The sequence below is a fragment of the Mytilus galloprovincialis genome, chromosome 1, assembly GCF_965363235.1.
Source record: "Mytilus galloprovincialis chromosome 1, xbMytGall1.hap1.1, whole genome shotgun sequence".
In the NCBI taxonomy this organism is placed as follows: Eukaryota; Metazoa; Mollusca; class Bivalvia; order Mytilida; family Mytilidae; genus Mytilus; species Mytilus galloprovincialis.
This window is the reverse complement of record NC_134838.1, coordinates 81,486,854-81,558,942: the sequence shown is the minus strand read 5'-3', so window position 1 is coordinate 81,558,942 and position 72,089 is coordinate 81,486,854. Positions and strand designations below refer to the sequence as shown.

General features: G+C 33.0%; 1 long non-coding RNA gene across 1 annotated transcript; it reads right to left on the bottom strand.

The window, feature by feature from the left end:
- Positions 1–26,852: 26,852 nt before the first annotated feature.
- On the bottom strand, positions 26,853–63,405 carry LOC143085602 (uncharacterized). The gene is made up of 5 exons (XR_012981378.1): positions 63,250–63,405; positions 61,711–62,293; positions 43,541–43,710; positions 38,506–38,723; positions 26,853–28,651 (listed from the first exon to the last, which is right to left on the bottom strand). It is a non-coding gene; the product is annotated as an uncharacterized LOC143085602 (long non-coding RNA).
- Between the last annotated feature and the right edge of the window lie 8,684 nt (positions 63,406–72,089).

Genomic DNA, 72,089 nt, shown 5'->3' with positions numbered 1-72,089 from the left:
ACGCGAATAAAATAATTTTGTCCTTTGTCGTTCAAAGTATTATCAAATTTATAATAAACAATAACATAATGACTTATAATAGAACAATAACATAATGCCGGGCTCTTTAAAAGTACAGAGTCACGTTATAAGAAACAAGAAAACACAAAAAGTCGCATATACAAAACACCATAAAATATGTTAACACATGCATGTACGGCTAAGCATTTTTATTATTTGTTAACACAAAATATGAGTTAATATACAAAGAAATATATGTGATCTTGGATCGTTTGATGTGTTTGAGCTTATGATTTTGTCATTTGCTTAGAGATTTTCCGTTTAGTTTTATTCACGGAGTTCGTTTTTTTTTTTGTTGCTTTTTTTCACATTTTGCTGTTTGTGTTATCTTTTCCATGTGTACGAATTGTTTCATTAGAGAATGTTAGGAAACGAACCTTTGTTAGAAATAGCATAAACGGCACAAATGTGATTGCACCAGATGCATGATTCGATAAACATGTCGCTTCAGTGATGATTATGCCAACATGTTGGTTATTTAAACACCTAATACCAACTTTAAAGAGCTGATCAAACCAACAAGGACATAAATAATAGCGACATGCGGATTAGAAATCAGAGCTTTGCTTGACGACGATATATTAATAACAAATGCTTTTCAATGTTTTAGCGTTAATTCTAAGAAATTAGATTTAATATTTGCATGCCAGTATCAAAGTACTACTAGGCTAGTGATACCCCGGACACAATAGTCCACCTGCAGATGTATTTACTCAGTGGTAGTCATGACATAAACATAACCACTGTTACTGCACTAGATGCGCGTTGTTGCGACATAACATATCTGTCAAGGTGGCTTGGGCCTATTCGAAGGCAATAGAACCCCGGCATTGTTTCTTCATGAACGCCAGCCAGTAAGCACACAGATAATGTGCTTATTTAGTGACTGAAAATTCATCGGTCTACATTTCTGCTATCAGCCTTTGAAACGATTTACTCTCATGCTTCAAACTATGGTTGTGCTTGTTAAAGCTAAATCAATCAATCACATTATATCAATCATAAACAAAAGAACGTGTACATTTCTGGTACGATCGTCAAAACATGAATCCATTCGTAGCAAAAAAAATTTAAGAATACTTGAAATGGAAACACAAGGTGATGGAATTCCTTACCGGGAAAATAACCAAGCTGATTACTTAACACTCAGATATCACCAAACGCATCTAAAAAACAACGCATTATTGTTACCCTAGACCCATTGGTGGCCTTTGGACAGTTATCTGCTCTTTGATCGGTTGTTGTGTCTTTGAAACATTAACCGTTCTCAATTTATACACTATTGTTGAAATATACACAATTGATTTAAACATAAACTTACACAGGCAAAGAAAACGAAAATTTGTAGTGTGATTGTAACGATAAGTGATGAATATACAAACAATGAAAATTAGCAATGCTTCAGTACAAACATTTCCCTTTAACGATACGGTGCAAGTGCGTTACAAGTAGTAACAAGAGTAACAGCGCTCGTTACTATTTTTAAAATCAAACACTTTCTCAAGAAAAACTCAAAGCAGGTGCCTCATTGTAAAAGAACGACGCATACATTAAACGTTCTTGATGAGCCATACAACCAGAACATGTTAGGACGGTATAGACAGTTTGACTCCACCTTTACAGAAAACGAGTATCGTGTGTACAACAACTTAAATGTTCTTATACTAGAACATCACATAATGCACATGACTTAATGGTATGGAACGCCACAGCTGTCTTATATTGAACTCTAATATAACGTTTTGTTGTTTCGTTATCACTTGATGGTATTTGGTTTTTACATAATATGGTTTTGACATTACATAATGATGTTTGGATATAACTTAATATGGAAAAGTCATTACTTAATTATATTTCGATATTACACGATATGGTACCGTATTAATTTGATATGGTTTTGGCATTACATAATATGATTTTGCCATTACTCGATGTGGTTTCACAATTATTCAATGTCATCAGGCAATGTGCTTTTAACATTGCTGGATGTGTAAGTGATAAAACGTAATTGTTTCTTTACATGATGTGGTTTTGTTATTTCGTAATGATGATTTGAAAAATGTTTAAAAACGACGTAAGCATATTTTGTAGTGTATCATATGCATCAAGATACGTGTTTAGCAATAGATGTTTTGAGATAAGTAAGCAAAAATAAAGTAAATGTGTGTTCTTTAAATTTGGTTAGTGTATATTGTCATAAATACAGGCAGCTTACGTGAACGAGAGGCAAAAGATACCAGAGGAACATTCAAACTTATTTATAGAAAATAAACACAACACCATAGCTAATAAACATACCAATAGACAAACAATAGTACAAAAAACACAATATAAAAAATAAAGACTTGGCAACACGACCCACACCAAAAACTTAGGGTGATCTGTGAAACAGATATTTGAAATGGTCAACCAACTCGTGATGGCGTCCATTACCCTATGTAAGGATGACTTCAACTTCACCATTTGATACTCTTGGTTCAATTGCTCCCTTGTGTTCAGCACATTTTATTAGTCTGAAATAAAAGAATGTCTATGCAATTGTTTTGGCTTACATGGGACTACTGACGTCTTTGTGGCACATTAGACATGTCTTGTGACAATTAATTACCAGATTACACGTGTAAATTACTATCAGAACGTAGCAATACTAAGAGAGAGATTTAATTAGACCCTCAAAGTCTTGAACACCTATATTTGAAATTTCATTGATTTACCAACGCCGACGTAAAACGCAGACATCTTTAAAAACTTTGTAAACGGTATTTTAAAATAGTAGTAGATGCAGTTTGGAATCTTTGGGAATAAATGAAAACACCTTTTTAACTATTTTCTGTTCTTTAATATACTACAAGTTGTCTTCCGATGTACGAAAAACATAATCTCGGACCGCAAAACGATTACTTGGACATATAATCATTTAAAGTAGAAATAAAGAAGGGATTATGCGTACAGGTCATATGACAATCTTTAGGAGCAAGTCATGACGAATCAGACATTTCATCGACCGCTTCGTTTGTTTCTGAAACGATTAACGGAAAGAATGGGGAATACTTTCAGCCGATAAAATGTATAGATGCCCGTTCTGTGAGGAATCACATCATCCGAATACATGCAAAACGTGCGACATATCGAAAAACGCATACAATTGTAAAGCAAAAAAATGTATTATTTAACGTTTATTCAATCACAGAGGTAAAATTCTTCCCAGATGTATTATCACACACACAAACTCTGAATAGCAAAGTCATATGAACCCAGTTAGCCGTATTTTGTTAATGTAGGGTCAAAATTGGCATGTAAAAAAGGTAACTGTTACGTTTTATAACTGAGAATATGATGGTATTATTAAAATGTTTATCAATCAACGTAGAAAAGAGGGACGAAAGATTCCAGACGGACAGTCAAACTCATAAATCGACAAGAAACTGACAACACCATGGGTAAAAATGAAAAAGGACAAACCGACAAAAAATAGTTCACATATTACAACATAGAAAACTAAAGAATAAACAACTCGAACCCTACCAAAAACTAGGGGTGATCTCAGGTGCTCCAGAAGGGTAAGCAGATCCTGCTCCACATGTGGCACCCTTCGTGCTGCTTATGAGATATCAAATCCGGTAAATAGTCTAATTAGTAGAAAGTGAGGTTAATGTCAAGTCATCCAGTCATCTACTCATGCACTTGCTAGTACATATAGAAGTTTTGCATATCCTGAATTTGAACGTGGTTGAAACTTGTACGAGATTTAAACGGCAACGATTGCCTAAAAAGTTTTAAAAGTTAGAAGCACAAGATTAAAGAACATTGACATTACAGTGAAATGCAGTCAAATTTAGCGTTTGATAAGTCATTGATAACATTCTGGCGTATCACAAACAAACAACTTGTAACGTCTCATTTCATTAGCTGAAAGATTCAAATGCAATCCACAATCGTAGTCTGCACGTGACTGACTATGGAATATACTATGTTACTACAAACGTAAAAACAAGGATTTGACAATGCACAGTTTACAAATCTTTGATCAAAAGAATTAAGTAAATGTTTTGTGAATTTCAAATAGTTGTGTCGAAATATTATACCGCAGCAACATAATTATTTTGTACCACATTATCAAAAATATATGGATAAAATAAAATACATGTGCCGCTTTTATACGGACCACCTTTGTTTTCTTCCAATGTCGTAGTTACTAATAATAAGGATCTCATAATACTGATTCATTGCAATAATTAGAATAATTTATGATGGTTTCACATTCCTCTTTTAGTGTTTTCATGCTATGAAACGAACATACCGGTAGAACATTACACTTACAGTAGCTAAGCGTTTGGTCATTCAGAAATTACGTATCATTTACGGAGCAAATTGTCCCGAAATATAGAAACAAAGCAACAATAATCATATCATTTGTGCACGTGAATGAAGAGTAAGACGTCACTGAGTATGCAATGTACTATCATGGTCACCACGAAATTCAAATGAATTCAGTGAAGGCATGTTGGTGTAAAAAGGATTGATTTGTTACATCGGCGAACTTTTTTCTTTTGTATGTGTGGAACTAAAATAATAAATAAATAATTATAAGAAATATCGTAGACTAGTTTATAAGGAACAATATAAACGTACTTTTTTTCGATTTCATTTGGTAGAAAACTTATCTTTTAATTTCATACCGTAAAAAAAGTTGAACGATCCCCCAAAGTGACGTGTAGTATGCATGTTGTATTTAAAATGAAATACAAAATCATACATGTAAGATAAACTGAGAATCAAAATATTAAGAAACTACTAATGAGGATGAATGAATGCGTGTACAAGAAGGGACCCACCCGCTTTTTATCAATACATTTAATGAATAAACACGCTTTAAAAAACTGATTGTTTTATATGTTTCTATTCAGATATTTACATTATGAAATTTACGTTCGTTTTTTAACCGAGAATAGCAAAACAGTTAATCATAAATTCATGAAGTATATCGCTTGAGTTTATAAAGAACCTTCCCTTCCACTCTCCATTTTTTCTTAACACAGCATGGTTGGTTACATGTTTTAAATTTACTTAGAATTTCGGGATTTTTTTTTAAAATCAAGTAAACTGAATCAGGAAAATAATTCACACTATCCTATGTCGAATACCTAAAACTTGCGAAAGAATATCAATAATGTACATGAAAGTTTATAACACAGACCCATTTACTAGAAAAAAATCGAGCAATATGGTCAGTATGTAATTTTGTTATTTGTGTAGTTAAGTACGGTTTCATAAACTAATAAAAAAAATGCAGGACTTAATAGACTGAAAATTAAAAAGACAACCGAGGATAGAGGTTACAACTAAAAAAAATGTAGAACAAAATGTTTCATTCAAGTCCCCCCCCCCCCCCCCCCCCACTAAATCAAAATAAAATGGGAACTCCCTTAAGGACGTAATCAAAAGATTAATGTAGGATGAAAATAAATAATTTCGAATAACTTGGGGGTTGTGGATAAACATTGCTGTATTGTTTTGTTTATTTGACACCGATATTACATATATTCATATTGGTCAATCAAGCTTTTCCCAAATTAAGTTAAGAAGAGAAGGGGATTCAGTGAAAAAACTATGTGAATTAAGACTTTTTTTATCCTACATTTTGATATCGTCCCTTACTCCAGAGAGGAGACAGTTGAATTAAATATGTCGATGGGAAAAAAGGATCCGATTTTAAAGTCTGAATTGTTACTATTCCTCAAAGTTATAAAATCAATGAATTGTACACGTATATATGTATAAAAGCTAGAAATGAAATTAAATAATCAAGAACACAATCATGTACGTGAATATGACGATGGAAGCTTTAAACGACCTTGACCAGCTATGTGAATATTGATCAGTCCATTCAACGTTATAGTACGTGTGTTCTTTTTTTGCAGGTGTGAGATCGAAGGTTTGAATTGACCAATGAAAACAATCCTTCCTTAAAGAGTTAATCTAAAAAAGTTGTTTTGACTGATTATGGCGCACGACCTTTCGCTAAGCTTGGACGCATTTCGGTGTATTTATGACCCAAACTCCAACAGACCTGCCAAATACAGCTAAGATTATCAATATAACTGCGACGTCTAACGAGATGCACACGCTATTGATAAATTTCCGCAAACCTCGAATAGAGATGTCGCTGTGCGGCATTATCATTGAGTTATTATTGCTATGAAATTTTTTGGAAGCTTCGTTACTATTATACTCGTACAAGTATCAGGCATAAAAATATTAAATAATTGCATAAACATTTCTATTTTGTAAATACATGAACACGTTGAATTCCTTTTCCCAAATAATGTTGCCTCCAATTTGTTGTTAGATATGGATATCTTTTTTTACCATAGCACCTGTGTGCGTTGAATGTAATGTAATCCCCATTAAAGTCGTAAAGTACACCAAGTACCAGAGACCCATTTGTTTTTGTTACACACCAAGCCCTAGCCACTACTATTAAATCGCCCCACGGATTCAGAGAATCCCCATACCTTCCTAGTCCAGAATGTTCTATGGAACTAAATGATACAACTGCATCAAATAATCCTAATGTTTTATCTAAAAACGTTCGTCTATATTCAGAGGGAACCATCGTTGTTATTTGCTCATGTTCAGATTTGATCCTTCCATATTCAAGTGTAACAATACTTTTTGCGCCTATCTCAAGTAAGCATGCTTCAACCCATGGTTTCTCGGATCCTATGACTAGGACACGCCCTCCTATCACTCCTGGTGCATGTTGTAGTCCGTCCCTTAGTGCGTTAGTTTCAGATATTCCGTAAGTACCAAATAGTTTACCTTCTTTGGCTCGCGCTACATATTCCTCGAGTAAAGATTTAGTCCAAATAGGTATCTTCGCGGTACTACCAAGGTATGGTTGGTTAAAATATGCCGTGTGCACTTTTATAAGTCCATTCATCGTATAATCATTCAATAAAATTGAAGGTATTCTTCTTGGAGCGTGCGCAAGTCCATGAGACGAATCAACATATTCGTTTTGAAATAAAGCTTCACAATTTATAGTGGCTGTAATTTTATCAAAAAAAATCCCCGAAGTTCCTTTTCGTGAAGTATTACACAGCTGGCCACATGCTAACTTTGTTTTGTTTATGTTCTCTAAATATGTTGAAAAATATGATTTGCTTTTAAAAGTCGTCTTCTCAGTAATAGGTTTTGTACGTTCTACATTGTTTTCAATAGTTCCTAATTTTGTTTGACTAAACAGTATTATAAATAAAGAAATGGAAATAATGATCACAACAAGTTTCGAATACTCCATCAATTTTCCAATATTTTGGTGTCAGAAAACCTTTTAAAAATGCATCCTGCAATAGAAGAAATATACAGGTTAGTGGTTATCAAAAGCGTTTTGTTTAAATGTGTTGTCGGGAGCACTATGTGATTCATTTTTACCTGTTAATCAATCCGTACAAAAAGTTATGAAATATAAGAAAGTTCAATTATCAAGCCGCCTATGAACTTTTAACAACCCTGGACGACGTCTATTTAACTTATCATTACAAGAAAACTCTACTGTTCCACTTACTTACAACCTGTTTTCACATTCTTATGTCCTGGATACAAGAACAATAGTCTTATCTGTATTTGTACCGATTGCGTCAAATTCCCGATGGTAGCATTTTTACTGGGTGTCAATAAAATTTGAACATCGATAATTTGCAGTAACCTTAATTTACCTGATATTTTACAATCGCATCAGCAATAAATGAATTTCAGTCGTAAAAGACTGTTTTCATCTTAACTTTTTTCTTAAATCGGACCACATGTTCATTCTTTCATCAAATACGCAACTACTTTGATAAACTGGCCATAGTGTGCGAGAGATTTACCTTAGCAGTACTGAATTCACCGCAATGTCTTACATTTGTAATTGAAACAGAAATCAGTTTTCAAGGGCTCTTCAGATAAAAATTACAGTAAGAAAGTATAGCTGATTTACTAGTAAAGGTATGTATCATAATGTAAATTTGAACTCTCGTTAGTATTCAAATCGTATCAGAAAGGTTAAAAAATGAAATAGATAATAAAAGTTATAAGAACACAAACTTTTCTCAATTATTAACCATTATTGTTAACAAAGAGAAGAACTGTTTGAAAATATTTAGTTTGAATTTTCAGAATTTGTTTTAAAGAGGAACTGTCTTATAAATTAATTCATGAAAAGATGCGGTATGATTGCCAACGCGATAACCTGTCCTAGAGAGATTAGGTCTACAGGTCTTAGAGCGGGCTTTAACAACGTGCAAGCTTTACAAGGCACCGAAATGAAAAATGTAAAACAATTCAAACAGAAAAACTAACGGTTTGTTTTCTGTACAAAAACAACAACAAAAAACAACAACTGAATTACCGGTTCATGACAATTCAAACAGAAAAACTAACGGTTTGTTTTCTGTACAAAAACAACAACAAAAAACAACAACTGAATTACCGGTTCATGCCATGGGACAGGCAAATACTAAATGTGGTTTGGGTATTATACATTTTAAAGGCGCACCAATCCTCCTTAAATTGGGTCATTGGTTTAACAGCACGCCATGAGAAGAAACTATGAAAAGATGTCCACGTGATGTTGCTAGACAATTTCATGACACATATTCCCCTCCCATTTCTTACAACAAAGGTTCAGGCAGACAGGCTTGGTAAATTAACAAACATGACAATAAATATACTTAGGAACAAACAACGTCTATAAAATGCTATTGCACAAGGCCATTTACAATAGAGTCATTACTTTCGACGGCGAACACTCAAATCAATTATGAGAAAAAAAATGTAGTGCCATGCATGAGGTAATTATAAACAGTTATCGTTATTTGATGAAAAATATTACATCTTATTATGTAATTTCATTGTATCAGAAATCTTGCAATTTTTAATTACAATAAATCATCAATGTATCTATTACAATGCAAACCAGATGTAATCATGATCACTTTTAAAAGTTTTAGAGTACATTGATACGATTCCTTCCTGATTACAAATTTTGTACATGTATATGAAAAAAACATTATTGTCCGCGTAGTCAAAACACTACACTTAACTTGTAGACTATATGTTTAGCCGTATCCTCCAAATCTTATTCTGCAACTGGAGTTGCTATCAAAATTGTTCTACAAGGGAACACAAATGTTTTCAAAGCATGCTTATATGAATTCAATTTTTAAATGAAACTTTTGGAAAGATTAAACCATGTAATATACTATACATACTGAAACTGATACTGAATAAGATCAAGCGTTTTGAATCATGGTCAATGATTTACTGACGTCCTTAAATCACGCAACACTAGATTTTACTTTATAGAAGAGGGGCAGAGTGACAATCAAACTCACAGATCTAAAATAAACTGACAACGCCTTGCCTCAAAAAAGAAAATAACAAACAGACAAATAATAGAACACAAGACACACTATAAAAACTAAAGGCTTAGCAATACGAACCCCACCAAAAACTCATATTATTAAAAATCCGGAAAAGAATCTATTTTGGTAGGAAGGGGATTGTGGTTACAACATAAGAAAAATATCAGATGTCATCTGTGCAGCGGTCTTTCCATAACGGTCAACCAACTCGTGAAACCGTAAGTAAAGTTTACGAAGTGATAATTTCAACTTCACCATTTGGAATTCTTGATGTATTAGCTGCCTTGTGAGCAGCTACGTTATATCAAGGAAATCATGATAAGAAATACAAACCAGATAATATTGTATCAATTGGGATATATATACTCTGGATGCAGGCGCTGCTGGAATGTTGCAACATAGAAATAGAACGTTCACAATAAGAAGCTGAAATCATCTCTTGTGTCGTAAAGTTTTGTTTTCAACCGACCCTCATTGTCAATTTCTAAATGTAAGAAAAGATATGAGGCAGACAAAACTGTATTTCTAGTATCCGTTATCTCTATTTTGATTGGATAGATGGGTTCAACATAGTCACTAAATTTTTGTTTTAGTGAGAGAACATCATCTGTATAGCGGAAAGTAAAGTTAACGAATATTGCTTCTACATAAGAAGTTCCTGTATGAAATCAAAGACAGCCTCATGATAATAAAGGAACAAGTCTGCAAGAAGACGGGCTCACTTGGTTTCTAATACTTACCAATAGTTCTCTTTTTCAAATATACATTGTTTGTATAATAAATGATTGAACATACATTTCAGTCGTTGCAAAACAATATTGCAATTAGCAAGTTTAACTGATTATGTCATGTTTAATGTTTAATGTTCAATGTTCATGATCATATCATGTGGTTTGCACTGAAACTCTGTTATCTCGCTTATACAACTGAGAATGGAAATAGGGAATATGTCAAAGAGTCAACAACCCGATCAAAAAGCATACAACAGCCGTAGGCCACCAGTGGGTCTTCAAAGCAACCAGAAAATTCCGCACCCGGATGTAGTACTCAGCTGGCTACTTCAAAACAGTACTACTAGTTCAGCTAAAATGGACGTCAAACTAAACTCCAAAACATATAAACGAAATAAAATTAACACGAAAAAAAAATACAAGACTAACAAAGGCTACAGGCTTCTGACTTGGGACAGGCGCAAACATATGGCGGGGTTCAACATGTTTTGTGAGATTTCAACCCTCTGTTTATAACTCTAGTCAATGTAGAAAAAAAACCACTTAGCAATACGCACAGTAAAAGTCAGTTTGAAATAAGTTTTTGTCCGATGTCAGAATAAGTAACAAAAGAAACTACGCAAACTGACAATTATGCATAAATGAACAAAGGACTACTTGCAATTACTGACATGAAAGCTCCAGACCTCAATTAAACTGATTGAAAGATTATTTCAGAAATATGATGTTTACTGTTTTATCATTCTTACCTTCTCTTTTTTAACCTTGTTTACTCAAACCACACAACAAACCATACAAATACAATTATTGGGCATATGTATTGACACATCACAATTACATTATCTAAAATCTTGTATTTGTATTCATTGGGTAGAATTTCTGAATATTATCCATATAGAATGAACCCACTGAATGTATCAATATTTCTATATATTTCTTCGCCTGAACGATTTTTCATTTGCCTTCTTAAACCAACGTGCATGCATGTACAAAAAAGCGAATTGGAAATACACTTATAGAATAGCCATGAAACATGAATCGACTGTGACGGTGACTTATGAATATATTTATCTATTTTACAATCCTATTCTTAAACATGTATTTCATGCTAATCAAGGATCGGCCATGATAAGAATTGATTCATCTATATAAGGGTGGTCATTGCTATATTATAGGTTGTTTCTGTATGTGTTGCATTTTAGTGTTTCTGTTGTGTCGTTGTTTATTTGATGTGTTTTTTCTCAGTTTCAGTCTATAACCCGGATTTGTTCTCAATCGATTTATGAATTTCGAACAGCGGTATACTAATGCTCACCTGTGGTGGCGATGGATGGGAACAAACAAAATTGCAATTTTATATAATATACGTTTTGATTTTGATTACTATGGAATTGCATTTTTGAATTAAGTTTTCATACTATAGTACACAATTTTGACTTTGCAGTTTGAAGCTTTTTGTAATGATTTACCATAACGTCTTTTACATTCTGACGAATACAATACACAATCAAGTAAAAATTCTAGTAAATTGCATCATATACTATTAAACGTTGTTGTACACTCATTTGCATGTCACTGGTAACAAAGACTGTCGAAATGTTTTTCATGTCTAAATCTATGTCCGATATGACTGTTTTTATGATAATACTTTTGGATGTCAACGAGTACTCAAGTATCGCTCAGAAGTACCGAGTATCGAATACCAAAATGATACTCGACTAATCTGTTGAAATATTGTTGCTTTCATAAGCACCTTCCTGGAATATAAATATTAATCAAAATTAAAACCCTTTTCGAAAGTTTGCGTTTATTTGTCATATTTTGTTATACCGTTGGAGCAAATATTGTCATCAGCAGGACTGTTAATTACGTAAAATCACCTATCCCCTGAACATTTGACAATATACTATAATATTTCTGAATAAGAACAAATTCGTTGCATCCTTTGTTTACCTCAAAAAATAATTAAAGGAATCAGTAAGTTATACTCATCAAAAAAAATGTTTTTTTGGCGATTGTCAAAAATTTTCTTCTGGTTTATCCACATTTATATAATAGTGTTGTGTTTAACATTGACTAAGCGAAAATAGTAGCCAGGGAGAGAGACAATAGAGCACGACCCGAAGCGGAGTGCGCTATTGTCTCAAACCCTGGCTACTATTTTCCATAGTCAATGTTGAACACAACATTAATATCATTATTATACTGACTGTTTACTATTTCAAATAGTGCTTATTGTGATGTATAAAAGCTTAATAGACAGAAGCCCTTTATGTCTACTTGACTGTTAGAAAGAGTTACAAATAAAAAGATTCAAAAGTATGTGTTTTGAGGTGAAATGATTGATTTCAACTCTATCTGAAAATAAATCATTATTGACTAGTTAAAAAAGTAGAAAGCTGCTTAAGCTGGTGCTAGAGGTTGTCTGAAACTTCACATGAGGTATCTATGTTTTCTTCATTGTTGAAATTATGAACTCATGTTGACTGTAAGATGAAGCAGAACCAAAAAGGCATCGAGTCATAGCTTAAACAATGTTTACTCCATACTCCTTCCCTTTTTTTCTTAACAAATTTCCGAAGTACTCGATAACTTACAAAAATAGTGACGTGGTCAGACCTATTTTAAAAGTATTTAAACAATTTTGACTGTACAACGGCAGTAAACAGAAGCAAGAAAAGAAAGAAAACGTTGTAACAGAAACTACAATATATTAAAGTCTTTTAAAATGTCTGAAAAATTTAAATGATATTTACTATTTTCTCCTTAATGTTCAATTGTAATAGTTAATTAAGTGTCAGACTAATAAATCCAACCCATTTCTCTGTCAAAGCAACCAAGCTCCGCCTTTTCACATGAAATAGACAATGATTGACTTGAAAATCAATAGTCTGTTGCAATAGCAAGGAATACTATTTTCGCATAGTGCAGTTAACGCTATATATTTCTTTAAAACAACTACGCAAAAATAGTTTTATTTTACTATAGAAGGACATTCTTACAGGAAGTATAATAATTAATTATACCATTTATCTATTAGTAAAAGAAACAAAAAATACAAAAAGTATTATGAACATGCACTTGTATAGTCGACTTTATAGGTATATAGATTATCTGGGTTTTTTCTATCGTCTGATCATCATTTATTTTACTGATTTGGCTTCGGGAAGAATTGAATTAATAAGTTTGTTTGTTTGATTTTGTTTTGTCGATTTATTTTACTCCGACATATTCATATTACAGAAAACTACCGCAGAAGGAACAATATCGGCAACGAGACGATACAAGTGGATATCATAGCGTTAAGGAGCAATTTTGCTGCATAAGGTGAAAATTGAATAAAAGGTTATAAATATTTTTTTTACCGAAGCTGCCACGGTTGCCTCAGCGAGGCTTCACCAAAGATTGTGTCTATTTGATGGGCGGGTTCCTCCTGCTTCATACTAGATAATAGTACATTATGTTAGTGCCTTGGTCCACTTTAGTAACACAAAGACGTTGTTGATGTTAGAGTGGGCATGTAAGAGTATTGTATTAATTTTGCTGTGTCATGCCTTGAGGTGGTTGGTTGTCAGGGTCTTTTGGCGGAGAAGTAGTTCCATAAAAAAACGTTCTCCTTTAATCCAAAACTCTGTCAATTAATAAGTTATCTAGCTTGGATACATATTACTGTTTTAAACATGTCATGTGTAAATCTTGGCAATTGAACGTCATATTTAATGGAATGTATTGGTATTTATTTCCATTTCAGTACAAAGTATTTATTAGAATTTTAAAAAATAAGCTTAACCAATATATTGAATTATAAATTACTTTTATTTTATTTATTAAGTTATATTGTGTACTTTTTGTATTTTAAACTGTTCCAAAAATGTACCAACATTTTTTTCTCATTTATTTGTCAAAATAACAGTTTTGTACAATTGTTTTAGTGTTTGCAAAGTATTTCACTTTATAAATCCTTGGTATTTGTCTTATTCAATTCATTTTCATAATAAAGTTTAAATCATTTTTGCATATTTTTCTTGATTAAATAGTGAAAGGAAGTATCTTTTATAAAACTTTGCAGATGGAATAAAGGTTAAACTTTAATAATGAAATAAACTATAATTGTTAAAACAACAAAACAACCTGTGTTTTTATAAATGATGGCACCATTCCCAAATACTGTTGTTTGAGTTTTGATTTTTCTAAAATTGTTTATGATATAATTGCATTTTGGTTAGACTATTGTCAGCTAATTTAATTGGTACAAGTATTAAATGTGCATTTAATTATGGTATAATTATGGTATAAAATTCGTTGAACTATCTTTTCCTAGTTCATTATGTCCATTAAGAGAACGACCTACAATACAAAAATGGGTACGATTTTGGTTTCCATTTTGATGTGTTGTTACAAACGAGTACTGGAGTAACGCGCGGTAAATCCAACAAGTTACTTATTTATATTTAAGACAAAAAGTACTTGAAACTGTTCTAAAAATAGAACTGACTAAATCAATTCTGGCCGTAGAACTAACCAAATCAGTTCTAATCGTAGAAATGTTCTAGTCACAGAACTGTTCTTGCCGTAGTCCTATTATAGTTGTAAAACTCACCGAAGATTTGGTCAGTTCTAGGTAGAACAGTCCAAAGCTGTTCTTGGGTAGAACTGTCTAAATTATTTCTATGTAGAACTGATCAAACCAGTTCTAGGTTAAAACTGTTCTAGCTAGAACTGTCTAAAAGGAGTCAGGATGACATTTTTACAAACTGTTCAAGAACAGTTCTCCTGACAGATTCTGACAGATTTGATGAGAGGTTAGAAGTGATATCCACTGTATGTAAAAATCAAGATTTGTAGAATTCTATCATGGAATAATATTTCTAAAGCGTATGTAATCAATATATGTCAATGAAACTGCTGTTTAAAGGATCAATTCTCGGCATTCAGTGATGTATTTGAATTCAGACAGGTCCTTATCAAAACAAACCAAAAACAAAAAAATGTACAGATTTGGTGATACTCAGTTTAAGATCCCCTATGTATCGTAACTTTATATGTTAAGCTCTTGTCAACATGTATGAATGATAATTACTGGGAGAACTAGCAAGTCTTGTTTATATCAAATAAGTTCGAAGGGTACTATATAAAATTTTGGAATGCCAAGTGTCTGTTGAACACTTTAAAAACGTAAGTTACTTGAACAAAAAATACAAGCATCATATCAGTTATGACCTCTTGTTTGGATCACATTTTTTGTACGATTTATACTTTGTCTATTACTTTAAAAAGATATTTTTATCTACCTTATTTATTTTAGGGTGCATGCTGGATTCACATCTGGCAACGAAATGTTGTTTTAAATACTAATGCATGTAGTATGTTGTTCAATGTTACTTACTTGTACAAATACTTTTTTTTATGAAATTGTAGAATTTCATGGTGAAGCGTGTAAGAACTATAGTTATTCATTTTTTTATATTTTGTAGAATGTTAAGCTTTGTCTACATGTATGGATGATAATTTCTGGGAGAACTAGTAATTCTTGCTTATATCAAACAAGGTCGAAGGGTACTACATAAAATATAGGAATGCCAAGTGTCTGTGGAAATCTTTGCCCACCAAACGTAACAAGTTCGTTGTAAAAAAAGATACAAGCACCATATCAGTTATGACCTCTTGTTTGGATCACATTTTTTTTTTGCGATTTATACCCTGTCTATTTCTTTAAAAAGATATACAGTTAATGACTATTATATCTGTATGCAAGCGTTTTGTAAAAGCTACTCTTTCGATATAATTTTTGACGTTTACGACGCTACCTATTTGGGGGTCTTAGCTAAACACTTACCTTTCACATTTCCGTTAATGATTCATGTAATAAAATGAATTTAGTGCCCCTTTTTAGTTGTTTATAAAAACATTCTCAGTTGAATCACTTCAAGAGATATCAAATATATTTTCTGTAAATGTCTTTTGTATTTTGACACCGATAGCATTCCCGTTAAACAAATGTTTACATAACAATCCCTAATTGAACACAACTTATTTCTAAAACAAAACATATACAATGAATAGAGATTTCTTTATCAATACATTTTATGATAAATTACAAATACTTCTATTTATATATTAAATGGAAGAGATAGTTATCTGAATTTTCAACCTTTACAAAGAGACAGATTCTGACAAATTTTGATTTCGATATTTCTCAAATTGTCAGAATCATATCCTTCTACATATTGTTTCCGCAACAAATATAATAAAACAAAAGATAGATAAACTATTAATAAAGACAGAAAAAAATATATAATGGGGCTTTCATCTGCAAAGTATATTGAAAAAGTGCCATAATCAAAACCATGAAAGATAACTCGAATCGTTTGTATTATATAAATGGAATCAGTGTATCAATTCGTGATCTCATGTCTATAAAATAAAGACGGGAATCTGGAAAACCACGTGATCAATACAAATGCAATATTTCTATCTTTTTCGTCATGATGTTTATTGACGAAAATTTTAGTTAGTGATTTTAAAAGTATTGGAATAATTTGTTTAAACTAAAGCGACGTTTTTAATAAAATTTGATAATTGGCAATAACCTGTTCAATAAGGTCCGTACGTCAAAGTTACGTACGTATGTAATTTTATTGGTAATCTATAATTTTACCCGACAATGGTTTGTTATCACATAACTAACATGTCAATCTATTTAAACTCAGCTGGCGGATAAGACAAGTGAGTTGTTTCTAAGCATTTGACATCTGTCGCTTAATTTAACATATCTACTAGAATTATTCTCATTTTAAAAACTGTTACTATAAACATCAATTTGATAATGTAATCAGATGGACAGTTTTACACTCAACAAAATGAAGTATGATAATATGCACAAGTTGACTGCTATAAGTTAGTAGGATGCTGAAATGGAACACTGGTTGTCTGCTTCTGGTTTAGCAGGATGCTTGATTCAACTCACTTAAGTATAAATTACTAGTCCACTACTGCTGGTTGACAGGATGCTGCTTAAATTCAAAATAGAGGTATGAGATAAGTATATTTTCCAAATCCAAAATTAAATTTCAGCAAGAAAATTTACTTTTGATGTTTTTTTTTCTTTCGTTTAAAGATCGCAGATGATTATTTCCACTTGCTATGCATAAATGGAAAAAAGAGGGATTTATGTTCATTAATAGTGTGCATTATAAGCCATATTTCCTGAAGAATGCTGCTCGTGCTAGCTTCAACATATAACATAGAAAACAAGTTAACTTTTTGCATGGAAAAGGTTGTGTTTTTGGTACATACGATACTATCCCCCTTTATATACCAGTATTTCTTTTACAATTATCCAAGTTGGAATCCTATGCCATATATCTAGCAAACAGTTTTATGACCTAGACTTTTAATTAAAACTTTAATGTATATACTCAACTTGTCTTAATTAAAAAGCCATACATCCATTTTAGTACGGTGACAAATAAGGTAAATTTCGAAAATTTAATTGACCGAAAAACCTCAGGGCTAATTTGGGTCTTATTTTGTAAATATATATAATATCATTTGATTAAGGCATGTCGTAAAGTGTCAAACTGGTGCAGATTTTCAAATACTGCGGTCAAAGGTCAAAATGGGGAGTTTTAAAAATCGAAAAGTTTAGACATTTTGGACAATTTCTTGGTAGTCTCTCATGTTAAGTGATATTTTTGTTCGATTGACGCATGCTCTAGAAATACTCCACAAATACAGCTAGTCATATTCATGTCTGATTACCAGATATAAGTGATACATACCCTCGTTTGCAACATGTGAGAAACACATATTTTTATCTACAGAAATTATCGACAAAAAATATTCATAATTAAGATTTAGCTATGTAATAATATATGGCAACCTATAAAGATATTCTTTGGGAATGTTTTGTTAAAATGTCATACATTAAGAACAGAGGAGAAATAAGAACTGTAAAGTTAACACCCGGTCCATGATGTTATGAAAAGAAATGATGAAAATGTTTGGCTGATTATTTAAACTTAAAAGGATGTTAGAACTATAATCATTAGTCTTCATGTGCATGACATAATAGTATATAAAGTTTTTTTTTATATAAATAAATAAATCAGTACTAGACCAATAATAAATTGAGAAGATGTGTCCCCCTATTTTATAAAACAACAACAGACATGGTTGTCGTTTGTTGATGTGGTTCATAATGGTTTCTCATTTCAATTTTTTTTTTATATTGATCAGTCTGTTGCAATGGTTTTACACTAAGTCTTATAAAATTTTTGTTCCCTCACTGTTCGGTGTGAGCCAATTCTCCGTTTTGAAGACCGTACTTTGACCTATAATGTTTGGAACTCATACCACATCTTCTTATATCTATAAAAAATGAAATAAATAGCAGACCCGATATATTAATGTTTATCGGTTTACTGATAATACAAGTTTAATAAAAGTTATAGAAGTTATAGTTCAGAAAGACCAAACGTTAGTAATGTGCATTCTGATCCAGAAAGACCCATGGCTCCTCGTGGGAATCAGAACATTATTGCATCGGGTAGTCATGCAACTCCAGTTATGGTAAATGCAAGCGGAGACGAGATTATTGCCCCCAACCAAAACCTTAGTGACCGTGTGGCGTTAGACCCTGTGACAGTAGCCATTCCTGGACCGTCGTCTTCGAGAGTTCCGATATTGAATACAGAGTCTCTTCGACCAGAATCACACGATGTCGCCACAACAATCCACAAAAGAGCAGTTGATAATGGTTCTAGCATAGTTTCCCAAGTCGGGATGGTCCCATCGATTCAGGATAGTCATGTTATGTATACACATACAGGGGACCAAAATGCACCCCCCTTTTATAATAGTAGGAGGTCCCAGTCGCTAATTACAGACTCGCATTTGGCCAGTAATGAAATTTCCCTAGTTAATCACATTCCGGAAACCATTCCTAGCATATTTGATCTGATTGGGGCCCATATTCCATTAAAGATTAAGGAAAACATTTGAAGGGGTGAGTTTATTCATTTAGGTTTATTGCTAAAATCTGCTGCAGATTTGGGATCTGATTCTACTTTAGATGGTGATTATGTTTTGAAAGGAGGTGTCCTGACTGTGGTTAATAAGATTCTTTAAACAATAGAGAAATTTGGACTTCGGCCTTTATGATCTATATGGCAATTCTATTTGAAAAATGGCCTATGAAAGTCTAAGAGTATTTGAAATATATGCAAAGCATTCGATTAGCGTCGTCTAGGGGTACGAATAATGGTTGGGCCATGTACGACGACCAGTACCGGCTAAAAAAAGAGCGCTTTCCATCCTCTTCCTGGGGGTGTCATTGATAAGGAATTGTGGGTTTTGTGCGTGGTGACGGGGAATGTCAGTCAGTCATCGTCTGTAGTCATGAGCAATAATTCTCATTTCTCCTCGAATTATCAATCTCGTCAGGTTTCGGATATCAATCCTAGTAGAAATCAAGGGAGGACTCCTCATAACCAGAGTAATTTTCGTGGCTACAGTGGAGCCGGTTTTCAATCTCGCCAAAAATGTTGGAATTTCAACCAAGGCCGTTGTACGTTTGGAAGAAAATGCAAATTTGATCACAAATGCTGAAAATGTAACGGACAACACCCAGTTACAAGTTGTAGAACTTAAAAATGTTAAACGGTGTGACTTGTCAGATTTATATCAGTTAGGAAATTCCCCTATCAATGTTTGCGAAGTCGAAAAATGTTTGTTGGATTATCCAGAAATAACTGCTGCCGCCGAATTGATTCAAGGATTACGTTTTGGCTTTAAACTGATGTAAGTTGGGACTAGATTTTTTTTTACTTGTAAAAATTCTAGAAATGTATTAAGAAATATAGAGACCAATAGGAAGAGGTTGAATAAAGAAATTGAGCTCGGACGTATTGCAGGTCCATTTTCACATCCACCTTTTCCTACATTTCGCTGTTCCCCCTTGCTCTCATTCCTACAACTGAAGGAGAATTGATCATAGTGTTGAATCTGTCATCCCCTACTGGTAATTCTGTTAATAATTTTATTGATCGAAAACTTTGTTCTGTACGTTATGCGATTATTGATGATGCGGTCGAGATGATTCAAAAATTAGGAAAAACACAAGTTTTATTGGCTAAAGCCGATGTAAAGTCCGCCTTCAGATTGTTAAGAATTTGGCCAGGTGATTTTGATCAGTTGGGTTTTGAATTTGATGATGAGTTTTATTATGACCGTAATTTGCCTCTTGGAGCAGGTCTGAGTTGTTCCTTATTCGAAAAATTGTCCACGGCTTTGCATTGATATACGGCAAAGTGCAGCCATTCTAAGAATATTCTGCATTATTTAGATGATTTTTTGTTCGCCGGAGAAGCAGACACGAACCAGTGTGCCAATTTATTGAAAAAAAAAAATACTAATGTATGCCAGAAATGGGGGGTCCCTTTAGCAGAAGATAAAACAGTTTTACCAGTTGAAATTTTAACATTTTTGGACATAGCATTTGATACTATCGTCATGGAGCTTCGGCTGCCGAAAGTTAAATTAATTGAGATAAAACAACGGATTACTGTTGAACTTGGTTGTAAAAAAGTAAAGTTGCGTGAACTTCAGTCACTTGTTGGGTATTGAACTTTGCTTAAGCTTGTCAGGTCGTTGTTCCAGGGTCAGGGCATTTTGTGGTCGGTTAATTGATGCAACTTGCAACGTAAAGGAAGCTTGGCATATAATTCGCGTCTCGTCTGAGATGAAAGATGATTTCCAAATTTGGTTATCCTTTTTAAATTAGTATATCGGTGTTTCTGTAATGCTAGACTTGCTTTGGACATCAAACGAGACAATCCAGCTATACACTAATAGCGTCGGAGGTTCAAATAGGGGGTTCGGGATTTATTTTGATGGCAAATGGTCGCAAGCTTGTTGACCTCGAGAGTGGAGTCAGAACGGCATTTTCAAGGACATCACGTTTTTGGAATTTTTTCCAGTCGTCGTTGCTATTCAATTGTGGGGGCGATTTTTAGAGAATAAAAAGTTATTGTTTAATATTGACAATCAGTCAGTTGTAACAATTTTGAATAAAAAGTCATCAAAATCTGCTAGAGTAATGATTTTAGTAAGGAAACTTGTATTTGTTTCCCTCAAACATAATATTTTGATAAAGGCTCAGCATATTTCGGGTAGCCGGAATGTAATTGCTGACGCTTTGTCTCGTTGTTATTGGCAGCTCTTCAGACAGTTAGCACCACAAGCAGACAAGGAACCTACTCCAATGACAAGCCTACTATGGAAATTCTAGACGTGGAAGTTGAAAAATTGGTACATTTTTTCGATGGTGAAAAATGCATGGAAAACGTACAAGACAGCATTAGAGTCGTTAGCAAAGTTTAGCAAAGAATATGACTTAAATGTATCATGGCCTATACAAATTGATGTGTTAACTCGTTTTATAGCTTACTTATCGTATTTTGGTTTAACATCATCTACAATCAATACATACTTATCCGGGATTAGCCATAAACAGAAATTGTTAGGTGTAACTGACACTACGTGTACTTTTATAGTTTCTACAATGTTAGAGGGAGTTCGAAGGAAGAGTCCCAAATTATCAGATATTCGCGCTCCTGTTACTTCAGAAATTTTGCACAAAATTATACAAACACTTCCATCCGTTTGCTCTTCTCATTATGAATCTTGTCTGTTCGCTTCTGCATTTAGTCTTGCATTTTTTTGCTCACGGCCGATACGAGTACAGATATCGGAGCCCACACACTTTTCATTAATGATCTGTCATTGAAATTTTTAAATAGTAAATACGAACTGCATTTGAAGATTTGCAGTTCGAAAGCTGACCAGAGAGGTATTTCAACGACTTTGGTAATTTCTCAAAGGGAGGCAGATCTTTGTTCTGTGATCATGTTGCGTGCCGTTTTGGGAATACGATATCCGGCTACTGACAAACACTTGTATTTACATTTCAATGGGTCTCCATTGACTCGTTTTCAGTTTATTTCTATACTTAAGAAAATCCTGTATTTTTGTGGCGTTAAAGACCACATCTGATCACATTAGTTTGGAATAGGCGGAGCATCGCATAATAGCAGAATGGGGGCTTCGGATTCAGAAATTAAGAAGTGGGGACGTTGGGTTTCTGATGCATACACGAGTTACGGATCTGGTAAATTTTATAGATACGAAGATCTTCGAAATGGTATTAATATGTTTTGTAAAGGTTTTAAACAAAACAGCACTTTTAAGAATTTTTGTCATTGTAGAACCCGTCAAGTTTGGGTCATGGGATCATCTATTGTATATTGGGCTGCCAGAAGCATTAAGAGAAGACCAGGGGGTCAAAACCTCGGATTACAGTCAAAAGGTTATAATTTTCATTGGTATGTCCAGCGAAGGATGAAATGGAAAAATTTGTTACCTTCAGTTGAAGAAAATCTTAGATGTTATCCACCTCCACAAATTTTGATCATACACGTGGGTATTAACGATTTGGGTTTGATCAAAGGACAAGAGCTTATTGAGCAGATAAGGTTGGACATTATGCGATTACATGTGTTATTGCCAAATCTCTCCTTTGTATGGAGTGATACTGGCACTTGGCAGAAAATCAGGTGGCTATTAATTCGACTCGTAAACGAGTTAATGCAGCTGTTCGAAATATATTCAAAAAAAAAAATTAAATCATGGCCTTGTAATTTGCCATCCAAATATAAAAGCCCAAGAAAGAGATTTGTTCAGGCATGACGGAGTGCACTTGTCAGATGTAGGTAATGATGTCTTCTTAAATAATGTTCAGGGAGCTTTTGCAAGTTCTGACCGTCGAGTATTTCCTAATTGATAAGTTAATTGTACGGGTGGTAAACTCGTTTCGTTGGGGATGAGAGTGTTTAGACATTCTCATTTGGCGGGATCTGGCAAGATGACAGGGGGGTCATGACCCTATAATTCTACATTAGACCATATGTTAAAATATTCTACTGTGGTACCAGAGGGAAGTTTTTTTTTGTAAACGGCTTTCTCTTGTTTACCAGAGCGGCCGGTTCATCACTGTAACCAGTTTTGAATTTCATCCTCCGAGGACCGAGGAAGCGTTATTCAAGTTATGGCCTAGCGTCATTGTGGGGTAGTGCCCCTCGTTCACTCTAATTTTCCTTAGAGGAACTTTTGTTACTTCTGTTACCATAAGAACACCTACTTGCCAATATTAAAAATGTCGGCGGTTTGTATCGTCTTGCCAGACCTCGTTTACTGTTTTCTCCCTTCGGCCGATTTTATTCCACTTAAGATTTCTTAAATTATTTAGTTTTTACGGAGTTGCAGAATGATCTCCTATGAGACAACTCAATTGTACAAATCAACGTTGGTATTAGCATTTAAAGGTAACCGTACAACCTTCAACAGTGAGCAAAACATTTACCATATGCGACCGGTTTTATTCCACACATTATTTCTTGAATTATTCTTATCTTTAATTAAATGTGACTTACAAACAAAGTTTCACAGGGATATTACGCTTCAAAAGTTGCTGTCTGTGTATAAGTATAATACATTAATACTAGATATCAATGTGCAAATCAATTTGAATACTAGAAGAAGAAAAAAGTTAAATGTAATTGTATGGCACCGACAGTACTCATGAGTTTATTCAGACCACCATGTACTGATTGACCATTGCTTCTGGGCTCATTTTGATCCGCGTTGAACTGATCATCACTGTTATATAAGTGTGAATATAAGAACCAGCTAGAATGACAAATAATACATGCATGTTTCCCCCGATCCCTTGTAATTGTTTTCCTTCGCCAATTTCGATTACAGAAGACATGTTGCATCCTGAAAGAGCACAAACTGCTGTTGGTGTGCCAGACATCAAGGGTCCAATAACTAAAAGTTGCATATGTCGTGAATAGGTAAAAACTGTTTTGTGGCTTTGGTTGAAGAAACGCCTCCAGTCTAAAATCACAATTCATCATGTTTGACACCTGAGGAAAAACCTTATTAGAAATTAAACAACTGTCATAATTTTAATATGATGCAATCCCTGGAATAACTTTTCAATATTTGTTCATTTGCAAAAAGAAGCGTCAGAATAATTTGTATGTCTGTCTCTTAAGTCACTTAGCGTCAGAATAATTTGTATGTCTGTCTCTTAAGTCACTTACAGATCCTACACAAAATTACTTCACAGTCTATAGATTTTGAAAGTATCCCGCTAGAAATATTTGGCATATTCTTGCAAATCAAAATAATCAAAAAATCGTTGTAGTGCAATAGTGCATTGTTACAATGTACCTACAAATCTTATCAACTTGCTTATTTTCAGGTGCACAAAGGCATTTCTCATAATCTCTAATTGATCTGCATTCAATGACTTTTTTTAATTTGGATCTACCACAATTTGAAATCAACCTTATTGTCCCTTTGACGCCTTTAATATTTATCACTGACTATGCGGTAAGAGCTTTGCTTATTGTTGAAGGCCGTACGGTGACTTACAGTTGTAAATGTATGTGTAATATTTGATCTTTTGTGGAAATTTGTCTAATTGATCATGACAATCATACCACAGACTTTTCAAATTAAACTGCCTTACAGGAAAAAATGATGTAGAAAAAAACTAATATACAATTTATTTCAATATTGATAGAAAAAAACGTTTTCCAGAAACACGTAAAAAATGGTAATTGGTTATAAAACATCCCAATCTCGGATTAACTAGGAAATTCCGAATATAAATTCTTTATTTAAAAAATAATTCATGCAAGCTATACTTTATTGTAGTTTTGATATGGGTATGCATTATATTCGTAATTATTTTTTCGTGATAGTGAGGGCTAAAATTACACGAATATAATGCATACTCATGTTAAAACTACAATGAAGCACAGCTTGAATCAATTATGTCGATTCTGATTAGGACAATTAAGGTAATTAATATGTCCGATGTGTCGTATCTAGGTCAAATATGTCAATTTTTGGAATGCAACACATTACAGTCGTAATAAAAAAAAAACCTTCACTGAGATAGCTGTGTCAGTGGAGTAATTGTTAACAGCGTGTGCAATACTGTTGTTATTAAGAACAATATAAAAGAAAAAAATATTCATTTGACCAAATAGGTGACATTTTTCGTAAATTTCCATCCAGGTAAAACATTTGACCGTTGCAGACGACTCAAAATTAATGTTTCCATTACCGTTACCATCCCTCAATCGACTAAGGCCGATGGAGTATTAATACTTAATCATTAAATCTCCATCAGGGAATTTATATTTTAAAAATGTATGCTTTGAAACACAGGGTTTCTCTCCATTTCCGTGAATGTATCATTTGATTTATTATATGATATTTGTAATTTTTCTAAATACCCTTCACCATCGATTCGTCCACTCTCACGGCATATTATGTATTCTAACCGAATGAAAGAGTTCGAATGAATCTGATTCAAACAAAAAGTTCTCCGAAACTGACATTATCAAGATGCTTGATTTCTTGATTGACAAAATATTTGTTACGTTCGGAGGACATGTTTTTCAACAGACTGTCGGCTTTCCAATTGGATCAAATTGTGCCCCTCTTCTTGCCGACTTGTTTCCTTATTATAATGAGGCTGACTTCATACAGGAACTTCTTAGGAAGAGAGATAAGAAGTTAGCAATATCCTTTATGTCTACTTTCCGCTATATAGATGATGCTCTTTCACCGAATAATTCAAAATTTGGTGACTATATTGAACGAATATATCCCATCGAACTAGAGATAAATTATGCTATATATCCAGTTAAGTCGGCCCCATATCTTGACTTACATCTAGAAATTGACTAAGAGGGTCGGTTGAAAACAAAACTTTACGACAAAAGAGATGATTTCAGCTTTCCAATTGTGAACTTTCAATTTTTAAATAGCAACATTCCAGCAGCTCCTGTATACAGGGTATATATCTGCTAATTGATACGATATTCCCGTGCTTGCATTTCCTATCTTGGTTGTCTTTATAATGGGTTGCTGCTCACAAAGAAGCTAGTAAACCAAGAGTTCCAAATGATTAAGTTGAAATAATCCCTTGGTAAATTTTACGGACGCCATCACGACTTGGTTGACCGTTATGGAATAACCGTTTCACAGATGATATCGGATATGTCCCTTACGTCGTAAGTACAGCCCCTTCTCTTTCATGAATATGACCTACCGAATTAGACTATTTACCGGATTTGTTATCATTTAAGCAACACGACGGGTGCCAAGCGTGGAGCAGGATCTGCTTATCATTCCGTAGCACCTGAGATCACCCCTAGTTTTTGGTTTTTCTTTAGTTTTCTATGTTGTGATATGTGTACTATTGTTTGTCTTTCTAATTTGTATACATGACGTTGTCAGTTTATTTTCGATTTATGAGTTTGACTGTCCCTAATTCAGAGGTCACACTGTGTAAAACAATACGAAATTCATGTACCAATGGGACAAGGTGTGTTTACATAGATAATCCTTTCTTTTTATATATATTTTCATTTATGTTAAATAGTCTCTACATAACTGTTAATGTTAGCTGTAATAAATTCTGGTCATCATACGGCTAGGTTGCGGATGACAATATCTTTGATACGAAAGACTTCCTTTAGTTGTTGTTTTTTTTATTCAAATATTTAATATTTTATCAAATTCGTAGAGTATTGAACATTTATGAATTATGATAATAAATACGAGTGGGTGGATCCAGTGATTTTTTAAAGGAGGCGGAGGCGGATGTATAGGGCCAGGGGGGCCTGGCCTCCACTTTTCTGGGAAAAAAATCGATAAATATAAAAAAAAATGTATTTTTGAAACTATTATTCAGGTACTAGTAATAGGTGTACTGATTTATTTCTTGAAACTCGAGAATTTTGTTCAAGACTAGGGATGTCAACTCGGTCGGTCACTAAAAACAGAATATGTCATCAACAATATTACTAATATTTAGAAAATCAATGAATAGAGAAGATTGCAGAAACGTCTATATTTTTTTTGATATTATTTATTGCCTATTAAAAATGTTAAAGTAACGACCACGTTTAGAACTTTGTGGTTTTAAAATTTATTGCAAAGGCTATAATAGCATAAAATATGTACAAACAGCCGACAAAGTGAAATCTTCCTAGAAAGTGGAAACAAGAGTTATCTAGAATAATTTAATAACTTTAACCCATAATGTAGCAAGTGGGCAGAAGGAAGGACGGAAGGATGGACAGCGTTAAAACAATTATGCTCCACAACTTTTAGTTTGCGGGGACATGAAAATAGATAGATGAAGTCAACAAAAATATAAAGATTTAAAAACAAGAAACTGGGAAAACAGCAATAACATTAATAAATTAAAATTTAAGAAAGGAATAATTAAATATACATAAATGTTTTTTTTATATAAACAGATAACACTGCCAGAATCTGTTTTAATGTGTTATTGCTAGAGTTAGTTCACTGACAGCACTATCTGAAACTGTTTAATGGTAGAACTGTTGAAAAATCTACAAGGGTAGAATTTTCAGATCCTGTTTTAGGGCGGAAATGTCGAATACAATGACTTGAAGAATATGCGATATAATGGTCAATGAGAAAGGGTTAAAGCTATAGGTCATTACATTGGCCCCATCAAAACAATACTTCATAGTACGTTTTGAAAGTTTACAAAATGAGAAATGTAAAACAACTCAAACAGGCCTAGGTTAACTAGCAGTCTATTTTATGTATGAAACAATTTAGGAACTGCAAACAACAACTATTGAATTACAGGCTCCTGACTTGAGACAGACACATACAAACTTTTACGGAGTTTAAACATGTTTAAGGACGCGTCAAGAATCCCTAACCTGGAACATTGTTTAAAAAGCACAGCATATCACGAAACTATATAAATGAGTCAACGTGCAACGTTAACTGCTAACCAAATAGACGGATACCATGGTAAACTGATTCACGATAGTTGTTTCCCAAATACTGACATTCAAAATAATTCACTAACGAAGATTATGTTAAAGGTGACAATTCATACATCGTCTTCCAAGCTGTTCTTTGAGTCATAGTAAATAATGGTTTTCCCAATCAAGTTCACGTCACAGATCATTCATTGAGCAGTCAAATTCCCATAAAAAAGTAACGATTCAGGGTGCAAATACTGTAGAGTAGCGTCTCTGCTGATATGTTTTTCCAAAAAGGACAACTGTCCTCTTGTTTTAAACTGCAAATCAAAATCAACAACAAATTATGGTATTATGTGATCCTGTAATTACTCAGCCTCAAGAGATTCCAATTCGTGCCCTTACGTCAATTACATTGCTAAGCAGTTTTGGCATCAATTGATACATTTTTTTATCCATTCTTGGTGTCATTTGCATACAGTATTTCCACTTTTTATCATCCCGGGGACATTTTCTATAATGATATAGAACAACATTGTGAGTTCTAAGTAGAATTCTGAAAAAGAAATATTTAAGTAATGAATTATGATGTAAATACTGTCATTATCATTTATTGCTACTTCATTGAACATTCTTAACCTTAAACCTATATGAAAGATCCAGAAGATGCGATTTGGACGCATGAAATTTTCATAGCGTTGTTCTATTGTGTATTTATTCCTGTAATGATAAATACGTAAAGAAGTTTTACTATAGTGTATGTACTATGAACTCGTTTGGTTGACGTTCTTGTCAGATTCAATTGTACGGTTTTATGACATGTCAGGTGTGTTGTATGTCTGTAATGCATGTTGACATAGTTTTTTTTTGCCTCTTGATTATAATCATTGTCACGCTAAACAGTTGAGTCGGTTTGAGTTGCTCAACAGGTCTATAAACAATTATCATACATGAACAAGTGAGAGGTTAATCTAGCTATAACATTAGGTTAATCCAATCATTTTCTTCAGAACTTGTGTGCAACAAATAAGTATAATGGCAGTTGTTTGTCATTCATTTGGTTGATATGGTCAAGCGTTTGAATATGTCAAGTATTATAAACGTCAACGTTTTGTTTTTTAAATTTACATTTGTATCCAGTATTTTAGTTATTACATTTTTTATAAAGGTGTCGGAATACAGATTTACAAATCTGACAAAAGTATTGGTTTTATTACCACGTACACAACGTAAATCTCAATCATAAAGCATTGAGAAGTTTGATGGAGGATTATAAAAGAGGGATAGAAGATACCAGAAAGAAAGTCAAACTCATAGATTGAAAATAAACTGTCATCGCCATGGCTAAAAATAAAAAACACAAACAGACGAATAACAGTACAGGAGACACATCATAGAAAACTAAAGACGAAGCAACACCAACCCCACCAAAAACTGAGGGTGATCTAAGGTGCTGCGGAAGGGTAATCAGATCCTGCTCCTCATGTGGCACCCGTCGTGTTGCTTAATATGTTATTACGAATCCGGTAAATAGTATAATTCAAAAGGTCACATTCATGAAAAAGGACATAAAACATATCCAATATCATCTGTGAAACGGTTATTTATGAAAGGTCCTCGTGATGGCGTCCGTAAAATTTACGAAGGGATGATTTCAACTTCACCATTTGGAACTCTTGGTTTAAAAGCTTCCTTGTGAGCAGCAATCCTCTATCAAGGAAATCATGATAGGAAATGCAAGCACGCGAATATTGTATCAATTGTGAGATATATACTCCGTATGTTGGCACTACTGGAATGTTGCACCACAGAAATGAAGAGGTCACACTTGGGAAGCTTAAATCATCTCTTTTGTCGTAAAGGTTTGTTTTCAACCAAACTTCAGTATCAATTTCTAGTTGTAAGTCAAGAAATGAGGCAGAATTAACTGCATCTGTAGTATACTATATCTCTAGTTCAATTGGATAGATTCGTTCAACATAGTCAACAAATTTTGTATTATTTAGTGAGAGAACATCATCCAAATAGAGGAACGTAAAGTTAAAGGATATTGCTAACTTCTTATCTTTCTTCCTAAGAAGTTCCTGTATGAAGTCAGCCTTATAATAATAAAGAAATAATAAGAAAGACGACAAGAAGAAGGAGCAATTGGTTCTCATTAAAATTCCGACAATATGTTGAAAAACACGTCCTCCAAACGTAACAAATATCTTGTCAATCAAGAAATCAAGCATCTTGATAATGTCAGTTTCAGATAATTTTTGTTTGCATCAGAGTGATTCTTTACAAAGTAGAATTTATCCCGCCTTAAGACAAGATAAATTGTGTCTACGTTCTCTATTCTTTTTAATAAATTAAAGTAATAACAACTCTTTCCTTTTGTCCTTTAGTTTGGAATTGGGAATACTTGTGTAAAGTGTAGAAAAGTCAAATGTTTTAATACTATTGCAAGATGAGATAGTCTTAGATTGTATATACTCTAAAAGATCTTTGGAATTTTTCAGTATGCACGTCTGATTCACGCCACCTCTAGAATAGGCAGTTTTACAATAACTTTGGAGCCCGGTTTTGATTGCTGATAGAATAGATGGTAAAAATTTAGAAACAAATTTTTCGTATAGCAGATGGAAGACCCAGCTATATATAGTATTGTAAGGCCACTTATGTAGTTTTGGTATCCAATACAGTGATGAAAGATCCAGTTCTTCATCTTTGGTTGAATTTCAAAAGGAACGTAGAACAGTACTATGATTATCCAGGATTTCCTCTTTGGTAAGTGTCGTGAGCGTATATGTTGAGTTTCCAAGTGAATTGTCAATACCTAATTCATTAATCAAGCAGTTTATGTAATGATATTTACACACAAAAACGATGTTGTTTGGGGCGTTTGACGTAGCGTGGTCTAAAAGGAGGACCGATTGTCCAGAAGTCTTAAACATGCTTTTGGTATTGATTGGTAAAACTCTTGTATGTTTACTTGTCCTTCTCTGATATGATTGTCAACACGTCGGCAAGATATGAAAACAATCAAGACAACCTAATCAAAACTCAAAACTGGTGGACATTAGACAGGTATATTCGAATTTTTTTAGACAATTAGGAAGCCAAAGACTTTTTGACATTATCTGGAAATTTTATATGGTTGTTTAGTGCATATATCTTGGTCATTATCAGATTTATTTACTTTTTAAATTAAGTAATTTACAGCGTTATCTCTTTCTTGATACTTATTTTGACCATGCAACATTGTTTGGTCCTAGAACCGGTGTACTTTGAGTAATAGCCCTGGGAAAAATGAGTGATAGTTTTAAGAATAAAAGTTACTTTCTATTTTCAAGTACTAAAAAGCTATATAACCACGAGGTTTAATTAAACCGTTCTTTTAATTGATAACAATTGAGTCAAAATAACTAGAATTTACTTATAAGCAATTACATGTCAAAGTAAGGTCTTCAAAATGAGATACGCATATACCGTTTAGTCGCCTTATACCAATCCCTGATATGACAAAGTTTTAAACAAATCAAGCGAAAAAAGAACAAATTCCTTATTAATGAAACAAAAAGGAAAAAACAAATATAAAAGACAGCAATAAATGACAACTACTGAACTGCAGTTTAAGCATGGGACAGGCAAATATAAAATATGACAGGGGTTAACATGATTGTAAGGGCTCATGCTCAACCCTCCAACTGGTACAATGGGGTAGGAAAAACATACCAGGTTTATAATTTGGTAAGACAATCTTATTACTAGTGCTCAAATTAACAGTTCAAAACATAAAAAAGTATAAAATCAATTAACCATGGTTTGACAAATTAGCTAGATTGATAAAAAGTGGACTATTTCCATCAGCAAAATTTACCCTCCTTCGAATGACTAGCTCAATATTAGTTGAATTGTATTCATTTCTAAGGAGCTTTGATTCACCGCAAGTGTCAGGAAGAATACAACATACCTTTTTATCACGATTTCTGTAACAGTTATCACACGAGGACGCGGTGTGTCAGGGAGATCGGACTTTGACACAAGTCCTAATGGGATAACTATTTTACATCCCGGCTGTTTTAGATAAGACGAAAAAACATTAACAATTCATAAAATTTAGTTTAGAACGACACACCATCATTATAATAATCGTTATATATGATTATATTATATGAACCCTTTAATAACCCCCAAACACGATGATTAAATATGAAACAATGTCAACTCGCCCCACTGACCAATTGGCCCACACTAGATCGACACTTTATAAAAAAACGTATCACTCTTGTTTACCGACTCGGTCCACTTTTTAAAAAGTGTAAAATCAAATTGAACAGTCAGTCTGACAACTCACTTATTTACGAAAAAGGTTAAAACCCCACTGAATAAACAACTGGCAAATCGCCCCACTTATAAAGATATCTTGCTTCCTATAAGTATGATAAATTATTAAAAGTAGGTATCCAGTCGTCCTGGTGTAGTGGTATGCGTCGTGGGTTGATATGCTAAAAGTCTTGAGTTCGAATCCCAGGATAGAAACTGGATTTTTTTTCTACGTAAATATTAATTGATAGTCTTTTCGGTATAACTAATTATAAGTTTTATAGTGGATTTGATATTCCCGCCAGATTGACAGAACAAAGGGAAGCATGCAAAACAACGAAACTCAAGCTGCGGTGATCTGATAGGGATGATCCGGCTCAGATCACCCCTGGTAGAACAAAGGAGTCGGGATGTTAACTCACTTATCCTTATAATCGATCTAAACAATGATCATGCATATATTGATTCAACCACAGTTTTGAGTGTGATAAAAAATTTCGTCACTCAAAACAGTTTAATTTTCAACGCGAGATAATACAGTGTAAATTCAAAATGTTGTGTTTAAATTGCCTCCTTTACACTGATTTTGAATATGTTTTGTAATTGTCCATTAACCAGGACACTCTTGTTTTTCCCTTTTTGTGCCCCTAATTTCTAAACGCTTTGAGCCATACCCCCAAAGCCAATTCTTAACATCCCTTTGTGGTATTGAAACTTGTGGTATAATTTCAGAAAGATCCATACACCATTTCACAAGTTATTGTCTGGAAACTAAAACAAATGCTTATTTTTGGCCCCGTTTTGGCCCCTAATTCCTTAACTGTTGGGACCATAATCAATCTCAACCTTCCTTTTGTGTTCTTAAACCTTGTGTTTAAATTTCATAGCTTTCTAGTTACTTATATTTAAGTTATTGTGCGATAAAACCAAATGTCTTCTGACGACGACGATGGGATACCAATATACGACCGCAATTTTTTTGCGGTCGTTTTTTGTTTAGTATTTTTGTTTAACCTTACCGCATTTTTGCGCCTGTCCCGTCATGTATAATTTTTAATTTTAGTTTCTTGTGTATATTTCAGAGTTCAGTATGACGTCCATTATCACAGAACTAGTATACATTTTAGGGATCCGCTTAAGCACGCCTTCGGGTTTGGGAGCTGCATTGAAAACCCATTGGTGGTCTTTGGTTGTTGTCTGCTGTCTGGTCGGGTTGTTGTCCCTTTGACACATTCCTCATTTACATTCTCAATTTTATATCTAGTTATAAAAAACTCATATAGAAGCAAAAACATATCAGACAAGTGATTTTCAGTTTTGATACATTCGAAACCTTATTACTGTGGATTTATTTATTTTTTAGCGTACCAATTTTCGTAGATTGAGGAAAACTTGCATTTGCGTTGATATGTGATTTTGTGGTTTTTCAAAAACATAAAAAACCTATACAAAATTTGTAAATCGTTGAACATTTGAATTTGGGGTTCCCGGGTTACCACGCAATCCACGAAAATTGATATCCAACGAATAATAATGCATTCACAGTATTAGGTCTTTCCACTTTTCGAGGAAAGACCTTTTGCTTTTTTTCTGTTTTTTTAGGGTCTTTCCACTTGAAGTGGAAAGACCTTTTGCTTTTCCTTGGATTTTAAAACTCACCCTGCGTAACTAAACACTTATTCCTGTAGGTGTTATCTCCCAGCGTCCCTTTTTTCTTGTTATCTTTATTTCTATGATACCGTAATAGATTTCAACAAACTGTTTTCACCACATTGTTTGTCTACTCTTAAGAATGTTTTGGTTAAGTTTAACAAAAGTGATCGGATGAAATTTTATGGGAGTTGAAAATTTTACATTGGTGCTATGTTGAAAAAATTCATATATTAGAAATCATAGAGGTCTTAAATCTTCTGATATGAAGTCCTTGATCCATTTGGAGGAAACTGAGGTGAAGATCAAAGGTCAAGGTCATGTTCTTAGTTTTAAATTTTGCTTGTAATCTTTATTAAATTATTAAAAGAACAGTAACAGTTAATGATATGATGTGTTTGCCAAATAATAGTTTACAATAAGGCGCAATTTCAACCCATTTAAGTCGAAGTGTTTTGATCAACCTTTATATAAAGGTCTTCATCTTTTAAATAAGCTTTAGATTTCAAATATTTTGGCCACGAGCATCACTGAAGAGACATGTATTGTCGAAATGCGCATCTGGTGCAACAAAATTGGTACCGTTAATTTTATTATAGGTATTTTCTCCCGTTATGTATTTTAAATCAGTATTACTCCATAGCCATGCAAGTGATTGACCTTGGGTTTTTCGATTTAAAATCACTGATTTTTTACCTTGAAATTGAGTTCAAGGTCAAAGGTCAATTTGACGTTCTAGATTTTGACCTTTCCTAAGAATTTTTACTGGTTCATTATAAACAATTAAGTTATCTGCATTTAGTTGTAGAGATTTCATTACTTATCAGGTCAACCGGAAATTACCGTATTTGAACCGGAAGTAGCCTTTTTAAGACTCATCCAATGTAAAAGTTCCTATAAATCTTATTTTTCTGTATCAGCTTGAAGTAACAAATTTCATCAACCAGGAGCAACATTTTCCAACAACGTTTTTTAAATTTCACTCTTATTATCGACGTTGAAAGACCTTCAATTGGTTTCTAATCTGTTCTATCTTTTGTTTTCTTTGCTAGGTTGGCAAATATTCGTACGATGCATTTTTTATCAAATCAAGATGAAAATTTCTTATTTTACAAAATTTCATCATTTTTACATATCATGTCTTCTGAATAATAAAATCATATTTGGAAATATGAAAGACAATAGAACAGGGGTTAAAAGTCACTTATCAAACTCATTTTAAAATATTAATGACGTATTTTAAAAGAGAGCGCCTTTTTCCAAGACATTCGACTGAAAATAAAAAGAATTAGTGAAAACCATTTTGTTAATGATTCAATTTTAATGACCAGGAAACTAATTCAAAATAATATATTTGACATTATCAAATTACTGCAATCACGTTTTGAGGTAATTAAACAGCCAATCTTAACAACTCATGCAGTTGCTCAGAATACCGCTATCTGTAAATAGATAGCTTTTGAGTTGTTTTGCGTTAAAAATTGTATGTTGTAAAAATTAGAGTAAAGAAACACAAATCTTGAAAATGCTAATTTTTTGAAAGAAAATAATACAAGTACATATAATATACTTTTAAGGTGGATCGGGACTATTCGACTGCGCATAACTTCATACATGAATAACAATGCACACGAAAAGTATTTGTCGTAAATTTGATGGTATTTTTTAATATTTTGATTGATTAGAAATGTCAAATCATTGTAGTTATTTAACTAAAAGAATATTTTCGTTATTATGTGTATCTATTAACGGCTCAAAATAACATTTCACCAATTTTTCCAATTTTCCCGCCAAAATTTGGGTTTTAAGGCAAAATATATTGTTTTCCTTATCGGTGACCTATGTTTTTTATTTGCTCATTCTTTGAAGCTATATTTCAGCTTTTTATATTACAATTTTGTCATATAACGTTATTTTTAATATTCTGATAAAAATATGTCAACACCTCTTTTTTCCCTATCATTATATTGAAAAATTGTCCCTTTCACATATCTGTTAAAAAGTAAAATTTTAAGCTTAAATGGACCAATTTGATTTTGTAGTTTATATAATAAATTAATGAATGAAAGTTGTATTTAAAATATTTCTTTAATCAAAATTTAAATTTGCCTTTTTTGCACCGTTCAGTGGTGAAGGGAGTAAAAACTATTTTACATGTATAATAGAAACTGAAAATGATCAAGCCATATCGAACTACCTATATTTTTATACACAAGCATTGTGGGAGTATTACAAGGCATTACATATTCCCTACCGATTAAACACCACTGTCCCAGATTAGTGAGAGGGTTGAGATCCCGCTAACATGTTTAACCCAGTCACATTATTTATGTATGTGTCTGTCCCAAGTCAGGAGCCTGTAATTCAGTGGTTGTCGTTTGTTTATGTGTGATATATTTGTTTTTCGTTCATTCTTTTTTATAAATAAGGCCGTTAGTTTTTTCGTTTGAATTGTTTTACATTGTCATATCGGGGTCTTTTATAGCTGACTATGCGGTATGGGCTTTCCTCATTGTTGAATGCCGTACGTTGACCTATAGTTGTTAATGTCTGTGTCATTTTGGTCTCTTGTGGACAGTTGTCTTATTGAAAATCATACCACATCTTCTTTTTTATATTGTACTGGAACACAATGCCAACTTGATCTTTTACTTTTATGGTTTAAATTTTATAACAAATATCAAGTCTATATATTCAAGCATGACGAATACAAACTGTGGAAAACTAATTATTTAAGTTCAAGAACCCTATCTGCACAAAATCATTAGACCAGAACAAAATTCGAACTTGTTATGTAACTTGTCATGATAAAATTATGTACCAATTATCAAATCACTATCTTTAAGCATGACCAGTTAATTTTCCATAAATCAAATACCATAATTCTGCACAACATCATCAAACTGGAACAAAATTTGAACTTGATCTGTTAATTCCCATGATAAAACTATATACCAAATTCATGCGAAGGATATAAAGAGCAATGTCATAAAATAAATTTGCCGCGTTCTTTTGCGGTTACGGAGGAGATGCAGACACAAGGAAACAGTGTTCGGGGAGATAACTCCTTCAAAGAAAAGTATTTGGTTACGCAGGGTAAAATTCAAAGGCGCATAAACTGTTTGATATCATATACCAAACATCTAAGCGACATCATTCGAAACAAAATTTATACGTTAGAAATAAAAGTGTCGGAAGAAGAAGAAAAAAAAGATAATAATCAGAACATGAATTATGCAATTACCCCTCTCGGAGAGGATTGTGCCTGATATTCCTATGATGAAGACATAATTTTTCAATCAGTTTAATTGAGGTCCGGAGCTGGCATGTCAGTTAACTGCTAGTAGTCTGATGTTATTTATGTACTATTGTCATTTTGTTTATTTTCTTTGGTTACATCTTCTGACATCCGACTTTGACTTCTCTTGAACTGAATTTTAATGTGCGTATTGTTATGCGTTTACTTTTCTGCATTGGCTAGAGGTATAGGGGGAGGGTTGTAATTTCATAAACATGTTTAACCATGCCGCATTTTTGCGCCTGTCCAATGTCAGGAGCCTCTGGCCTTTGTTAGTCTTGTATTATTTTAACTTTTAGTTTCTTGTGTACAATTTGGAGTTTAGCATGGTGTTCATTATCACTGAACCAGTAAATATTTGTTTAGGGGCCAGCTGAAGGACGCCTCCGGGTGCGAGAATTTCTCGTTGCATTGAAGACCTGTTGGTGACCTTCTACTGTTGTCTGCTCTATGGTCGGGTTGTTGTCTCTTTGGCACATTCCCCATTTCCATTCTCAATTTTACAATTATAAGTCTTTTCACAAAAAAGTGGAAAGACCTAATTAGACTTCCGAAATAGTACATATATCTGCAGTATAAACACAAAATTACATTGTAGATGTCACAACAACATTTCAATAAATCAGCACCAAGTAGCCAACCTCTGACAAAACAACTGAATTTTGATTCTAGTATTGCAATTGACAACACCTAACAATAGATTGCATAAGCAAACATTATAGACAAGAATACAAAAATTGGCAATAGCACAATAACACAATAGTAAGATGTCTAAATACCGTGACACGTCAAAAAAATATGACCAAAATGAGCCTTTTACATGTAGTCAATGATTTGCGTTTGTTGCTGTGTTACACATTTGTTTATCGTTAATGTTTTGTTACATTAATTAGGCCGTAAGATTTCTCGTTTGAATTATTTTAGATTTATCATTTCTGGGCCTTTCATAGCATAGCGGTATGGGCTTTGCTCATTGTTGAAGGCCGTACGGTGACCTATAATTCTTAATTTCGGTGTTATTTGGTCTCTTGAGAAGAGTTGTCTCATTAGCAATCATACCACATCTTTTTTTATATAAACATAAAGGGTTAACAATATAAGGAAAAATAAAGAGAAATACTATTCGTAAAATATAAACGAAAAATACGTACCTTTTGTATCCCTTTTCTGGTTGGATTTCATGCGTGTTTATGTTTTGTATTCTTTTTGGAATGTATAAATTTTTATAGCGCTCAAATCGCGGAAGCGTTCTTTGTATGTATTTACTGGTCAATAACGGTTCTACTCCTGAAACTCCCCAGTCTGTTATAAAAAACGATACATTAAGAGTAAAAGCAGCAGCATCTGGGTACGCTGGTAATAATTCTGACTGAAATAGAGATAATATGAGTCAAAAGTGCATTCGCTAAAATGTCAGCTTGTTTTTAATCATTTTTAAAATCTGTAATATAAAGATTTTACTTCAAGTCACATAAAATTAACATTATCAATTTTCTATAATAAGGTAGTGGTCAGATGAATCATGACAAACAGACATATGTTCACCTGGCAATCATTCCATATACCAAGTATAGTTGACCTATTTCTTATAGTGTTTGACTAACCAACAAAATGTTGTTATATTTCTTATGAATTGTACGTCACTACGTGGGTAAGCTAAAATATATTTAATAAATTGCAAATGGTAGCAAAAATGAATGTTAAAGAACAACATTGAACAAGTATAATATACAAAACAGGAAGATTTTTCTCTCAACATGCACATTTTGCTTTGTTATTGGACATGAACTATTTATCATATTTTCTGGGTTTTTTTTAAGGAATATTAGAATGTACATTTCCTGTTTACAAAAATTTTAATTTTTCGAAAACACTAAGGATTTTCTTATCCCAGGAATAAATTACCTTAGCCCTATTTGGCACAACTTTTTGGAAATTTGGATCCTAAATGCTCTTCAACTTCGTACTTGTTTGGCTTTATAAATATTTTGATATGAGCGTCACTGATGAGTCTTATGTAGACGAAACGCGCGTCTGGCGTACTAAATTATAATCCTAGTACCTTTGATAACTTTTTTACACCACTGGGTCGATGCCACTGCTGGTGGACGTTTCGTCCCAGAGGGTATCACCAGCCCAGTAGTCAGCACTTTGGTGTTGACTTGAATATCAATTATGTGGTTATTTTTATAAATATCCTGTTTACAAAACTTTAAATTTTTCGAAAAAACTAAGGATTTTTTTATCCCCAGAATAAATAAATAAATAGATTACCTTAGCCGTATTTGGCACTGATGAGTCTTATGTAGACGAAACGCGCGTCTGGCGAACTAAATTATAATCCTGGTACCTTTGATAACGATTGGATATGTGCATCACTCATGTTTATGTGACTAAGTGTTGCCGTGTTTAAGGCTAATTCATATATCTGTAAACACTTGTATAAAGTGTTTAGGGAACTTATCTTCTACATATTTGTTCATATCAGATAGCGAATACTGAAGAAAGTTGTGTTATGACATGTACAATTTATAAATACTAAAGTATACAGATTATCAAATTATTATATTGCATATATGCATTTGTATTTCATGAACAAGAAATAGAATTGCTATATTGATGCTTTTGTATCATAAAAAGTAAAATCACGAAAATACTAAACTCCGAGGAAAATTGAAAACATAAAGTCCCTAATCAAATGGAAAAATCAAATGATAAAATACATCAAACGAATTTACAACAACAGTTACTATCATATTCCTGACTTAGTACTGGCATTGTCAAATCTAGAAAATGGTAGATTGAACCAGGTTTTATAGCGCTAAACCTCTCACTTGTATGACAGTCGCATCGAATTTCATTATATTTACAACGATCTGTAAATTTACTTTCGCAAACTTTTTGTTCATCCCTCCCCGGGATTCGAACGCATGCTACTGCGATATCGTGGCACCAAATCGCCTTACACTATGCCCGACGCGCTAAAACCACTCGACCACATAGGCTCTACAATAAGAAAGCTTTCGGTTGCTTCATGTAACCTTTCATCGTCAGGTCAGTTTTAATCTTGGGTCGTAACACAGTACATGATATATAAGGCATGTATATAAATATAGGTCCAAACGATTTCATGTCTCATGGACAAGGTTCACTTATGTCACATAATGGCCTAAAATATCAACTTAATCATCAAACACCAAAAAGGTCACAATTTTATTTTTATATAGGTCTAATTCAAAAGCCTTCATGCAAAATAAATCAGTTCTTTTCATACAAGTACAAAATATTCTCCATAGTAAGTCTACTTTGGACATTATGTCAAAATATGAAGATTCTGTGAAATTTTTAGATCTAAAAGCTTAAGACAAACTTTGGCCACCACCCACGATGCAAAATCTTTTGTAACCAAAAAATGTCCATTCATCACTTTAAAAATTATTTGAATCGTTACGGCCAAGGTTTATTATGCCAAAAAAAAATTGAAATTAAAAGTCAATTGTTCATGAACAATTGAAGGGTTTTTCCTTTTTCCTTTTATTGATAGCCTTCAATTCTTAGTTCAAAACATTATGGTTGCTATGGACATCATGTTCATAAGAAGTGGTTTGTTAAGGAAAATAATTATAGTTGTTGATAAAATTATTACTTCCAGTATAAAAAATGTCATATCTGCTTTTAATTGCCTTTAATTTTAAATAAATAATTGCTTGTATTTTTGGCGTTGCTAGGGACAAAAATATAATTTCCAGTATTTAATATGTCATTTTCATATTATTCATAGCCCTATAAGTTAAATAATATATGGTTGTTAAGGGTTGTTTGTCGTTGCTATGGAAAATAACCTCAAACTTTGACCTTCTTATATAGATCATATTATGTTGAACATTCTGCAGTTCAATGGTTCTTTCTATCTTTAACCTTGTTTGATTTATAAGCAAAATATCGTCATTTCGGATCCGAAAAGCAGTGTTGTTGCCCTAGGTCCTTAAAAGCTGGTTCAATAATTTTGCACCCAATATAACAAACGTAGATCTCGATAAGACAAATATTTTCTCTATTATATCAGTCATCTTTTACGGTTATTTAGTAATCCTGATAACAACCTAAGGTCAAAATCTAGGTTATGACCTTGATCTTTGACCTTGAAATATTTTTGATGGTCACATGAATTGATGATCATTGGTGAAGATCCTAGGTGGCTACGACTTTTGTTTTCTGATATTTAGTGGCCAACCGACACTGGTTAATTTACAAAAGGGCATAACCCTACCAATTAGTCGTTAAACGTTTATTTAATGGGTCATAATTTCATAAACTTTAATGGAAGGTACAAAAACAATATTTGTATCTTAATAGTAAAACTATTATCGCAAGTATTTCTATGTGAAATTTGTAATGTTTTAGCCGAATTAAAAAAAACATTAAAATAAATTAGGGTCAATTTGAACCCTTCGTGAACTTTCTCCTTTGCTTCCTTTGTTTTTCATCAGTTTAGAAGAAAATAAGAAACAACAGTCTACAAAACACTTAAAAACATGAAGACTGAGCAATAACACGTGGCATTCAGTACGTTAATGAAACTTTGACACATTCATTATTCGGCCAATCAATCATGGTACAAAATTAACAAAAATGTTCCCTCACATGACATCTTCCCTCCAAAAAGCTTCCTTTCGATAACTTTTAAAATAATAATAGTGGACACAGAGTAGGACAGGGCAGCGAGAAGTATAAGGACAATATATTGGATCCTCTTTGGAAACTAATAATTGAAATAAAAGATAGTCGAAAAGTGTTTGATAATAACTTTTAAATATTGGCTAATAGACTTTGCAAACAACTATTCCTACAACAACAAATTTTATAAATTTAACAATCTTGAACGTCATACAGTTTACGCATCAAAATTATATCCGTTTAAGCTGCAATATCTTCTTTTTTTGCATCCGATTCTGCAAGTCGGATACAACTGGGTTGTCTGACAAGATATTGCTGGATTTGTTGGGGGGTAGGGGAATTGTTGTCTCTTTTTCCTGATTTTTTGTTGTTGTTATTTTGTTGTTTTTTTTTTTTTTGCTTTATAATCTTTTAAAATATCAACATATTAAATTATGAGTAAAAATTATATTATTAGGCAATCATATCTAGAAACTGGATGAAAAAAGGCGGTGTCAGGAAGGAACATATTAGGTTAAACCGTGTCCAGTATGCTTTATAGTGGTAAGGAAAGATTTGTTATCTGGTCGCAATGGTTCTGTTCATTGCTGGCAAACATTGAGTTTTAGACAACTTATCGTTTCTTTAACAAATCTCTGATATTAAATACACAATGATAGTTCTCTTAATAATGGTAAATCAAACACGACATGCAGAAGATTCATAATTTCGAATTTAAAATCTCTCGTTTGTCTAACAGTGCGCCCACTTAGTTTCACTTGTTATTTACGTATAAAAAACAATTTGGTTAGGTCAGTAGTATATTTTTCTAGATCTAAATCAATAACTAATCATAGAAATAATTGCTAAGGGGAGTACAACATTTGTGACACTTAAACCAAAGCATCCCGTTTTATCATTTAAACACGCCAAATACAAGTTTGAATAAAAGAAAAAGTGGATGATACGTCAATAAGACAACAAAAAAGTAGACTTAGTATCGCGTAGTGTTTTAAATTTGATACATTCACGGAATCAAAACAAAACAATACGAAATATCTTATACAGCACTTGTTTTGCTCTAGTAGTCGTCCACAAAATTCCATTTATTCAAGTATTGCATATGCGAGAATGATTTATCTTAGATTGTTTTGGTTATTTTGTATAGGTCTCTTTTTTGTCATTTACCTCATCAAGTATTTATTCGTCCCCAGCTTTCAATTCTGACTATGAGACTCCCTGGCAAATGTTAATCCGTACAGGACGCACCAAGTTTCATTTCGGTGGTCCTGAATCAATACTGTTTTGCTTTCTTTCTTCACTGGGTGAATTGTCTTTTATCTGTTTGTTTATGGTGTGTTTTGTGTTGATTTTCGCAACAGCTCGATTGTGGTATGTTTTCTTTTAAAAAATGACATTTAAAACAAACTGCTACGAAATCTTTGCTATTTTTTACTTTTTATTTGATATAAATGGGTTTTGATTTTTACACTATTATTTTCAATATATCAATAAGTATTATTTGCATACCTTCAACATTGTCATGTATGACATAAATTTGTCGTGTACAATGAATTCGTCAAAATCAATCACTGCAACAAATTCATATCCTTGTAGATATGTCTGACACGTGTATACAGCAACCTGTTCGTCATGCGGGCTTTGTTCCGAATGCCAACTTGTCGATTCAAATCCACGGTCTAAAATCATTATATCATAAATATCAGTCAATATTACTAATAAATTTAATAAACCTCAAACTATCATCAAAATATCAACAAAATTAAGACATATTTTGTGTAATAATGTTATCGTTAGCATTTGTCTGATAACTTTCGATATGTGGATAAAGGAAAATATGTCAAATGAACGCGATATTTAGAAATTGCATATAAAGACAGGTGCAGAAAAGGTCAAGATGAAAATCATAAATTGCAGAAATACAAACAATAGCATAGCATAAAAAGAAAAGCGACGGATGACAGTCTTAGAATGTTGCTATATACGAATGAAAAGTCCACAGTTGCATAGCTGATTCATTTCATTTATCGTTATATTTAGTTCTAAACCGACTGTTTTTATTTCTATAAAAGTTTCTCTTCATCTTGTATGTTTGAGTACTTCCTTTGATATTTACTGTCGAATATTTCACAAAAGAATGGTAATAGTTTTTAAAAGAGGAGACAAGATTTATTTTGAGGAAAAAAATTATGGTAATTTTGTTTTTGTGGTGCTGAAATAATTATAATTTAGAAAATGTTTCTTTTTTAACAAAAATATTGTAAATTCTACGAACTCTCAATAGATGGTTTGACTAATAAATCAGCATAATGCATTTATGTTCTGTTCAGAATGCATTTATTTTCTGTTCCAAAGAAAATAAAATAGTTATACGTGTATATATTATGGTAAAAAGTGAAATTTGGTTTGATTGCCAATGAAAAATATTCCAATCAGGGTCTAATTAAATTGAAGCACATATGCAACGTTCAATATTTGACCATCAACATGTGATTTGTATGATGGATACATTTTAAAGGTATCAACACATGTTTTGGTCAACAGTCAACCTATTGTATCGTGTTTGATACCTCGAAAACTTTATTAAACTTATATGTACTGATAGTAATGCAACAACTATGATATACAGCAACAAACGACATTCGGAAAGTAAAATCACAAAAATACTGAACTCCGAGGAAAATTCAAAACGGAAAGTCCCTAATCAAATGGCAAAATCAAATGATAAAAAACATCAAACGAAAGGGTTTCACTTTTCAATTCTATGCAAAATGTATATGTTTAAACGCCTAAAATGTGTACAAAACAACACCATTTTCAAAAAAGGAAACATTACATGTAATTATCTATAAATGTATCAGGCAACAGATATCCGTCATCAATATGATTATGATGTAAAATGATTCATATCAATCTATTCTGATTCCAATATCAAAATCTTTAAATTTGTACAATTAAAAACAGAACACAACGCTTTTACAATTCAAAAACTGAAATATGATGTAGATTATGTAGATCTACACACATTGTGATCCTTTTTTCAATCACCTCCCATCATGACTTATCGCATACCCAAAAACTTTAAATACATTTTAGTACATCTAAAGTGTCTAAACAAGGGACATCGATAATAGAAGGTTATATGTCATGTGGAAGAGGCAACTATTAATGCTACAAAGTCGCCTACATAAAAACTCCAGTCGTCAACACAGTCACAAAAAATAGATACAACATATTTATACCATCCAATTACAATACACAAATTTGTATTTAGGTTCTAACGTGTGGAACTTTCAATTTGCAATATGATGTTGAAACAGAAACACCATTCAACATCATACTGAATAACCATTGGTCATTTTAAACAATAGATTGATTGTTGGTTGCTTTACGCCGCCTTTGCACAACAAGGCTATATAGCGGCGAGAGCTAATTCGAATAGTTTTTTACAATTTAAAGCATATTCTTAAAATCAGACAAAAGGGGGGGGGGGAGAGAGAGAGAGAGAGAGAGAGAGAGAGAGAGAGAGAGAGAGAGAGAGAGAGAGAGAGAGAGAGAGATTTTGAATGCACCAGTTACAGACCCCTGGACCTGTGGACTCAATGGCAGAGATAAGAAAAGATTTAAAACCAAACCAAAACAGTAATTTAAAAATTCGTACAATTGATACAACATCAATAGATATGTTAATTATTTGTTCTAGTTTTATGTAGCTACTATACTATTACAAATATTAATTGTTGTGAACAATGTAGGTCACGAAACTCAACCAAATTTACAAGGAGAGTTGTACAAGTAATGTGAATACACAAAACCGACGATTAATATTTTGCTAAAAGAGTTCATTGTCCCTGTTCTGTATCTACTAACAACTATTTACTAACTGTTTAAACAATGTGATAGAGTTTTAATGCCAAAGGAGAAACTGAATACTATATTCAGCAGATTGAACATTTTGTGTGCATTTGAAACTACAAAAAAGACAAGAGATGATTACAATCTGCTTTCAATGTAAGTGATATTTTTCATGGCATCTTTGTTGTATTTAGAATAAGTCAACCTATACAAACTATTTACAGTTCTTTTTAATGACAGCAGTAAAAATGGGGGAGGGGTAACGTGTGTTAATTAAGTTAAGTCCCCTTCATCTATTTTTCATTGCTGTCCTCTCCCCATTTATCTTTCCGACTACAAATGTAGACACATCTTCGAAGTTATACCAGAAAGATCCAATCGTACAACCCTAAATAATGATGTCTGTTTGCATCTGTCAGTCGTCAAAACAGGACTAGGGGCTTCGTAAAAGCCAATTAACACTAAATAAACATATCCATGTGTTTTATCCTTTAAAACATTACCATTTAATTTAAAATGAGGGGGTATGTTTTTTTCCTAACAAATATTCCTGCCAGATTTTAATTTAAGTTATATCATAGGTTTATATCGATGTAGAAGCCTCATTACTAGAAATCTTGATACCCCAAGCTCAAAGTAACTCGGTAGAAGATCAAACCCTGTATGAGGTGCAATGTTTACAATATGAGTGCGAATGCAACAAATGTTCTGCATTTTTTTTAGATGGATTCAACAGGAACTTCATGCCAGTGGTTCAGATCAAACTTGTCATAAGATTGGAACATGATAAGACAAATGACCAATTCAAACTCGGCTAAAAATAGAATTTTAAATAGATCTAACTCGAGGAATCAATTCACTTGCTCAGCAATCCATTCGTTAGCTTTGGGAGATGCAAATACCCAAGTAGAATTAATCGTTAGGGAAGCAGCGCGTCAACAGGCATGTTAACAGGTTGTGTACGAAAGACCAGCAAATGTGTAAAGGCTAACGTTTTTTGTAACTCAAAATGTCATAACAGTTTGTCATTTCATCATACGTAACTTGCATTCATTGTTTTAAATAAGTATACAGTATATGTAAATTGATTAAATGTGCATGTTGGTTTAGATAATTTGTAGATAAAATATTGTCATGTCATGGATTTTTATCATTGATTTGAATGTTGCAAATGGTTTTCAGCTAGTTATAGAATTATTAAACAATCATTGTCATGTTTCAATACACACACAGTAGATAAATAGCATGCAATCTTGAAGAACATGTGATTCTTTAACCCTAAAGCCTCGGTCACACCTTACCGGATAAGACGAACGGACGCCTAACGGATGAAAATAAAAGTTGTCCGTTGACAAAATTGTTATCCGTTGGAATTCCGTTGATGTACTGACCAACTAAAACGGACGCCTAACGAATGCATAACGGACATGCAACGGATATACAACGGACGAGAAACGGAGACGTACCGGACAGAACGGATGTCGAACGTACATCCAACGGACGAGTACCGCATAAAACGGACACATAACGGAAGCGTACCGGATAAAACGGATAAACAAGATATACGAAAAAATAAAAGGCGACAATAATAATGCATGTAAATCGCATTAATATTGAAAATGTTTTGTGTAACTAGTTTTGGTTTGTTCTTCAAAATGCCGCTAAAGGGCAGTGTCTGACCTGAATAACAACTGCTTAATTGTGAAGATGTGTCCTTACTCTAAGATCGATTAAGAATAATAAGAATTCACGAACCTTAAGAAATCTAATTGGCATTTCTGATGACAAATTTTCAATCGGCATTTATCCGTTTCAGATCCGTTCATCATCCGTTTTATCCGTTATACGTCCGGTAGAAGTCCGTTTCACATTCGTTCAACATCCGTTTTATACGTTAGACGTCCGTTAGAAGTCCGTTGGTGAATTTGTCTGCCAGACCTCAAACGGATGTATAACAGACACATAACGGATACAAAACGGAAACGAAACGGACGAGTACCGTACAAAACGGACGCCTAACGGACTTCAAACGGACATTTCATCCATTGGACGTCCGTTCAAAGTTTTGAATATGCTCAAAATTTTCCACCGGACAGAACGGACGTCGACGGATAAAACGTACGCTTAACGGACATGCAACGGATATGGACGGACGCCTAACGGATAAGAACGGACGTCTAACGGGCATGAACGGATTGAAAAAAGTTATGCGTTAGGCGTCCGTTCGAGCTATCCGGTAAGGTGTGACCGAGGCTTAAAGTTAGCTCTACAATCCTTACCCATTTACTTTCGTATTAAATTCTTGATAATGTCTAATATTTTAAAGTTAGTAAATAGCTATGAAAATTACACAAACAAATCAGTGAAAACCTGTAATACCTGAAACAATCAGTAAATACATGTAATTACTTAATTGACTAGTAATTACAGGAATTTACTGAATCGTTCAGTAATTATTTGTAATTCCTTATTTCACCTATTTACTGTAACATATATAAGTCATATTACCTGAAGATCTGTGAAAGCAGTGAAAGTTCTAGTAAAAGTGATGAATCGAAACCCTTATAATCTTTTAATAATTTTTTTATACATATATATATATAAAAATTTGCAAAAGCAAATTTAAAGATCTAACATTGTTTGGTTGATGTTTAGACGAGTTCTATATACAGAATGTACAAAGCCATGCCTCACCATCATTGCTGGTGATCCGATGGATAAATCTTTTGTAGAGTTGTCACTGGTTCAGACGTACTTATAAATATAATTATTTCTGTGACTGTATCTTACATTAATTTGCAGGATCCTTTCCTATAGATAATTTAGCTGATCTGTAAAAAACATCTTCATGCATCATATATCATGTATTGTAGTACGACGCTATTAAAACTGACGTGGAAAGGTAACACCCGGCCACCGAAAGCTTCATTTTTATGAAGCCCAGATGGTCGTGTGGTCTAGCGTGCCGGTTACAGTGCAGGCGATTTGGTGTCACGATATCCCAGTAGCATGGGTTCGAATCCCGGCGAGGGAAGATAAACTAATTTGCAAAAGCAAATTTACAGATCTAACATTGTTGGGTTGATGTTTAAACGAGTTGTGTGCGTATATATATATATATATATATATATATATATATATATATATATATATATATAGTTTAAAAGTGAAAAACAGAAACAATCACATCATAAATCGAACATTGTTTCTGTTAGCGCATTCACCGCATCTCCTGGGGTTCATCACAAGTCGTTACAAGTCGTTACTAGTACGATAACAATTCTGTCTGATGAACTGCAGGATATGCGGTGAAGGCGCTAACAGAAACAATGTTCGATTTATAATGTGATTTTTTTGTGTTTTTTACTTTTAAACTATATTTTCTGTACCAAGGACTTTTTATTTATCAAAATATGTGTATATAGATTACTAATAAATCCAACATTTCCGGTATGAATAGTTTTAATTCACTAGTACTTTCATGTTTTAAATAACAATCTTATATATATGTTTTACTCTTTTAGTCTTGTTATATATTATATGTTGTAGTGCACTGTATCATAATTACATGATCCATCGCCCTGTAAGATTTATCTTTGACTATTTATTCAGTCATTATATGAGACAATATCTGAAAAAGTCTAATTTTTGGCAATAAGAAAAAAACTTTTCAGACTTATATAAATATTTGTATTAACCATGTATCTCTATCACTCTGAGATCCAGTGGGCATATATATTGTATGGTTTGTCACTTGTTTAGACTTGTTTGTATGATATACTTATTTCTAGTGACTGTATAATGAAACGCATCATGATCCCATATGATATATTTTATATATAACTCGCATTATTCATATGTTACAGTAAATAAGTGACATTAGGAATTACACGTAATTACTAAACATGTTAATAAATACCTTTATATGGCACATTAAAAGTGCATACTCTTTACATTTAAATTTACAGTTAACAAATTTCTGAGTTTTTTGAAATACTAAGGCTTTTCTACCTCAGGCATAGATTACCTTAACTGTATTTGGCAAAACTTTTAGGAATTTTGGTCCTCAATGCTCTTCAACTTCGTACTTTATTTGGCCTTCTTAACTTTTTTTGGATTCGAGCGTTACTGATGAGTCTTTTGTAGACGAAACGCGCGTCTGGCGTATATACTAAATTTAGTCCTGGTATCTATGATGAGTTTATTTAGTGTTTGTGAATTGAAACTGGAAAATGTTTATTATAAGTTTTGAAACTCCCTAAAAATCATGTTCAGCATGCAAGACAATAATATCAATCCACATTTGAGGAGTACATTTTTGAGAAGTTTATTGGCAAATTAGGCAGCTCTTTTTTAATATAGACATTAGACAATGCCGGTTAAATGATATTGATAATTCTTAAAATCACATGATTTTGTTAAATAAAAATCTCTATCAGACATACTTTAATTCCTTTTACAAAATAGGTTTAACTACGACTTCTTTTGTCAGACATTTGCGATGACGCTGACTTTCTTCACAAACAAATTTATAAAAATGATCGCATTAAGAGTCACATTTTCATATTTCCGTGTTTCTGTGTTTCTTTTTTTTTTGTGAGTTTTTCAAGACCTATAAAATGAAGCTTATATACCTGCAACAAAATTTGATCATCTTTCTACCTGTATAAGAATGATCTTTTTGTGGAATGAATAAGTCAACTAAATGTTCCATCCCTTTTCTTTTACTTTCAATGTTGACATTCTTTTCCTTTTCGTCGAGCCTGGGACTTTTGTCGCAAAAGCGAGGCATAAGGAACCAACATTAATTCCGTCACCAGCGACGTCCACAAATATTCTCTTTTTTGTTAAAGTTTTTTTTTTTAAACTCTAATAACTTTCCTAAATTATTCTGGATTTCTACCAAACTTGAACAGAAGCATGTTTATGATCAAAAGATAAATTTCATGAAGTAAATTTTGTTAAAATAAAATCAAGTTTTTCCTTATTTTACTTATAAATGGACTTAGTTTGTATGCAAGTTAACATAACATTCACACTGACGTTATTTTTTTTAAAATTTTAAAATTTAATAACTTTCTCAAAATATCCTGGATTTCTACCAAACATGGACAGAAGCTTATTTATGATCATAAGATAATATCCGGAAGTAAAGTTTGTAAGAAAAATATCCTTTTTTTCGTATACTACTTATAAACGGACTAGTTTTTTCAGTTAGCATAACATACACTCTGCATTTAAAGTTTTTTCAAAACATTTATAACAATTCATAAACCAGCCTGAATTTTTACCAAATTTGGACAGGACCGTCTTACAAAACTAGTGAAAAGTTAGTATCTAGAGGAAAATTTTAATATTTTGTTTCCTATTTTTGTTGGTCCTGTGACTCACAGCAAAAGTAGGCGAGACACTGGGTTCTGCGAAACCCTTACAATGTTGATGGCTGAATACATTGTTAAACCATCTCCATCTAGGGGTTGAATTGAAGGTCAAATGAGTATGTATGCATGAGGTCCATGTTTCTCAGCTTATTTAACAAACTAGAAACAGATAGGCTGAAGAAAGTGAAATATAATTTCACTCTATCACTATCATTTTTGATTTAACAACAACAAACATTTTTTTTCAAATCTCATAGGTAATGCACCTATAGCAAAAAGGTTCATTTAAGGCTTATCACGTTTTAAGAGTATTCACTGATTTTCTAGTTAAGATAACCATGACTTTTGATCAGTTGGCCATATTACAATATTGTTTTAAAAGTTAGTAAATAGGTGTAAAAATTCATTTTAAAATTAGTAATTCCTGGTAATTCCTGGGCCGTTTTAGGAATTACCTGTATTGACTAAGTGCATCGGGAAGTACATGTTATTCCTAAATTTTAGTAATTACATGTAATTCCTAATTTCATCTATTTACTGAAACATATATATAACTAATCTAAACATCAACTTAATAATGTTAGATTTGTATCAGACGCTCTAGACCACTCGACCACCTTGGTTTATATATAAGTAGGACTCGGAGGTGCGATGGGGACGTGGAAGTGCGATGGTCTACGCCGAAGTACGATTGCACCTTCGATGAAGTGCGATGGTTTGGTATGACGTTTAAATATTGTGACGTTTTCATATGGAACATGTATGAAGTTACAACAAATACAACATAGAAGTGAAAAAAAGAAACGAAGGATTCAAGTCCCGAACAGGTTTCAGTAGTCCTGGCGGATATTACAAAAATATTTAAAGCTATGTCAAAGCGACAAAAGGATGAACTTTGTTTGCAGATGATCTAACCAGTGTTCGGAAGAATGCCGCAAACCATTTTGTACGACAAATTAAATGTATTAATTTTGACTTCTCTCCATGTATGGTTTATACGATTTTTTTGTGGACAATTTAATGATGAAATTACTCACTTGTATTGATTTTTAAGAAAACCGTCGCTATAGTCTGATTTTATTGTGTTAGGCCGAAATTGAACTGACTGGTCCCTACGTGTACCTTTTTCTAGCAACTATTTTGGTGAAATCTGAATAACGTTATTTTTTTTAAACATCTCATATGCATTTTTCTTTTACTCTAGATCACAGGCAGACCATCGCACTTCAGCGTAACAACCATCGCACTACAGCGTAAATCGCTCTTCAGCGTAGTTATATATATATGTAGGACTCTGAACCGCGGTAGTACTCCGAACTGCAATGGTCACGTATATGTAGGTCTCTGAACCGCAGTGGTACTCCGAATTGCGATGGTCACGCTGAAGTGCGATGTCCCACCCTGAAGTGCGTAGGTTAACATGCTGAAGTGCAATGGTGACATTGTGACGCTAACTTGTTGCTAGATACGCTGAAGTGCGTTGTTGGATACGCTGAAGTACGAAGGTATAACTGTGACGTGTATACATTTTTACTATAGCTCAGAACGATAGTATGAAGTTAGAACCCAATGTTGCGGTGTAATAATTTGCGTTTGCCATGCTTCGCATTTGAACGATCGGGTTTTATTTCTGGTCAGGTCAAATCAAATACTTTAATTTGTTCAGAAGCTTGAGAATAAGCTGTTTCTCCTATAAGCAGCAAAAATTTAGAAGAACACCAAATAGAACCCTTCAGGTTACTAGTATTTTGGCCTTACACGTTTCAAGAGAATACTTTAAGAATAATAAAGTTGCTAAAGTACGCGTTTTCTTACAAAGCAGGATTCTCCTAAAAAATAAAACAAAGTGAATTCTACTTGATAAAACGCGCGAACACTCTCTTAATAATTAATATAATTTTATTATCAAACTGTCCAAACAAAATCATGTGAATTATACTTGAAGAAAAAAATTAATTTTGAGATCACGGCATTTTACTCGTCGTACAAAAAGTTTGCGGCATACATTTGTCATGTTTTGAATTTTCGTACTGGTCTTCAGACTAAGATCCCTTTGTAGCAGCCTTGTCAACAATGATTTGCTGCCTAAATCAGATTTACACATTTTGGAAACCAGCATCTGATTCTCAAATGCTTAAAACTGTCCCAGACTTACATTGTTCGTTTCATTTTGCTTCATTTCCTGTGTACGCATGAATTTTTATCTACAAATTCTATTCCTGTAAATGCGAATCTATTTTGTTTTCAATAATGTTGTATTTGAAAACGTCACAATATCTAACGTCACGTTAAACCATCATACTTCAGCGAAAGGACCATCGCACCTACATATATAGATAAACATATATAAAATGACTAAATATTAGTCAACGATAAATCTTACGGGGCTATGGATAAAGTACACTACACAATATAATATAACAAGCCTAAAAGGGTACAACATCACCAAAATATAATAATAGAATGTATAAATGTTAAATATTTCGGATAACATACATCCTTCATCAGTATGATCATACATTTCATTTATATCTAAAACAATACTATATCTTAAACAGTATATTTCACATATACATACATTTATTACGAGGTAATCATGATCATACTGATTAAGGATATCTGTTATTCGAAATATAAGATTAATACTTCAACACGCTAATTGATACATTAAAAGTTTCTAATAGACTTTTAATAGATATACGCAATATTTCGCGAGACTAAATTTATATACATATATAAATGTGTAAGAATATAACTTAAACACGTCAAAAGGTGTGTTACAGTTACATTCTTATGCATTTCTATAATAACAACATTATCCCGGAAGATCTGATCAACAGTGAACCGGAAGGATACCATTGACAACATTTTTGAACAATGTGATGTTGTAATAGACACAATGTAAATAGTTATGGTGCATTATCAGTCTTATTTTTTTGTCCCCCTATTTTATGCACAGCGCTGACAAAATTCAAAACTTTTGAATATCTACTATCACGAAAGTGCGAAAATGCCACCTAAAGGAAACAAAGCATCAGAAACAACGTCATAGGATGATGTACTTAAGGAGCTTAGAAAATTTAATTCGAGAATTGCCATTTAAACCGATAAATTTGACGAATTTAATTGCTTCGCCCTGGAAAATAACGAAGAAGAAATCAAGGGAATGAGTAAGTCAGTCGAGACTCCAGAACCTTAATGTATGGCGAGGGGGCAACATGAAACCAAAAAAAAAAAAATATTTATTAGAGATGTTTTTATGCGAGTGTGTGTGGTTATGGTGGTATGTGTAGGGGGTCAGTTCATCGTTTTCATATTTTTATATCTTTTATTGTTTTACCATTTTACTCTATTCTGTATGCTTCTACCAATTGATCTGTATTATAATTGTCCTAAGTATAAATGTAATATTTGCCACAGGACATTAAGCAACAAACAATCACCGTTTTATTCTGTTATTTCTATTCATTTATATTTATCGGTCCAAATATGTGTTTTTTTATTAACCCCACCCGAGACTTATATTATATCTTCATAAATGGTGACCAATTCTTAGACTCATACATGTATGTACATCGTAATTGAAACAAGAAAAATATACTGTCATATAATACTGTAATTTTGGACTTAAAGATAAACGGATAAGTTTTATATTATGTTTATAACATACGATTGTGTTTTATTAACTATATATTAGACAATGACAACCAAATTCTTTTCTTCTGACAAGAGAGAAAGGGAAAATCTTTTAAACAACTAATTGGCTTCCTTTGAAAATATGAGTGGAAAGCAAATACGACATTTAGTTTTAAAAAAAAGATATAGGAAGGTGTGGTATGAGTGACAATGAGACAACTCTCCATCCAAGTAACAATTTATAAAAGTAAACCATTATAGATCAAGGTACGACCTTCAACACGGAGCCTTGGCTCACACCGAAAAGCAAGCTATAAAGGGCCCCAAAAGTTATTAGTGTAAAACCATTCAAACGGGAAAACAATAGTATTATATATATTTTTAAACGAGAAACGAGAAACACATATGGACTACATAAACAGACGAAAACTACTGTACATAAGATTCCTGACTAAGGACAGGTGCAAACTTTTGCAGATTGATAAAACGTTTTAATGGTCCCAAACCATCTCCCTTTTAAAAAAAAAAACTGTATCACATCACAACATAGAAAGAAATACTCTAAATAAAGGCAACAGTAGTATACCGCTGTTCAAAAATCGTAAAACATGAATTGGAAGGCTTAACTCAATCAAAAAACTCAAATTAACACGCAATGACCGAATAAATTTGATCTGTGATACCTGAATGCATATACATAGTTGATAAAAATTATCTAATAATCATGTATATCTATTACATAGTCATTTTATAAAATTTACTGTTCACAAAAGTATCAATTATTGTAAATAATAAAGATGTGTTTTATCCCAAGCAGAAAACCCTAGCCGTATTGGGCACAACTTTTTTTTAAACTTTGGTCTTCAGTGCTGTTCAACTGTGTTCTTGTTTTTGGCCTTCGAACTTTTTTCATCTGAGCGTCAGTGGTTAGACTTGTATGGACGAAACGCACTTCTGACGCATTTAATTTTTACCTGGTGCCTTTTGTTAGCTATTATTCGTGTGATTCTCTGTTCTAAATGTTCTCCTATTTATTTGTAGTCCTGTATTGTTATGTTGTCATTTAAATATTATATTTAACATTGCCATTAAAGCGGGAGGTTTGTCATGTCACACAACCAGGTTCAACCCACCATTTTTGTCTTTTAAAAAATGTCCTGTACCAAGTCAGTAAAATGACCATTGATATCTTATAGTTCGTTTCTGTGTGCGTTACATTTTAACGTTGTGTTTCTGTTGTGTCGTTTGTTTCCTCTTATATTTGAGTGTGAATTCACATTGCTATAAGACGTGTCACGTTACTTTTCGATCCCAAATTCATGTATTTAGTTTCGATGTTATATTTGTTACTCTCATTGCATTTTGTCTAATGCTTAGTTCGTTTCTGTGTGTGTTACATTTTAATGTTGTGTTTCTGTTGTGTCGTTGTTCTCCTCATATATATAATGCGTTTTCCTCAGTTTTAGTTTGTAACTCGGATTTGTTTTTTTTTCTATCGATTTATGAGTTTCGAACAGCGGTATACTACTGTTGCCTTTTAACTTGTTAAGGTCAAAAGTAAATAAACAGGTTTGAACAAAGGTGAAGTATGATAGCACAACTTTGTTTTTAAATCATCGCTTTCGAAAAATCCTTGTTTGAAAAAAAAATATTTCGTGGAATAAAGTCACAAAACAAATAGTTTTTTAAGATATGTCAATATTACGGTATGTGACATCCCCCTTTTTCTAAAAGATGAAATGAAAATGAAATGATTTAATGAATTTGAGTATTACCCAGTTAAAATTTATACTGAATGATTTTGACTAGAAATTAATACTGAATTGGTTTTGACTAGAAATTAATACTGACTAGATTAATGTCTCTTTTCCAATTTCTATATAAAAGTCTATATATTGTCTTTTCTGATAACTAAAAAAAACTAGCTAAACATGCTAAATGCGTTCTAAAATCATCTAGACAGTTCAACAAAGTTATTTTACATAGTCATTTAATTTGGTTGGCACTTGTATTGTTCTTCCAGATCTTATCACGGGTGACTTTGATGGTTTAATACTTTCATTTTCCTCGGACGTAACGGTTTCACTGCGGACTAATGTTGTGAAGTGTTACGGACAGTTGAAGGTTTATGGATGGTTGAATTGTGATTGCTCTTGAAATGTGCATTATCAACTGTGTTTTCATTGTAAGCTGTTGGTCTTACATGCATACGGTTTCTTCTGTAACGCCTATTATCTGATGTTTGTACTACACAGGAGCGAGGAGTTCGGTGTTTTTGAATTATTTTTCCTGCTTTCTATATTCCATCTGTGTACATTACAATAGAGTCTTCTTGTTTTAACTGTTTCAATTCAGGTCCACAAGTTGGTTTAAGCTTTCCTTTGGCGATTTGAGTTTTTTGATAATTTTACAATAGCGGTAATGAAGAAGGAATTGATGTTTTTAATCTCCGATTTACGAACAATTATGCTTGCGAAAGATCAATGTCCAACGGCGTGTTTCGATTGTCTAAAAGAGCTTTGTGCGGATCCTTCGATTTCATAATTAGCTTCTTGATGGTTTGAACGCTTCTTTCTGCTTGTCCATTCGACTGAGCATAGTGTGGGCTGCTTGTGGTATGTTTAAATCCATATTCGGTAGCAAATCTTTTGAATTTTGATGAAGAAAACTGAGGACCATTGTCAGAAACTAATTCGTCAATATATCCAAATCCTGACTTTAGTCATTTTACGTAATCAATGGTGTTTTTGCTAGTGTCATAACTTCTGGCCTCTTTGAGTAGTAGTCTACTACTAATAGATAATGTTGTTTTTGGTATTCAAATAAGTCGGTAGCAACTTTTGACCAGGGTCTTTCATGTATTTCCGGCATTAACATCGGTTTATTGCGTTTAGAGACTGATGTTGAGCGCAAAGTCCACATGCTTCAATTTTGTCCTCGATGTCTTGTCCCATGCCGATCCAGAATAGTACATCACGTGCACAGCTTTTGCACTTTATGATTCTAAGATGTGATTCGTGTATTTTGTCCAACATTTCATTTTGTAACGATGTTGGTACAATAGCTTTGTTTGACTTGTACAATAGTCCATCTATGACTGAATGTTCATCGCGATAAGTCCAATAGTGCCTCAAAGAGTGTAAAAGTTCAGATTTTTCATTTGGCCATCCATCAAATATAACATACTGTAATTCCTGAAGGTGTTCATCATTTGCAGTTTTCTTCTGAAATTTAACATACATTTCTGGTGCATTGGCAAGTATGATATCAAATAAATGTCATTCACGTGTAATTCAGGTACTAATACTTCCTTTGTTTCTTTTAGGAACGATCTACTGAGAAGATCTGCTAGATACATCTCTTTGCCTGGTTTATAGTCAACGTTAAGATCATACTTTTTTAATGCTATTAAAAGTCTCTGTAATCTAGGCGGTGTATGGAAGAGTTTCTTTCTCGATCTACGGATATCGTTGTTGTGTTCGAGTAAGAGCACGTGAGGCATACGCAACTGGTTTCTGATTTTGTATCAGTAAAGCTCTAAGTCCTTTTGAACTAGCACCAACACTGATTGTAAGCAGTTTGTTCGGATTGTAGTATTGCAGCAGTGGTGCATTTGTTACCATTTCTTTCAACTTTTGAAAGCTAGTTTCTTGTTTTTCATCCCAGTGCCATACTGTGTTTTTCTCTAATAGTGTTCTCAACGGTGTACTGACTGTTGACATATTTGGCATAAACTTGCCAAGATACTGAATAAAACCCATGAAGGTTTGCAGATCCTGGATGTACTCTCGTTTTGACATTTTATTGTCTGCACGGATTTTTTCTGGGTCTGGTTTCACGTCTTCACTTGTTAGACGGTGTCCAACGTATGTCATTTCCGGTTTGCGGATTTCGCATTTTCCGGCACTGAGTTTCAAGTTGTGTTGTCGCGCTCTGTCTGGAACCTGTTTCAGACGCATATCATAAAATTGAGAATGGAAATGGGGAATGTGTCAAAGAGACAACCCGACCATAGAGAAGACAACAGCAGAAGGTCACCAACAGGTCTTCAATGCACCGAGTAGTTCCCGCACCCGGAGGCGTCCTTCAGCTGGCCCCCGTCAAATGTATATACTAGTTCAGTGATAATGAACGCCATACTTGACTCTAAATTGTGCAGAAGAAACTAAAATTAAAAATAATACAAGACTAACAAAGGTCAGATGCTCCTGACTTGGGAAAGGCGCAAAAATGCGGCGGGGTTTAACATGTTCTTTTTTTGGTCTGATCCCCAAATAAGAATGTCGTCGATAATCGCTTCTGCCCCTTCAAATTTTGCCGTTTCGTTTAAGGACAGTAACCTTTGAGTTGACCCATTTTGTAGGTTCTTGCTGTTTGAAGATTACACCAATGTCCTCCATACGATCAAGTTCAGCTTTGACTTTGTCTTTGATAGCTATGGGTATCTTACGCGGTGCGTGTACAACTGGTGCTACGGTTTTGTTGATACGTATATTATGTGTTCCTGGTAGACATCCTAGGCCTGTGAATAAATCTCCATATTGTTGTTCCATATTTTTTGGTAAAAAATGGTTGGTCGTTTCTTGCGGATCGCTTGTGTTAGTGATTGAATGTATGCGCTTTATGAGTTTCATAGCTTCGCACGTTTTGGCACTTATGACAGATTGTACATTACGGTCTACAATGTGAACTTTCACGGCATGATTTCAGCATTTATAACTACACCTAAGATTGATTACTCCAACAGTGTCAATGATGTGTCCTGAGTATGAACGGAGTGGCGATACTTGTTTAGTGATGATAGGATGCGAACAAATTGTTTTCAGTTTGTTTAAGGAAAGTACGTTGCACTTTGCACTTGTCTCTAGCTGAAATTTAATTGTTACGTCGTTGACTTTGATTGTTTCGGTCCATTCATCGTTATTTTTTTTAGTGATTGTTTTAGTAAAATATTTGTATGGATCACTATGAAGTGGCCAATTGTGTTCTGTATAATAACTACAATTTACTGTAGTTATAGTAAATGAATTAGTAATTATTGTGGTTGTATAAAATAAATGTCAGCAATTATTTATTCTTTTTGTCAGATAAAATAAAAGTGTCATTATGTCTTCTATTTTTTGAAATACCGCATTTACTGTTATCATAAATTAATAGTCTTGGCATCTCAGGATGGATTGTATCCCACACATTATTGCTGGAGTCCATCGATTAAAAGTTATATTTCGGGGTTTTGTTTTAATTCAAAATGGCATACCGGTTTTATAAATCAAAATATCTGGTAACTAAGGATTCATTTATATTGAATAACAATTTACTTAATTTCCTTCAGCATATAAAAATCAAGCACAATCCTTCCCGTTAGGGGTTTAGTATCATACCATGAATAAAAATATGAGAAGAACATAAACCCGTATTGTGCCATCAACTGGTTAATAAATGTACTATCTTTAATGACATGACAACAGTATCGTAATTATATCCCTTATGAATAAGTCTGTTTGGTTATATTTTGAGGTGAATGCCGGAATGTTTGAGCTTTAAATAGAATATTATCATAAACAAATTGGATGTGCAATACCTGAATATAGAAAGGTATCTACTTGTTGATTTATATTTATAAATGACGTTCTTGTACCGATGATAAAATTTAGTAAAGGTGAAAGGTAAAGCCATATGTAGAATTTTAGTAATACAGATATATCTTAGTAAAATTAAATACGTTGATACAAACACGGGCGAATTGAGATGTATACACAGTTCAGCAGGATAAATAGTGTAAGGGTACATAGTGAAGTCGTCATAATTGAGAGCCAATATATCATCAAATATATAAAAAAAAATTGTATCATATGTTTTTTACAAGTGTATGTCTACATTACTAATATTTTGTTGGCTTTCTATCAATTTTATTAATGCTTCTGAGCTAGTACAAAACTATTACGTCTTGATATGAGAGGATTGATGATTTGGCATAAACTGTAAACAGTGTTAAAACACAGTTACAAAATAAATGTGTAGGTTTGTTTCTTTTGTTAAAAAAATATAAAGCGGTATCAGATTTAAGAAATCTTAGGAAATGTAGAGTATGCTTTTCATTATCGATAAATAACCTTAAATAGCTTACTTTGCGGTATGGGCTTTACTCATTGTTAAGGGCCTACGGTGATCTATAATTGTTTATGTCTGTGTCATTTGGTCTCTGGTGGAGATTAGTCGCATTGGTACCACATCAAACCACATCTTTTTTATATTGATATATAAATTGAACAGCACCAGAGGCGTATTTCGATAAGTTATGTGTTTTATAGATGCTCGGTTTCCAAATACTTGATAATCGTCAACATAATTGACTTTAAAATTAATGAGATGATAAAATCAAAGAAAACCAAAAGTATAGACAAACCCCGACAACTAAAGCTACACACAAGGGAGATATATTCCAAGATTAACGATGATTTGCAGAATTTTAACAACTGGTTTTAATAGAGAAATTTCAATATTATTATGGCCACATTCTCAGGTACACATGTAAGCCTGTCATCAGAACTGTCAAAAGAAAAATCCGTTCAACGTGTGTGGAAAAAGTAAAATCACAAAAATACTGAACTCAGAGGAAAATCGACCAGAGTTGACATATCATCAGGATCAGGGAAGTCCTAAAAAGCAGACCAACTACCGATAGAGTTAAGTTGTTTGTCTGCTCTGAATGTATAAAGTTAACTTGAAAAGCAGCCACAATGTTATATTTGGTACATGTCATGACCGTATTCAAGCTATTGTCAACAGAATTACAAAAAATATTACCTGTCTGTCCTGGCAAGACTGCTGGATACGGCAAAATTATCAAAAACCCTTGTCTTTCGTAGAATGTTAACACTTTTAACGCCTCTTCATTTAAATATTGCAACATTACTAGAATTGTATTAACATACATTAATTTCTGGTATTCAAACCATTCTATGAGATGCCCAGGATTAAGATGGTTAAACGCAATTTTCGCACACACAGCAGTACCATGTTCCTTAATTATTGGATATATCACTGGCTTTACTGTGATACAGGGATCACACGGCATACCATATTCCACTAGACCTGCATACACAGGCTTGAACGTTGTGTGTTTTGTAGAACACATATATTGCCTAGCCGTCAGTTCTGGTAGGTCTGATCCTTGGATATAGCTGTTTTTAATTCTTGCTTCAGAACGATGAATGCTTAACATTTGTTCTCCAAACAAACAACAGTCGAAATACGAGTTTGAAGAGGAACCATCAAGAACGTTGAGCACAATCAATTCAACTGATTGCCAATTTGGTTTTGCTTCAGCTATGGAGTTAAATATATGAACAGTTTCAAAAAGTGTGTCAGAAGGACAGTTTTCTCTATGCTGAAAAAAAAAACGTATTGTTAATAAAATATTTTAAATCAGATTCATTTGAATTTCCTTTTTTTTTGTTAAAATTATTTGCAACATTTTGCCACTTCGGAGAAATTCTAAAAGAGTAATATTGACCACAATCTACAGACAAACAATAGATTAATAAGCAAAAAAGAGGATTATGAAAAGAGTACTAGTATACAAAAATGCCGAAACTCGAAGGTAAATTTAAAAAGAGGAAATCCATAATTAATGACAAATCTAGACGTTATCAAACAGCGGAACGAATGAAAAACAACTGCTAGATTCGTGACGGTACAGGCATTTTCCAAAGACACTCTGAAGTCAAACCTGGTTTTAAATTATACTTAACCTTCGTCGTCTATTTTCTGATGTCGTAATTTACGTAGCGATATGTCGTGTTTATCTAATAAAAATAACATTGGATAATTTAACATACGTTGTTTTAATTTGAAGTTATTTTAAAGGACTGAAACTGATCTCAAGGTAAAACTGATTTTCAAAAATAAACATAACGCTACACCCTCCTTTACCCTGTTCCAGTTTTTGTCTTGAAGTCACAAAGGCCCTCAAATGTTTTCTTTCTTGTAATCTCTCTATAAAGTAGTGACTGGCCCATCTATAACATTTCACCATGTGTACCATATGGATCAGTTGAACTTTAATGAAGTATATCAGTGACAATCATCTTTTCGCATATTTAGTATTTGCATAAATACGTAACAAGGTGTAAATGTAAATATGAAATACTACAAGTTAGATATAATATGTACGTTATATAACACTGAATGTAAATCCATAAAAAGAATGAGACAGCAAAGCGGGGAAATGAGATATTTTATGAACGATTAAAAATGAGAAATTACCTATAATGAATGACAGAATGGAAATTTTTGTACTAAAAAGCAATTTATTTTTCAAATTCATTGAATATTTATACATACACTGAGATTAGTATTCCTTCTCAAACCAAAATTACAGATAATCAAAACCAGGCAAAATACCAGGCCGTTTATCGTCTTCAAATATTTTTTCTTCATACTTTAATTTCAATAAGAAAGTACGCAAAAATCATCCATCCGTCATCCCACGAAAAAAAAACATTATCTGATAGGTTACAAAACTTACAGTCATTTTAACGATACCTAAACCCACTCATTCATTACATGTAAGTGATATAATTTATCGCATCGAACAATTGAATAATCACCATTAATCAAAGGATTTATTAAGTATCCTTGTTCTTTTTTAAATGTATTATCTTAATTTAGAAATCGTCATATTTTATTATTCAGCTTGTTTTAATTGACCATTTGACACAATTCACATATTAAACTATGACATCAACACCTGGCACCATTGACGAAGCCGGTTTTTGTTTTCAGCAAATGAGTGAAGATGAGTCAATGGTACACTATACAATAATTATAGATAACAATGATTTAATCGATACTCTCTGTTTTCTTCTAACCGTTTGGTATTCATTACTGGCATATCAATCGCGAAAGCTCATTTGATGGTTCCGATAACCAAAATGTTTTGAAATATGCATGTTCAATCCGTTTGGAATTTTTTTTTTATATATATAACTCTTATGTAAAAGACGATTAAATATAAATTATATCTGAGCAAGTTTTTTTGGGGGGTTTGTGTTGCTTAGTGTTAATTATCACTTTTACTGTTTAGTCTATTCTTGTTAATATCAATAAGGCATAGCTTAATACTATGACATCCCGTCATTGGGTCATTGTTCTATGTAAATGTTTGAATTCTTGTCTTTCGTTTTTGCTAATGTGATTTGTTTTAATGCCTTTTTGTTTTTTCTTTGTTGGCCCTTTTTATTGTTTTGTAGTGATTGAGACTATGATACAATCTTGACTGTTGTACTCCTATTTTGTCACTGTTTTGTTTTATTTACACATTGTTGTCAAAAAAATTGGAATTTAATGAGACTGTCAAGCAAGTGAACGGTTAAGCTAGCTTTAAAACAAGGTTTAATCCACAATTTTCTACATAATAAAATGCCTGTACCAAGTCTTGAATATGACCGTCGTTAATCATTCGTTTGATGTGTTTGTGCTTTTGATTTTGCTATTTGCGTAGGGACTGTCCATTTAGAATTTTCCTCGGAGATCAGTATTTTTTTATTTCTTTCACTTTTTGGTAACAGTTGTTATATTGGAGATTTAGCATGTTTCAATAATTTTTTTTTGAAGACTGTTAAACACATTGATGACGACGGATGACGACGGATATGTTCAAAATGGCGTAACCACAATTTCGTGTCCTTTTCATTGAATGTGACTTATCTTCGGGTTTGCAATTACATGAGCAACACGACGGATATCAATAGTCGAACATGGATCTGACTACCCAATCGAATCACCTGAGATCATCCACAGTTTTTGTAGGGTTGGTGTCGGTCAGTCTTTAATTTTCAGTGTTGAGTTTGTATATAGTTGTTCGTCCTATTTGTCTTTTTTTTGCAATGACGTTGACATTATATTAAATATTTTTTTTACACCTGTTCTTTCGAGTGCCAGCAATTCAAAATTTACCCGAATAAAGCAGAAATACCCTTTTTAATATTTTTTGACCCACCGTTCAACCCATGTATATTTCAGTGAACTTATGAGAAGTTTTAAATTAATCATTTTAAACGGAGTATATATATGTCACAGTTGATATGATATTTCAGGATTTGTGTTTTCTATCATGATTTACTTGAAGAATGATTACAAGGAAGCTATTAAACCAAGATTTCCAAGTGGTGAAGTTCAAATCATCACTTCGTTTAATATACGTACGCCATCATGAGTTGGCTGACCGTTTATAATATGGAATACCCGTTTCACAGATGAAGACAGATATGTTCCAAATCTCGTCCCCTTCTCCCGAATGTGAAGAATTGGACATGTCACTAGGTTTGTACTTACATAAGCATGACGACAGGTGAAACTTGTGGAGCAGGATCTTTCTGATCTTTCGGGATACCTGCGATCACCCAAGTTTGCGTGGGGTTCTTAGTGTTTAGTTTTCTGTGTTGTTTTGTGTACTGTTGTTTCTTTGTCTTTTTTATCTATCGCATTGTCAGTTTATTTCCGACTTGTGATGTTAGAATATCCCTTTGGTATCATTCGTCTCTCTTTAAGTCCCTCCTTTTGAATATTATTTCACCAACATGTTTTACAACACAAAATTAAAAAAAGTAATTTAATTTCTGGATACTTTGGTTTTCAAATAATGCAGTGATATAAATAAGTGCAAACAATAGTAAACCACTGTTAGATAGTCATAAATCGATTTAACTGAAACAAATCTGTGTCAAAAACCAACACCTAGGGCTACACATCAACTATAAGACGAAACCAGCGAACGACAGAAACACTGAACTGCTACAAAAAAAAAAAAAACAAAAAAAAAAAAACGCCCGCTGTGTTTAAGACCCGTTGTTGCCCTTTGGATATGACTTGGTACAGAACATTATAAGAACACATGGTGGATAGAACCTGGTTTTATGGCTATCCCAACCTCTTACTGATATGACAATGTTAAAATTAAGCGCTAAAATGTCAGGATTATAGTACAAATAAAAACAAGAACACCCAGGAAAGAGAAATACAAAAATAAAAAATGGATTAGCTTTGACAATGCCGATGTTATTATCATCGTTTTATGCAATGTTTTCTCTTGCTCTACTGTTTTAAAGGAGATTCAATCAATATGTTTTTACAAGAAACCATCAATTGCGTATTGCAATATGTTATTATTATGCATGGTAATGCATTTCCTTTTCAAAGTAATTGTATGTGATGTATAATGAAGTATTTTTTGCATTAAATGTAATTGTAATTTAATGCATTACTATGCTAAAAGGATGTGTAATTTCATGCATTACATTCATAACATGGCATAACTTTTTTCACATACTATATATCTTTAAAAAATTAAGATATCGTATTATTATGTCAGAATCATTTCACACACATATATTTAAAAAATAAAATAAAAGTGGTATATATACTATAATTACCAAACTACAATTTTAAATGGAAAACACAATACAGTATTATATTGAGTTTTATTATATAAAAAGGAAAGAAATTCTCATTAAACATTTTGATTGAAATTAAAAAATCAAAGTTTATATAGATATAAAAGTAAAGTCAATTTTAAGTCAAAATAAGTATGTAACTTTATCTTTGAAATTTTCTTTTATAGGAAACTTGTTGTTTTTCAAAATGTTTGATTTATCTTTTCACTTGATTTACCAATGTAATGTGTTATTCAATGCATTACTTTGCAAAAGCAAATGTAATTAAATGCATTATAATTTTTATTAATGCATGTAATTGTAATAGTAATTAATGCATTGTTTTGTCAAGTTAATTGTTATTTCATGCATTGCATTGCATCATAATGCGACCCATACCTGCATAAAATTTGAAAATTTCAAATTTGTATCTCGACATTAAGTCGTAAAGGTATGTTTTTTCCGTTGCATATTTCGATAGTGAATAACAGAATTGACTATGTTCCGGTTAGCCAGCAGTATCATATAGAATTGGCGTGTTGTGTTATTATTTCTATTTTCTTTACATTGGCTTTACAAGCCAGCAGTGGGGAATCTACCGAAAAAAATACCTCTTCTTATGATAGATTCGAGAAACCATTTATAAAACAATACCGTCGACGACACTGATCAAAAGTTATTTCTGAATAACGATCGTACATTTTAAGGAAATGTATAGTTTAACTGTGTTATCAAAAATGTTCATGCAAATTTACCATGTTTCATTTTAGAATCTATCTAAATAATTGCAATGTTTTTGCTAATAATAGTATTACATATTACATTAATAGTTTAAGTCCCTTCTATAGGCCGGTGCATTATGTAGTTTTCACAGCGCACTAATATCAAAACATAAATATATTGAATAAACTAGATATACCAAATACATATATATATGAGGGAAACGTGGTTTATCCCATTAACAATCATAGATTCATTACAATTATTGGAAAATAGGAATTATGTGGCAAATCAACTAAACATGTTTTATCAAATCCATAGACTAAATGACAGAGATTTTCTCTATAACATATAAAACATAGATTACTCACTTGTTAGTCCATGTTTTTGTACTTGTTATTGTTTACAATATTTCATAAACAACATACGAACAATCCAGAAAACTTTGAGTTGAGTATTAAAGTCGAGCACAATCTAGAATGTAAAGTTGAAAGGACTTGAAAAGGTATGTAATTCTTCTTGGTTTTATTTAATATTTATATTCAAAGCTTCTTTCATTAAAATCCTGTATCGATTAAGAACCGAATTGTCAAATATAAGGGTAAATGAGCAAAAAAAAAAATCCATATGTTTATCATTGACAAAACAAAGGGTACATAATCCTTAATCCATTCGATCAATCATTTGTGGTATACATATCAGAAATGAACAAGGGTTTAATCTTAATTGAAGCATACGTGAATTAATGAAAGTTAGTATAACCTATTATGTTATATTGTTGCATCAACCTTTTATAACTGCCAAACAAGTGCTAGTTTTGGCTAAAACACCAGGTTTGACCAACCATTTTCTTCGGTAAATGTTTGCACCATGTCAGGAATGTGACAGTTATCTTCCACATGTTACTGTTTGAAATGGATAAAACGGGAAAAAGCTGACAAAAAATCTTTTGACTCTTTTTTTTATTTAGTAATGAACATAGTTGATATACGTTTGCAACATTTTAAAGAACATTTTCCTATTAACAATAACCACAATAAACCTATTCCTCGTATCAAACATAAACTAAAAGAACTAACCAAGGATTTGTTTTTGTCCCGGCCGATAAAGCTGCTAAAAATATTATTATTGTTTGACGTAAATTTTTCATTGAGATTCTACAAAAAGAAATCACCAATTCACCAACTTTCCAACTGACTCCATTTTCAGAAAACGACATCTGTAACAAACATAAACTTTTAGCTACCGCTTTACAAGCAGAATCAAAAATAATGAAAGTCCCAACTATGAATTGGCTTCCGAAGCTACACAAAACACCTTACAAATATATATTTATTTCGTCTTCAAGCCATTGTTCCACTACTAAATTATCTATTCTTCTTATCAGTACACTTGGTACAATCAAAACCCTGATAATATATTGTTCAAATAAGGCCTTCGAAAATAGTGGAATTAATTACTTTTGGAGTGTCAAAAACTCGTTGGAAGTACTTGATAAATTGCATGCTTATATTGGTGATTTTGAATCTGTTCAAAGTTTTGATTTTTCTACCCTATATAGCACATTGCCTCACATTCTCATTAAGAAAAAATTCACACACCTAATTAAATGGGCAGTTTAAAAATCAAAATGTAAATATATATGTTCAAACTCTTTTAGGTCACTTTTTAGTAGCAATAAACAAAAACAGACTATGTCAATTGGACATGCCTTGATACTTTATCAGCCCTTGAACTTTTACTAGATAACATTTTTGTTCGCTTTGGAGATTCCATATATTGTCAGGTTATCGGAATTCCAATGTGAACTAACTGTGCGCCACTTATTGTGGACCTGTTTTTTTTGTATTGCTATGAGTTACAATTTATGACAAAAATCAGCAAAGACCCATCGAAACAACATCTGATAGACAAATTTAATAATACTTATAGATATTTGGATGATATTTTTGCTCTCAATAATGACGACTTCGGTATGTATACTAAAGAAATTTATCCTGTTGAACTTACTCTAAATAAAGCTAATACTAACAATGACCACTGCTATTTCCTCGATTTTGATATCTATATCATTAACGTAAAGCTTAATATTAAAATTTATAATAAAAGGGATGATTTTTCATTTCCTATCGTTAATTATCCATTTTTAGATGGTGACGTTCCCTTGTCACCATCTTACGGTGTTTATATATCTCAACTTGTACGTCTCGCTCGTGTATGTAACAATGTTTTAGATTTGAACGAGATAAATTTATGAATTACTGAAAAATTATTACACCAGGGTTTTCCCATTGGCTAGAGGTAAAGGAAGAGGGTTGAGATCTCACAAACATGTTTAACCCCGCCGCATTTTTGCGCCTGTCCCCAGTCAGAAGCCTCTGTTATTCTTGTATTACTTTAACTTTTAGTTTCTTGTGTACAATTTGAAGTTTAATATGGCGTTCATTATCACTGAACTAATGTATATATTTGTTTAGGGGCCAGCTGAAGGATGCCTCTGGGTGCGGGAATTTCTCGCTGCATTAAAGACATGCTGGTGACCTTCTGCTGTTGTCTGCTCTATGGTTGGGTTGTTGTCTCTTTGACACATTCCCCATTTCCATTCTCAATTTTAAGATATTAAATTAAACAGTAAGAGTATTTGCAATGGGGCAGACTATTTGTTTTTAAATGGTTATAGCATTCACAAACATATCAAAACAGTTTGATTGAATTCAAATGTTCAAGTGTTGAAGTTTTGTTTGACAAACAGATTTACAGCTCATGCAATAAACAGATACGACAAAACTAGTATGGTATCCACAGCACATACTTATCTGAGTAATTTGAAGATTGTCGTTATGCGAAAAATAAAATGTATACGGTGTATAAATTATAATTAATTAACGACTCTATGATTTGAAACATACAGATCATACCATGGAAGCAGTACGTAAACAAAACAAAATATCTATGAATATGATATATATCCATGAAAGAGGCGTGGTTTGTCAAACAGCTGTATTTACAGGTGCAATCTTTAGATAGAAGATAAAATATCGATACATTGTAGATGTCTACGGACTGTTTTTTTATTGGTATGTCCTATTTGTATTTTGAAGAACAACTGTTTTGCCTTGAGACAGAAAATAAATACCTTGATACTTTGTTGATGTTTAAGAGCTTGTTGTGTTGGTATATTATATTTGCATGCTGAAATAAAATATTGTATAAATAGAACACGACAGGAAATTATCACTATTATTCTATTTATTTTAAGATATTTATAATGGTTTAAAATTGTCTCGTATATTTATATTCATATGTTTTTGTTTATTTTCTCACTCACAGCCAAGAACTGTATTTCTTGAGAAGTGTACATGCACGGTAAATTAGATTTTCAAGAAACGTTACTATATTTTAACATATAAATGCATGTTTCATGTGTTTTGAACGTTTGCTTTCGCACATGATGCAATTAAGCGCTATATATGGACGACTTAATTATTTTACAGGTGTTCCGATTCAAATAGGCATATACATGATGTTGAATATAAACTCAGTTATCTATTTTTTTCATTCTGTACAAAAAGTCGTACATTGCAAGAGATGTTGAATTGTTATCAATATGTATACGTTATACTATGCACTTTACATAATACCTTGTGCCTGGTCATGACGTAAAAAGAAAGAGATATTCTCTATACACGTTTCATCGGTTTTCATGTCTACGTTCTGACCGGATTTGGCTGCGAAAATGAAGATCCTGCTAGGCAAACAGACACTCCACTAACCAAGGATTTTAATGCTTGTCAAGAGAAAAGCAGTGATGATTTATATTTATTACCACGTCATCCGGGGGGGGGGGGGGTATGAACAAATTAGTATCCCGACGTCACAGCTGAACTTTTACAATATTGCTTATGTCTTGAGACATGTAATGATGTCTTGAGACATGACAAAATGTTTTGAGACATGGCAAAATATCTTGAGACATAGCAGAATGCATGAAAATATGTCTTGAGACATGTGATACGGTGCTTTTTGTCCGCAATTTGCTTTTTGTCCGCTTTTGCTTTTTGTCCGATAATTTTGCTTTTTGTCCGACACTTTTGCTTTTTGTCCGTTGCTTTTTGTCTGTTTCGCTTTTTGTCCGATAATTTTGCTTTTTGTCCGACACTTTTGCTTTTTTTCCGTTGCTTTTTGTCCGTTTTGCCTTTTGTCCGATAATTTTGCTTTTTGTCCGACATTTTTGCTTTTTGCCCGTTGCTTTTGGTCCGTTTTGCTTTTTGTCCGCTGATTTTGCTTTTTGTCCGGTATAAAAATGTGTATATTTTTTAAGGTTTTTTTTTTAACTTCGAAAAATCATCATTAGGGTACATTGTATCTTATTTAAAAAAAAAGAACTGATTACCTCGCCTACCAACCAAGATGGCCAAAATGACTGAAATAGAACATACATAGTAAAATGAAAGTTTTGTCTGTTATTTTGAAAACCATTAAAAAGAGAGAAAATCTGACAACAGCAGGATGTTGAGCTCTACCAATTGTCAAAACTATCAGATGACGTCCAAACATTGGTTTCCATTCTCTAACTATAGTTCGCCCAAACCCAATGTTATGAAACTTAAACACAATGCTTATTAATTACCACATAACCCAGATCAAGCTTGAGTTTTGGATTGAGTCACTTTTACTGTTCTAGAGTTATGCCCCTTTGGAAATGGAAAAACTCCTGATTTTTTTATATCCGTTCTTTAACTGTAATTTGTCTTAAAATGGTATGAAGCTTATGTATGTGAGCATACCACAAAACACAGGTCAAGTATGAATTTTGGTAGCCTCATTTTTCCTGATATTCCCTATATAAATGGGGAAAATACTGACTTTATCGTTTGTGTGTTTCTAACTTAATATAAAAAAGAAGATCAGGTATGATTGGTTGCCAAAAGATAACTCTCCACATGAGACTAAATGACACAGAAATTACCAAATATAGGTCACCGTCCGACCTTCAACAATGAGTAAAGCCCACACCTCATAGTCAGCCCC